At 43.5% G+C, this 50,937-nt stretch overlaps 5 protein-coding genes across 5 annotated transcripts; 1 reads left to right on the forward strand and 4 right to left on the reverse strand.

Moving 5' to 3' along the window:
* Nucleotides 1-2,563: 2,563 nt before the first annotated feature.
* On the reverse strand, nucleotides 2,564-3,514 carry LOC306761361 (olfactory receptor 52D1-like; the record flags this gene model as incomplete). Its single annotated transcript, XM_079247485.1, has 1 exon — nucleotides 2,564-3,514. The coding sequence occupies one exon, from the start codon at nucleotides 3,512-3,514 to the stop codon at nucleotides 2,564-2,566; it is 951 nt and encodes a 316-aa protein (XP_079103611.1).
* Nucleotides 3,515-8,881: 5,367 nt separating this feature from the next.
* Nucleotides 8,882-9,835, reverse strand: LOC306761362 (olfactory receptor 8G17-like; the record flags this gene model as incomplete). Its single annotated transcript, XM_079247486.1, has 1 exon — nucleotides 8,882-9,835. The coding sequence occupies exon 1, from the start codon at nucleotides 9,824-9,826 to the stop codon at nucleotides 8,882-8,884; it is 945 nt and encodes a 314-aa protein (XP_079103612.1). The 5' UTR covers nucleotides 9,827-9,835.
* Nucleotides 9,836-18,857: 9,022 nt separating this feature from the next.
* LOC306761364 (olfactory receptor 52K1-like) lies at nucleotides 18,858-19,820 on the reverse strand (the record flags this gene model as incomplete). The annotated part of the gene is made up of 1 exon (XM_079247488.1): nucleotides 18,858-19,820. The coding sequence occupies one exon, from the start codon at nucleotides 19,818-19,820 to the stop codon at nucleotides 18,858-18,860; it is 963 nt and encodes a 320-aa protein (XP_079103614.1).
* An 18,779-nt stretch (nucleotides 19,821-38,599) lies between these two features.
* LOC306761144 (olfactory receptor-like protein COR4) lies at nucleotides 38,600-39,550 on the reverse strand (the record flags this gene model as incomplete). The annotated part of the gene is made up of 1 exon (XM_079247241.1): nucleotides 38,600-39,550. The coding sequence occupies exon 1, from the start codon at nucleotides 39,539-39,541 to the stop codon at nucleotides 38,600-38,602; it is 942 nt and encodes a 313-aa protein (XP_079103367.1). The 5' UTR covers nucleotides 39,542-39,550.
* Nucleotides 39,551-42,646: 3,096 nt separating this feature from the next.
* On the forward strand, nucleotides 42,647-43,594 carry LOC306761145 (olfactory receptor 8G17-like; the record flags this gene model as incomplete). The annotated part of the gene is made up of 1 exon (XM_079247242.1): nucleotides 42,647-43,594. Exon 1 carries the CDS (start codon nucleotides 42,653-42,655, stop codon nucleotides 43,592-43,594), a length of 942 nt encoding a protein of 313 aa, XP_079103368.1. The 5' UTR covers nucleotides 42,647-42,652.
* Nucleotides 43,595-50,937: the final 7,343 nt, after the last annotated feature.

The following is a 50,937-nucleotide window of genomic DNA, read 5'->3' on the forward strand; positions in this document are numbered from 1 at the left end:
GCCTCTCTTTTGATCCCACCTCCACGGATGTCCCACCGGACCCGGTGCCGCAGTCGCCGCCTTCACAGCCTCAACCTGTGCTTCGGACCCGTGTGAAGAGGCCCCCCAGACACTATGAACCCGAGATAGGCCTTAGTCCGCCAGCCTATCATGGGCTATAGCTTTTCGGAGTGGGGGGATGCAGAGTTCTCCACCGGCCACTGGGTGTCACTAGAGGCCAGGGAAACATTAGACATGGTTCAGCTAGCAGACAAAGTCATGTTTTCACATTGTTCATGGCAAGGCAGAGGTGTTCACCTGTTCGGCTTATTTCCTGTAAGCCTGTTTATGTTTTACTGCCACTGCTGAGCTAATTTAAGTTTCTAATGTCGTGTATTAGGCATATCTCTGCTGAAATTGCGTTAGTTTATGTTCATATTGTTGTACTGTTGCAGGGCTTCCTCATCGTTGTCATTAAAGCAATCTGACATCAAGGAGTGTGTTTCTTCACCTATAATAGGTTTTTCTGCTTCACGGCTTCCTAATCTTTGTTATATTTATTCCGTGTGTCATTCGCAGCCATCGTACCGCTGAATGTTAGGGTTGGGGCGTGCTGGGTTGGACTGTAACCATGGAAACAGCTGTTGACACCAGTTCCTAAAAGTATTCAAGAAGAAAAAAAACCGCCCATGTCCATGTTTCGTGTTCAGAGGTTTTTCCTTTACAGTCGACAGCTGTGCAGAGTTGCACAAAGGAAGCAGAAGAAGCATCAAAGCAGCAACTGAAAAACCTGCGATTGACGATGTTCCTAAACGCAGCACTGCTCTGACTTTGGCTTTATTGTTGTTTACACCTGTTTTACTGTGTTTTCTTTTAAACCAAAGATATTATTATTGATATAATTGGTATGCGTACTTTGGTCAACGGAGGTTGTGTTCAATGTGTTTTATAAATAAAAATGGGAATTGAATTGAACGTTGTCATGACGATGCTGTTGGTGATGATGTGGTTTAGTTTTGATGTTTTACTGGTTTATTGGAGGTTATTTGTGATTATGTTTTATTAAATGGATCATATCAGATGTACTGAAAAGTACTGGCTCGTCTGTCTTTATGTGCGCACGGCGTCCCGTTCTTCATCCGTAGGGTCGAACATGACCTCGACCCCCATCAGTTGTCTGGGAAAACTTTCCACCAGGTTCCGGAGCGTTACTGGGAATTTCTCCCTTCTGATTCACCCCACATGTGTTCCGTTGAAATCAGAACCCTGTGCGGGCCAGTCCAGTTCTTCCACACCAAACGGGCTCATCAGGTCTTCGTGGACCTGGTTTTGTGTTGGGAAGGAACATCCTCAAACTGGTCCCATGAAGTCAGGAACATGGAATTGTTCCTAATCTCTTTTCACTTCTTCTCCTGGAACCAAGAGGCCGAGTCCAGGTCCTGAAGACCCTCCACACACCCACATCTCCACCCCCTCAATCTGTTGATAACACATCCGGACCCCCTGGACCCTCCAGGACCTCCTGGACCCCCTGGACCCTCCTGGACCCTCCAGGACCTCCTGGACCCCCTGGACCCTCCTGGACCCTCCTGGACCCTCCTGGACCCTCCTGGACCCTCCTGGACCTCCTGGACCCTCCTGGACCCTCCTGGACCCTCCTGGACCTCCTGGACCCTTCTGGACCTCCTGGACCCTCCTGGACCCTCCTGGACCCTCCTGGACCTCCTGGACCTCCTGGACCCTCCTGGACCTCCTGGACCCTCCTGGACCTCCTGGACCTCCTGGACCCTCCTGGACCTCCTGGACCCTCCTGGACCTCCTGGACCTCCTGGACCTCCTGGACCTCCTGGTCTATGTATCTATTCTTACTTCAGGAGATGTCAGAGAGTCTTGTGTCCTTGTATGACGACGGCTCGGTTCTGCGGAGGGTGAATCAGTGCTGGGAGATGTTTTACAGTGAAAACTGGACATGAAAGATCCGCTACGATCAGAAACAGAAACCATCAAACTCATTTTAATTTTCAGTTTCTAAGCAGGTAACAAGACATTAATAATCTCACACATATGACTCTGATAACAAGGTAACAAAGACCTTTTAGCTGAATAAAAGGCTGGAAGACGCGGTGCAACCTTTCAAACAAACACAAATGTTACATACTGGAAGTCCGCTTAAAGAGTCTCATTTAGACCACTAGATCTCTTCTTGAAGGGAGGCCAAGACTGCTCCAGACACCTACAGGCTCTGAGTGAGATGGTCTCCTGCAGCTTTCTGTCAGTCCCAAGTTGTTTCAGGAGCTGAAGGTTTACAAACCTTTGCACGCTTTAGGGACCACCGGTGAAAGAAAAGCTTCAGAGCAAAGACAGAGTTCAGTTTGATGAAAAGCATCCACAGAGGTGAGAAGAAAGCAGAAGAATGGAGTTTGAGATGGAATCATTGAAGAGGGAAAGTCTTCATGGATGGAAAGGATGCAGGCAGCATCAGGGTAGTCCTGCCGGTTTTTCCTTTAAATCTGCCTCGAAGCCATCAGACGAAGCGCGAACTGTCCAACCTCATCCAATCATCACCTCCTCTTCCTCCTGCAAGTCATCCAACGTCCACCGAAGACACTTTATTTTTCCGGAACAAGCCTCGGATTTTCTGCCGGACCTCTTTGATCTGCAGCCCGTAGATGACGGCGTTGAGCGCAGGCAGCACGACGTGACCCAGAACCGACGCCACCTTCCTGTGGTCCGCCAGCTGCGGGAAACGGTGCAGGATGACGATGATGAAGCCGGACAGCAGCAGCATGACGTACACCGCCATGTGTGTGGTGCAGGTCTGCAGCGCTTTGCCGTTCAGCAGCTTGTTCCTGCTGCTCAGACACACCACGGCGATCTTCAGGTAGGTGAGGGCCACGCTGCACATGGAGGAGCCCAGCAGCACCACCGTGTAGGTCAGGCCGTAGATGTTGTTGATGAGGACGCTCTCACAGGTCAGGCTGAACAGGGAGGCGTTGTCGCAGAACAGGTTTAACACCACCTTCCTGCAGCGTGACAGGCGGACGCTGAGGCCCACGAGGACCAGGACCAGCACGCAGGCCGATCCCCAGGCCACCCAGGAAAGGCTGGCCACCGTCCTCTGGGTCATGATGGCGGCGTATCGCAGAGGGTTGCAGATGGCCACGTACCGATCGAAGGCCATGATCATGAGCACGGTGTGAGAGACACTAGCATGGAGGTGAACGCAGAACGCCTGAACGGCACAGGACACGTAATGAACGTAACGCTCCGACTTCCACACCAGCAGGTCTCTGAGCACGTGAGGAACTATTATCGTCGCCCCAAAGACGTCATTCATGCTCATGTTGCAGAGGAGGAGGTACATGGGCTGGTGAAGGCTCCGGCTGGTCGAGATCAGCACCACCAGGCCGATGTTGGACACCATGATGAAGATGTAGGTGAGCAGCAGGAGGATGAAGGCAGGCAGCGAGGACTGAGGCGACACCTTTAAGGCCTCCAGGATCAGCAGGTCTGTATCTAAAGTCCAGTTGTCCATCTTTCATCTGTCACATGACAAGGGAGAGGATTTATGGGTTAAATCTAAAGATTCACACATTCCGTTCATCAGGTTAAAACATGCAACAGCTTCTCTTTTAAACACTAGAATACGACAAACATCCTCATGAAAGGAAGAAGACCCTGAAAGCGGCATTTCTGTTCTGAGCTTCACCCATTTCCAGTCAGCTCTGCAGCATTGGAGAGAAAGCAAACATAAACAGGAAGGTTTTCTTCTGTAACTTGAGTGGAAGAATAAATAAAACCGTCCTCATGAAAGTCTCCTCCAGCTCACACTGCATGTCCAACGCTGGACCCTTTTATCTGGAGTTCCGATGACTTTCAGCTCCAGCATCATATGCTAACCGCTTACTGTTGCTTAGCAACTGCTGCAATGCCTTGGGTGTTCCTGTTGAATGAACTCCCTTTGGCTCCAGTTGGAAAACATGAAGCGAGGAGAGTTTTCTAACTTTTATCACATATTTCACAGACTTTCTGATTAACCAATCCGATTAGTCTAATCCCTAACCCAGGGGCATCCAGCTCCGGGCCTCAAAGGCCACTGTCCTGCAGCTCTTGGATGCTTCCTGCTGCAGAAGCACCTGGATCAAATTGATGGATTTCATTTGAAGCAGATGTGTTGGATCATGGCCTGCAGGAGGAGGGGGGCAGGACAACCCCGTCCAAACCACAAGCAGAAGCTGCTCTGTGGAAAGTATTACTATGGCCAGCTGGCTCCCTGAATCAGAGTCAGTTTTTGGAATCTAGGTCCGGTGCAAGCCAGAGCTCCTGTTCTGGCCTCAACATGTTGTTGGTAGATGTTTCGTCCACATGCGTGGGTTAGGCAGCCAGGTATGTGTGAATGGGACTCAGGGTATGCGCAGTACAGTAAATATGGGGTTAGAGAGACGGAGATCCGAGCAGGTAACATTCTAGAAACCAATTATTTTATGTTCGTGCATCCCTGTAAAATAAAGGCAACCTCCTCAGTAGATGCAGCCTGTTGTTTTTACATGCCCCTCCCTTCTCCTAAATGCTGAGAGAGCACCCGAGTTAGTTCCATAAAACTACATCGGTCGACCGGGAGAACCCGGACCTTCCCTTTACCTCTGATCGCCACTGGAGAAGTTGGGAATGGTGAACAATGTCATTTTAAAAGCACTTTTACCAACCAAAGCTTGTTTTATGACAGCAGGCCATGGCACAAACCTGTCTCAGAGAGAAATACCAAGCTGAGGCCAACATTTCAGTCCCAGACCACAGAGCATCCTGGCCTGGCCTAGCCTGGCCTAGCATGGCATCACCAACGCAAGTTGGCAAACTGGAGGCGACATGTCTGAACTGGTGCAGGAAGTCAAAACACAAGTGGAAATATGGGACATAAGTGCGTAAACCTCCCTGACAGCTTGGAGAAAAACCGGCCTGTAAGAAGAACGGCGGATTTCCACCAAAGAAGATCAGATCAAGACATTGTGGCACAGCAGACCGATGATGCTAGACGTGACGACATTCGGATTCTAAATCTGAATCAAAGCACGAAGGATGAAATCTTTCATCCTGGTGGCAGATGCTGCTGGGTTTGTCAGCTGTTAAAGGGGCATGAAGTTGGACCACACTGATCGGACCGCTGGGCCAAGAACTAACAATCTCAGACCGGTACCGGTGACCAAGCTTCACAACTCTAGGGACACGCCTCGGATCCTGAGAAAAACATACCTATCAGCTGCCGAGGACCTTTTATTTCACCAGAAACTGATTTGTTGCGCTGTCGTTAGCTGCGATTACGTCGCCACCAGAACGGCACAAAACCTAAATATTGCAATAAAAACCTGGCAATAGAAACACCTACATTTTAATAGAACTTCTCCAACATCACTAAAAGGTTTTTACGCTCTCATGGTCTGGTTTCTCACACGTGTCCATATAGATGAATATCGGTAAGGAGTAAAGGAAAAGTAGGGGTCACATGACCATTTCATTTCACGTAAAGATGGCGCAGTATGCATGGAGAGTGGAGGAGAAAAGATAAACTTTTAATTGTACAACCTGCAGCCATGATAGCAAACAATGCTGTTTTAGAAGGAATTAGAAAGAGAAAGGAGGGAGAAGGTCTTGGAAATGGCAGAAAATCCCCCCGTGACAAGTGGAAAACCGGGAAAAGAGGCTACCTGGATACCAGCTGCAACGGAAACGCAGTGGTTCATCGGATCCTTCTGTGGTTTGCCATCCCAGAAAACCCATTTTCTTCTTCGGTAGGTGTGAAAAATGTTTTGTGGGTGTAAAACTGACTTGAACTTTCAGACGTGCAGACTAAATCCATACTCGCAGAGTTTACTGTACGAAACTAAAGATAAGAAGTCGGAAAACTCGCGTCGAGTTGGAAAGAACATAAAAACTGGACAACATGCTGTTTACAGTTAGACTCTATGAAAATGTTGTAGCTTTGATTTAAAATGGATAAAATGAGCATTTTAAGGTGGAAGGACTCAAATGCATGAATCACAAAGGCAGAAGAAGGTAGACTGAAGGTTTGGTTCAACAAACACACTGGGAACCGGAACGCTGGGAACCAAATGAAACTGGACATCATAGTGAAACTGGACTGGTGGACTGGGAACGAACACACACGATGGGCTTCCCATGCAACATTCGCAGAGGATGACTGGTTAAACATCACATAGCGCCACCTCCAGCTCATTGGATGGAAACTGTAAAGGAGATCAGATTAAAACTCGTCTGGACCTTGATGTCAGTTTCAGTCTTATTTATCTGGGAAGTGTTTGAGTGGTCTGAGTAAACTAGATGGATATTTGCTGTAAACGCTGCTAGAAAGCAACGAGGACAAAGTCAGTTCCTGACTGGACATCGTGAAAGAAACAAACGAATCACATTTTCTGAAAGAAATCGTGGAACAAACTTTCTCTACATGTCCACAGGCCTCCTCCATAAAAGCTTTCCTTTGACTTGTTGACTCATTTCATTGCTTCTTAAAGCTTTGTTAAATTTATAAACCGTACCTTTATTCTTCTCTTCCACACTTTGGTCCAAAACGCTTTATGAATAAAGTTTGACTGAATTCTTGGGAACTGCGTAGCTGCAGTTGTACAATGTCACTCGTCATCAAACAAGTCGATCAGGAGATCTTCTGCATTGTTCTGAACAAACATGAAAATCAGAAGGAAGACTTTTATTGACATGAAAAGAATGAATATAAACTCATTTAACAAGGTGGGAATTTCTTAACATTCTCATGAAAACCAAAAACACAAAGGACACAGTTCGGACTCAGAAGTTGCTCAGGGCAGACACAGGAAGCAAAATCTCGTTTCCAAGGTTGCACTTTTCTTCTCCAAGAAGATCCACCCTCCGATCCAGTCCCACTATGTTTACATGTTCTCTGGCTACTCTGACTTAGTCCCATCCACAACACATGCCTGTTGGGTTAAGTTGGGTTGTGTTAGCTGCTTCACACGGTGGCCGACGGTACAAACGCACTTCATTACTGAAAACACGCTGCAGTTAGGAAAGAACGACATCAAGAAGACAACTCTACATAAACTATAACAACTTCGGGAGGAAAATGCTGTATCTCATGTTGAGGTGCTCTGGCATCATCAAAGTTTCTACGACAAGATTAAGTCCAAATGTCCATAAATAAATATATAAAACCTTGATTTAGTCCGAGACAGACTACGGTGAGAAGAGCAGAAAAACCTGTCGAAGTTTGGGTAATGTCGGGGCAAGGAGAGCGACTAGATCAAGGGTGGGCAACTCCGGTCCACCGGTCCTACACGTGTTGGGAGTTTCCCTGCTGCAGCTCAGCTGCTCCAAATCAGTGGGTAATTAGCAGACGAGTGCAGCTGGATGTCAAGCTCTGCAGCAGTCTGCTCATTAAGTCTGATGTGAGTCAGCTGTGTCGCAGCAGGGAAACTCCAAACGTTTGGGGGACCGCGGCCCTCGAGGACCGGAGTTGCCCACCCTTGATCTAGTCGCTCTCCTTGCCCCGACATTGCCCAAACTTCGACAGGTTTTTCTACTCTTCTCACCGTAGTCTGTCTCGCGGGTGAAAACTGCAGGCAAGAGGACCCCCCTGCTGCAAAATGCACCCCTCTCAATGAGCACAGAAACAGCATCTCACCTGTAGATCATACATTTTCATTATTACTCTTAAAAAACTGATAAAAGACTGGACAATCCTGCTGATGCAAACAACATATATATATATATTTACGTATACATATATACCTGTATCCTAGAGACCAAGATGCCAGAATATATTTTCATCTTTTTAGAGAATGCTGAGACCATGATGATAACTAATTGTTGTGAATTTGGGGCTTCAAGTAATCTGGAGTCAGAGATAGAGGGGAGTGCATATTCTGGTAGTACAGTCTGCCAGACCGCATCCTGAACTGGTCACCAGTTCTTCATACCAGCTGATCATATGGAACATTTAGGAATTTCTGTCTCTCTCCATATATTTATACTTTCTTTTTATCAGCAGGATAGTACAGGCGTTCGGTAAGTTTACAATGGTGATTATGGACAGACGCCATCTACAGGCAAGATGTTGTTACTGCGCTCCTTGAGATGGGGGGGCTTTTCACTGCAGGGGGGCTTTTTTCAGCGCAACACCTGTCCTGCCGCCAGCAGTTTTCAGAGACAGACAGTGGTGGGAATACCAGAGGTACTGGTGGGACGTTTGAGCAATGTGAGGGCAGGAAGAAAAACGACATCAAGGCAGCCTATTTATTATTTGTTTATTTTTTACATTTGGCCTTAATCCTGCACAATATTATAAAAAGGTCAGCTTAGGTAAATTACTGACATAAGCAGGAGAAACGTTGACATGTCAGAGCACCTCCGCTGAACAGGCAGCATTTTTTTATTGTAGTTTCTGTTTATGTAGCATTAGCATATAGCATGTTTTTATACATGAAGCACGTTTGCTCCCATCAGCCACCGTAGTTTTGGATAAAAGCATATAATAAATTACCGTCGTATAGAATAGAATAGAATAGAATAGAATAGAATAGAATAGAATAGAATAACCATATTTATCCAACATATTTTTACATTTCTGACCCATTTTAAAGCATTTATTGTCATATCTAATGTTTTACATGTTGTAAGAACCATGTCCGTCACCACATGGAACAGACAATAAAGTTTTATGGATCTGTCTTTCTGGCTGAGCTGATTTTCACTTTTAAATGTGGGGCTTTTTTCCATTTTTAACAGTAATGATACAACAGCGCGATTGAAAAGATTCGTTATTTCCAACGGTGAGCAGAAAAAATTTCAATCAAAACCGTCTCTTTGCTTTAGTCTTCGTGTTAAAAAGTCAATAACGAAGGAAAACATGGTGTCAAAAAAACGATAAAACCTTTCTGTAACAGAAAATCTTGCGCAGGAAGTTCTGAACTTCTTTAGACTGAACTCCATAGATGATGGGGTTGAGGCTGCCGGGGATGATGTGAAACAAGATGGCAGACATTTTTCTCTGGTCTGAGTACTGAGGGAAGCGATGCAGGACTATAATGAGAATTCCACAGAAAAGCATGATGATATATACAGAGAGATGAGTGCTGCAGGTCTTCAGGGCTTTACTGTTCAGCGTCTTGCTGTTACTGGTCAGACAAACCACTGTGATCTTGGTGTAGGTGAGAACAATGCTGCCGATGGAGGACGTAAACAGAACCACCGTGAAAGTCAGACCATAGATGTTGTTTATCACCACGTTTTCACAGGACAGCTTAAACAACGAGGCGTTGTCACAATATGGGTTTGTAATTAAAGTCCTGCATCGGTTCAGTCGTACGGTCAGACCGATCAGGATCCCCACCAGAACAAAGGCCACCCCCCAGGCAGAAACCGTCAGCTTCATCACCATGTTCTTCGTCATTATAGCAGCATAACGCAGAGGATTACAGATGGCCACGTATCTGTCAAAGGCCATGATCATGAGTATTGTGTGGGACATGGTACCAAACATGTGTGCGGCGAAAGCCTGAAGCACACACTCGTAATATCCGATGAGACGCTCAGAGGGAGGCAATAAAATGTCTGACAGCAAGCGAGGAACCATGATAGTATTTCCAACGATGTCGTTAACGGGCAGGTTGCAGAACAGGAGGTACATGGGCTGGTGGAGACTTTTGTCGATGAAAACCAAGACCACGATGCCGACATTAACGGTCATAATAAACACATAAGAGAAAAGGAAAAAGAAAAAGACAGGGTATAAGGATGACTGTGCGACCTTTAACCCCTCCAGCTGGAAGGTAAAACTGTTCAGCGTGTAGTTTTCCATCAACCTGAAACAAGAAATAAAAAAAGGAGTTTGCTCAGAAGTTATTTCTAGAAAAACATACAAAAGACAAATATCTTCTCCCACAGTGGACGGACAGCTGTTAGCAACAAATCTTCACAACCAAAGATCATTAAAAGATGAGGATTACCACGTTTACCTCCTGCTTTTCCTCTAAGTCTTCAGTCTGCAAACAGTAAGCAGCCAAATGTCTGACAGGAAACCACAAGCTCCGTCCTTTAAGAGCTGATTTCAGCTGAGAGAGACGTCCCCAACGAAACATCGGGCTGGTCGCCATAGAAACCGTCAGCTTGCAGTCTCGCAGACATCTTGAAACTAACATTTGACGCAATTCAAATCTGAAAAGTAAAATTACCAGGATTTACATCCCGAAGGTGTTTTTATAAATTTAAATAAATTTTATAAATTATGTTTACCAGGAAATGAAATTAGGTCATATATACATATATATGAAATGAGGTATTTCCTGTTTTTTTTTTTTTTTGCTTTGAGCTGATGTAAAACTATCCAAGTAAACAACAGTTCAAATGCCAAAGACAGAAGTAAAAGAAAGAAGTAAAAGTCAGAATGGCACACTAAGTTGGGGACTTTTGTTAAAAGTCTGCTTTTTATTGTTAGGATGAGAGTTAGGAGCCCTGCGATGGACTGGCGAGCTATCCAGGGTGTACTCCGCCTTTTGGCCAAATACTGCTGGAAAGGCTCCAGCTTCCCCGCGACCCTTCATCAGACCAAGTCGTTAGGATGATGAATGAATGAATGAGAGTTATGTGCATAGACATCATATATACATAGACGCCGCATAGTATAAAGCTGCCTATGCGAGCTGACGTCTCATCGTGCCGCCATCTTGGGTCTTCATGCGCCTCCAATGTATTTATCTGTAAGGTGTCGGTCCAACCACGACAATAACTTCACCAGTTTTTACCTGATTTTTCTCCCAGTTTGGTTTGTTACAAAAGACAGAGATATTGTTATGATACAGATCACTGTAAAACATTAAAAACTACGTGCTAAAATATTTTTTTATAATTTTATTTAACAAAGACATAAGGTAGCTACAATATAAATAAATGTATAAATGAATTTGATACTAACATATTTGATTGCATTTGGATTTGTCTTTCTATTTTTATCTGGTAAAATAAATTATTATTCAACCTTGTGAAATGTAATTCCACATGATCTGTTTTCAATATTTCGCCAGTTATTGCAACCATATGCCGAACAAAATACGGGAATAGTTGCTGCTTTCTCTTGACTACAGTTGACTCTTTCTTTTATTTACATTTATTAATTTATCAATATAGAGATACAGTTGTACAAAGTCTGAAAATAAAATATTGTATCAAAACTGTACGATTCAGAAGTTACCCAGAAAAACACTCAGTGAACACAAACCTTCGCAAAGGCCTTTAAAGAGTTCCTGGATCCAAACGGTGATCCGGATCACCACCAGAATTAAATCAGATCTTCCTTTTCACGTTTCCAACAAGTCCTGAAAATTCCATGAAAATTCGTCCAGAACTTTTTAAGTTATCTTAAACACAAACAGATAAAGCTGTTAAAAACATAACCTCCTTGGTGGAGGTAATTATGCTACCATGTAAAACTCTCTTTGTGAAACATCAAGAGAATATTTTTCCATAAACACCTCATAGGAGTAAAATTTATCATTTAGTAGATTATTCAGTGTTAACATTTATAGACCAGTAATATTTGTGTGTAATATATATGCGTTGTTCCACAGAAAACAGTTATGTGTGGAAACTACGTTGATTCTGCAGCAAGACTCGAAAGCAGAGACCCATCCAATATGGTGGAGAGACATCCAATATGGCGGCGACCCATCCAATATGGCGGCGACCCATCCAATATGGCGGCTGGTTCACTCTCCAGTGCTCAATGAGGCGTCTACATTTAGAAATGATGTCTATGGTTATATGTCTTTGTGCAGACATGACAATGTTTTCAGCGCTGTAATAAAATAACAAGTTGAGCAAGAGAGGACGAGCAAGTAGCGAGCAGATCTAATCAGTGACCTTGAAGCAGGAAAAGTTAGCTGTGAGAAACTTCCTGTTTATGAGCGAATGTTTTTCTGAAAGCTTCAGCAATGAACACCAAACAGCACTTTTAGTTCCAGCACAGTCCTATCTCTGCTTCATCACTTGTGTGTAAACTAAAGAGCGTCAACCCTGAAGCTAATTGCCACTAGCTGTTGCTGAGAAAATAAAATGGAGCTAACCCTGAAGCTAAGTAATTACAGCTATGGTTCGTGCTCAGCTGCCACTGACTCTGCTACATGTGACCATGCTTCTTCTTGTTTCTACTCTTAACCCATCTATCCATCCATCCATCTTCTGCTGCTTATCCAGGGTCGGATCACAGGGGCAGCAGCCTGAGCAGGGAAGGCCAGACTTCCCTCTCCCCAGCCACATTTGCCAACTCTGCGAGAGGATCCCAAGGCGTTCCTGGAACACCTCACCAGGGAGGCGTCCAGGAGGCATCCTGACCAGATGCCAGAGCCACCTCAACTGGCTCCTCTCAATGCCACCTCAACTGGTGCCACCTGGTGCCAAGAGGTGCCAGTTGAGGCACCACAGTTGTCTCAACTGGCAAGAATCTCAACAATTTCGAAAATTGTTGCCGCTAAACATAGACGCAACAATTCTCCTCTATGTTTAGGAGAATTGTTTACCCAATTCTCCTAAACATAGCTCATCATACCTTCGTGCAGGACATAGGGCCCTTACTGCAGTGGGAATGACTATTGTCATATTTTGCAACTAAAATCTCGTGCTTTTAGTTCTGTCGTGCCTGTTTTTGGTCCTTCTCAAGCCGCTGTCTCTTTTGTTTTTTGGTACTGTCAAGCCTTTTGCTGATGGATTTTTGGATTTTGCAGATATAAGCTTGTTTAGGGGTAAAAACCTCAACACCTTAAAGTCTTGCCCTATGGAAACTGACTTCAGATGCTTGGACTATAACGAGTAAAACATTGTGATGTGTGATGGACTGGCATTCTCTCCTGGCTGTACCCCATCTCTTCCCTGATGATTGCTGGGATAGGCTCCAGCTTCTCCACGACCCTTAATTGGACGAAGCGGTTGAGAAAATGAATGAATGAAACACTTAAACCAACTCAAAAACAAGGTTCTTGTGTGTACAGACAGTGATTGTTCCCAATTGTTCCCAGTGATTGATAACAGTTAATACAGATGAGTGTGTTCACGGGGGGGGGGGCAGTCATGTGGCCTGATGGTCAGTGGTTCGAGTCCTGCTCCCTGCGCTACTGCAGGCCCAAAGAGGCTTGTGTTTTGTTGGCCCATAATCTAGATGAATGTGGAGGGTTGCATCAGGAAAGACATCTGGCGTAAAACTTGTTCCAATTCACCCGAGAGATGATTCGCTGTGGCGACTCCTTCAATAAGAGACAAGTCAAAAGGGAAACAACAGATGAATGTTTTTGAGTTAAGACAACGCTCATGAAGAGTAATGTGATGTAAACATGACCACACTGTTTACTTCCTGTTGTCATGCAATGGCTTGTTAATTAGCACCGTGATGCAGAAGCAACTCTGCAGAGAGAGATATCAAATCTCCCGCTGCAAAATGTTTTTCGTCTAACTTTAGGAGTGAATAAAAAACATGAAGTCATCTGCTGGTTCGGAAACTTTTTCAATGTGACTTTCTACAGCTTAGTTTGCAAACTGAAGCACAACAATTTAAAAAGATATAAATAAATACATTGTTCATATTTTAAACTTCATGGAAATTTGACATTTGACCTTGTATAATTTTGAAAGATCATTATTATTTTCAAACTCTGGACCAGAAATGTTTTGAGGAATAGATGTTAAAGTGCTTTGTTAGCCCATATGTATATATATATATATATATATATTTCTGTTATTGGGGGGTTGTAATTAGCTCCCTGAAGCCTCTGAGGCTGAAGGTCCAGTAGGGTAATTTAATTAAAGGGTGCATTGAAGTATTCAGGGAGTATTGGACATGTAGCCTGTCCCTACAGAGGCTTCAGTCTGCAGACTGGCCTTCTTATCACTTTCATGAACAAGCAGTTGCAGGAAACAAATGGCAAAATTCCCAGGTACCCTTTAGATCCTTTGCCTTGTGCGGTCCCGTTCACGAGCCATCCTCCATGTCTTTATTACCAGGAAAACCGGAAACAGTTTAATTGATTTACTGAAACTAATACAAACAAAAGTATAAACCCAATATCTGAGTCAGAACCAGATCTGGTCCATTTCTGAGAAACCTGAAAGTGAATATTTGGTCTGAGCAATGTTATTCTTTAACACAGTCTGAACCCTCTTAGACAAACTTTCTGTTGTTTAGAACCTTTAAATTCTGACCCAAGAACTAATGAACAGATAATTCAGGTTAAATTATTTGTCTTTATTTGACCCTTTAACGGAAGAAAAGATAAATCGAAAATATGTGCTTACCCTTTTTAAGTCAGAATCATTGTAATGCTAGGGGCAACCAGAGGGGGGCAGAACGCAAGACTCGGGTTGTATAAAACAGGGTTCGGAGCAAAGCTTTTACCACAAAGTGATTAAATATTTCTCAGAAACTGTATGTATGAAATATCTGCAATTACTGGGTAAATAGGTCTTCAGGAATAGTTCTCCAGGAACCTTAAAGGACTTTCCAAAACTCTTCTTTTGATGTTTCTGCTTTTTGTTCCATTTTCTGTCCAGATGATTGTACACTGGCTCAGGTCTGGGTTCTGGGGAGGATCTGTGCCGTCATCAGAACCATTAAGGTCCTGGTTCTGGGGAGGATCCATCCCATCATCAGAACCTTCATGGTCCTGATTCTGGGGAGTACCCATTCCTCCTCCAGACCCATTTACACTGATCTTCAGTCCAGTTCTGGGGTCATGTGACCTCAGCCTTTTCTGGCTTCTTGAAGCCATGTTTCCACAGTTACCATCTGTGATTAGTCTTAAGCCAAAAGATGAGGTGAAGGTCTAGATGCATCTCTCAGGTCCTGGTTCAAGTCTTTGCTGGATTTCAGATTCTGTAGATAATTTTTTGGTCCAGATTCTATTTCTTTGGTTCTCCATGTTTCCAGTTTCTCCTGATATGCCAGGTTTCCAGCTAGCGGCTAAAAGTTAACAGCGAGCAGCTAACAGCTAACAGCTAGCAGCAAACAAGAAATCCTCTTCTTTTCTGTCAGACTCTGGTCTTTACTGGTTTTGATACATGAAACTAAAGAAATTGAAACTAATTGTGTTTTTGTAAAAATGAACCTGAAGATCCAATTTAAACTGGTTCTTTGATTAGTTGTCTTTCATGTGTCAACAAAGCTGTGGTTTGATTTGGGAGCCTTTTTTCTGCTGGAAGGATTCAGAGTTCAAAGTTAAGTTCTTCTGGAACCAGGACTGGACTGGAAATCAGGGGGAAGGCAAAGAATTGTCAAAAGAAAAATCTTTGACCTTCAGAAACATGGAGAACTAGATCCAGACTGCTGCCAAGTTTGACCATAAGATCATTACGGAGGAACAAGGAGTAGTACTGGACTTTAGTTCTCATTTCTCCAAGTTCATGTGAATTTTGTCTGATATTTTGATGATGTGTTCTACTGTCCATACGTACACAGTTTCCCAAAAATACCAGTGTTGGCTAAATATAACTTGTTATGAGTCTGATTGTCAAGCTTGTCACATGTTAGCCTGTTAGCTACTTCACTGCAGCCTACCATCTTCCTGACACACAGAATAGTAACTCTCCTTATCAACTGGAAAAGAACATTTTCAGTGTTCTTCAGGAAAAAAACTACAGTTTCTGACATAGGATATGAAGATTGCCACAAGAATGAAAGAACTTCCTGCTGAGTCAGGGACAAACCTACATAGAAAGTGTAGTTGGCTGGAACCATCACAGCTTTTTCACACATTTTCATTTGTAAGACTTATTCTACACTGTCTGCTTTGGTTTATTTTACTGACCTTTTACTGATCTTTCCATTTAGATTTTTTAAAAACTCTACATCACTTAATTAGAGTTTGTTGTAAATAGAAACCAGAGTTTTGTCATGTTTGCCCCATGAAGGGAGCCCCTGCAGATCCCTGAAGTTTCCATTGCCACCTCATCTAATCATCGTTCTCCCAGCGGTCTAATGAACATGTAATACTGGGTCACAATCTGCTTCCCTGAGGACTAATTACCATCAGAAACTGTTGATAAGTGTTTGTAAGGGACCGGCTCACAGGGGATCTCATTATTGATTGTCTCTGTTTCAAAAACATTATGCCTCATTAATAGTTGCTATGGCAACTGGAACAAACGGAGTGATGAAACTTGTGGACCATTAGAGGGCAGAGTAGTCCCCTGAGTTCCATGCAGCTGAGACAAAGTTTGACTTTCTGCCTACAAACAGACCTGGAAAACTCATAACTCCTAAATCAGAAAGTTTCAAACAAAGTTTATTCATTTAGCAAACTAGAAAAACCCAGTGAGATATCAGACCTCCATCAGCAGCCATTGTTCTGGTCCTACATTCATTTTCTATGGATCCACTATCAGATTCCAGATCTATTGATCATGAATCCATGGTGTCTTGGCTACATTGTGGTGTTTGTTCTCTTACAGTGATAAAAGGTTGTTCCTGTATGGTCGTATCCAAAATGTTGTCAGGATCCACATTTATCTTTGATATATTGGAAAACTTGTTGGGAACTTCTCCTGGATTTTTTCACCATTTATTGTGGAGTTTTATGCAGATATACTGAAAATGGTTTTATTTCACGAGGAAGAATCCTGCACAACATTCATGTATACAGAAACTGATCCAGTTTACTCTGATGTTAATGGAATCTAAGGGATTCATCTCATGACAGTCTGCTAGACGTGGGCAGATGGGGGACTCGGTCTGATTGGGACTTGGTCCAATTGAGGGCTCGGACCGATTGGGTACTCGGCTCAGCTGTAGGGGGGTGTATCCAAAGAAACCGAGATCATGTTCACACTGAACTTTGGAGGATCAAACCAGCCAAACCATTAGAATAATATTTCCCCATTCCCCATATTTGCAAGTATCCTGCAGAAATCCACTGCAACAATGGACGCAGTATGAACACCAGACGAGGCAGAGGACCCTTAACGCCATCGCTATGGATTTACCCACAATGCAACGCTACGCCACATGCAGGAAGGGACTTTTTTTTTGTAGTGCGCTTCCTGTATTTAGTCCACTTGAAACGGGCCGAGACCTGCTTATGTAGGCGATCCAAGTCAGCTTCTTTTTTCTGAATCAGAATTTGTTTGGTGCGTTCTCATTTCCGCAAACGGAGCGACTTTCCAAGGAAATGGACTCAGATCAAAAAGGCTGATGAGAATGTGTTCTAAGTAAGATCCAAGACCTGTTCTCAGAAAAGCAAACGAACAGTCAGATTAACAATGACAAAAACATAAAAGAAAAGGTAAAAACAAATCTGTTCCTTTGAATCTAAAAATCTAAATTAGTCACGTTATCCATACACAGACTGGTTTATCAATCTGGAGTTTTTCCTCTTTCCAACATTTCAGTCCCTTCATCCAACTCTGGATGTTTCATGTTGAGGAAACCGAGTGAGGACGTGTTCCAGTTAACATTTTATCCCATTCTTCTTACCTCTCCTGTTCAACAGTACAGTTTCTGGTCAGGATAGCAGGTCAGCCCAGTCCATCACAGAACCAAATCCGAGTCCAGTCCATCACAGAACCAAATCCGAGTCCAGTCCATCACAGAACCAAATGCGAGTCCAGTCCATCACAGAACCAAATCCGAGTCCAGTCCATCACAAAGCCTGATCCGAGCCCAGAACCTGGTCTGAGCCCAGGCCATCACAGAACCCGATCCAAGTCTTGTCCATCGAAGAACCTGATCTGAGAAAAGTACAGCTGAGAAATATGTACTGGTTTAGTTGTTTATTTTAAACATGTCAAGGGAAAAACAGAAACAAAAGCCAATGATAACCAGCAGGTGGATTATTCACAATACAGACACTACAGAACCCAAAACCATCGTAAAGATGTAAAGTTTTATTTCATGTTCGAAAAACATTTGCAAGAAGTCCAAATTTATTTATTTCCATTATCTTTTAAAATAATTTCTTATTAAAAAATACAGAATTTTCCTTGAGGGCAGTAAAGTAGTTTTTCATTTTTTTTACGTAATTTTCTCCAGAGTTTACAGAGGTGGACTTGGGGAAGAAGAACACAGGTTCAAGTCCAGGGAACAACAACGGGTGGACCTCTACGAGTCCCAGATCAAGAATCCCGCAGAGCGTAATGGGACTGTTGAGGGAAAGAGAGCAGACAAATGCTGACAAATGTCATCGTTTGGTTATGTAAATAGACATAAATTAAAGAAGTCACATTTTAAAGGAAAATGTGTGTTTTAATCAGTTTTTGGGGAAATACATCAATCTGATTTAAACAACTTTAAACGTTTCTGTTATTCAAGTTTATTTGATTTTTACCAAAGAAACCAAAGAAAGAGCAGAACTACGGACTTTTCAGGATTTTATTTTTCTGTTCTTACTATTTTCTCTTTTACTTTCGTTAGATTAAAATTCATTTGGAGAGAATAAATCAGACTAATTGAATCATTGTGTTGTTCTTTAGTTCACCATAGATTCAATTGTTTTTTTATATGATCTTAGAATTCAGAGGATGAATAAATAAAACCATTATTTTAGCACAAAAAATGTGGGGCAGCTTCCATTGATACAACAATAAAAACAAGATTATTTATCTTACTTTTTTATGTTTTTGGTGAAGTTTAAAGACTTTCTACAGGCGCACATTTTGCATTACTTCAGCACATCCTCTAATACCTACTCTTGTTTATAGATGCCCTATTCACTGCTACGAGGAGGTGAAGCATCAGCTGGATAACTGGAATAACTGGAATCAATTTGCATTGACATATACATTTTCATAATTCGTGAACTGAACAAACTCCTGCTTGAGGAAAGGGGATAGAGGTTTAGAGGGATTTTATGTGTTTTTCAGGCATGTTTCTGTGTAAAACAAGAAGGCAAAACTTTTCTGGACTGGAAAACAGTCAGCAGGAACCTTTGTATCTCTTTAGACTGAACTCCATAGATGATGGGATTGAGGCTGCCGGGGATGATGTGAAACAAGATGGCAGACATTTTTCTCTCAAATACATACTGAGGAAAGCGGTGCAGCACAACAATAAGCATTCCACAGAAAAGCATGATGATATATACAGAGAGATGAGTGCTGCAGGTCTTCAGGGCCTTAATGTTCAGCGTCTTGCTGTTACTGGTCAGACAAACCACTGTGATCTTGGTGTAGGTGAGAACAATGCTGCCGATGGAGGACGTTAACAGAACCACCGTGAAAGTCAGACCATAGATGTTGTTGATGGCGACACTTTCACAGGACAGCTTGAACAACGAGGCGTTGTCACAATATGGGTTTGTAATTAAAGTCCTGCATCGGTTCAGTCGTACGGTCAGACCGATCAGGATCCCCACCAGAACAAAGGCCACCCCCCAGGCAGAAACCGTCAGCTTGATCAGCATTTTGTTGGTCATTATGGCCGTGTAACGCAGAGGATTACAGATGGCCACGTATCTGTCAAAGGCCATGATCATGAGTACTGTGTGGCAGGTTGTAGCAAACAAGTGTGTGGTGAAAGCCTGAACCACACACTCGTAATAACCAATCAGAATCTTTGATGAAGGCTTCAGAATATTTGCCATCAAACGAGGCAACACAATGGAATTTCCAAAGATATCGTTAACGGGCAGGTTACAAAACAGGAGATACATGGGCTGATGGAGGTTTTGGTCAACAAACACCAGAATTACAATCCCAACATTTGTTATCATGATAAAAATGTAGGAAAAAAGGAAAAAGAAAAAGATGGGGTAGACAGATGCCTCTTTGATGTTTAAGCCCTCCACTTGGAGGGTGAAGCTGTTGAAGGTGAAGTTTTCCATCTGCCTGAAATTAAACAAAACACAAAAAAATCAGTGGCTAATTATTCAAGTATATCAAATAAAAGAAGCTGTAACAGTCTGGACAAGTCAACTTTCTGGTTTAATTCATCTCGTGTACAGGAGGAAAAGACCTTTCTGTGCTTTCTGTGGTTATTAACTCTATATTACATCTATATGCACTACATACATTTTACTTTGTGATGTGTCTCTTCACCTGGCAAACGCCACCCAGGCAACAGTCTGACACAGAGCGAAAGCTCCATCTCATTTTATAAAGACATGTATTCACCTGAGAACACGTAACATAGCATCAACCTGGTGGCCACAAACATTGTCAACAAACACAACTGAAGAGGATACCAGTCCTCATCAGAAGCAGATCCAAGTCACCGCCATGAACGTGAACAAATCTCTCACACTATTACACAGGCGGTATCAATGACATCTGCCATCCAGCTGGTTTACAATGTATTTCTGCTTCAACGCACCTGAATAAAATTAAATGGGTCTAACAGCCTATCAGGTTCTGCACAGAGACTCAAAAATTTGAGTCAGCTGTGTTGGAGCAAGGATACATCAGGAAAACCTGATGGACTACGGACCTTGTCGGACATAGGTGAATACCCCGGGGTTATACAGTACACCCAAATAACTAGTTGGTTGAACTCCAAGGACTGCCTACAATGGTTCCATGACCAGACAAAAACTGCACTGTTCTTTATGAATTCCAGACTATCTGATGAAACCTCCTCTCCAGGACCTGCAAAAGGACCTTACCTCTTCTGTTGGAACGCACCCTCTGGTCCCCCTTCCTAAAGACAAGGACTTCCACCTCAGTCTGCCAATCCAGAGGAAACATCCACAATGTCCACATGAGGCTGCAGAGACAGGCCAATCAAGACAGAACCAATACATCCAGAGCCTTCAGGGTCACCAAGTTTATCTAATCCATCCCTGAGCTTTATAAGAAAGCCCTCCTCTGAGTCCACCGGCTCTCCTTTGGCTTTGGAAGATGTCAGTGGGATTTGAAAGGTCTTTGATGTGCTCTTGCCACCAAAGCTCAACATCCCAATGTCAGAAACCCCATCTCCCCTGCGTAGCCAGCGTTGATTGTGCAGCATACCAACAGCTGAGCTGGAGGATGGTGGACCACAATCTCCTCAAAGGCCTTTGGAAGTCTTTCTCTATGGCCTCTCTAAACAGCTTCCCATATGTTCACCAAGTGTGGATGGGGCAAAAGGGGTGGGGCACAGTGTTGGCTGGATGGCGGCTGAAGGGGGGGGGGCTTGGTGGTCTGCTTCCTAGGTACAGAAGCTGGATATCTGAATCCTGATCACTTTATTAGTTTGTACACCATCACGGAATTTGATTTCAGGACAAATGTAAAAGAATGGCTGTGATGGACTGCCGAGCTGTCCAGGGTGTACCCAGCCTTTCGCCCAAAGACTGCGGGGATAGGCTCCAGCTTTCCAGCGACCATTCATTGGACTAGACGGTTAGGATAATGAATGAATGAATGTAAAAGAATGATTACAATCATTAAAAATAAGAATGAATAAAATGTAAAAATAGAAGCAAATAGAAAAATGGGGTTTAGAGTCTTGAGTTTGTGAGGGCAGGAGGCAGAGTGGTAGAGGAGACAGAACATTCAGCTGACTGAAGAAGCTCTGCAATGGGTGGGTGGCATTGCCCACAATGGAGAGGGCTTTGTGGGTGAGGGAGGTGTTGTAAATGTCCTGCATGGGAGGAGAGAGACTCCAATGGTCTTCACAGCTGCCCTATGTGCTTGAGAGTCTTGCAGCAGGATGCAGTGCAGACGCTCTGGCTCTTCTCAGCCTGTGAGGTTGTTGGACCAACAGAGGTCCTCGGTGACTTGCACTCCGGACTGGTCCAACTTGCAGATCAGCTGTTGGGGGGGTGATTGTTGTAGAAACTGAGCTGAAGTTGATCAACAGCATTCTAATATAAAAGTCTTCAATTCAATTCAGCTTTATTTGTACAGCGCCACTTGACAACAATGTTGTCACAGGACACTTTACATACACATCAAGCCAATTCATACATGTCCTGTAATAGAAACCAACTGATTGCATCAAGTCATGATTTGGATCCAATCCTCCATCCTGAGCTGCACGAGGCGACAGTGGGAAGGAAAAAACTCCCCTTTAACAGAAAGAAATCCTCCGGCAGAACCCGGCTCAGGGAGGGCAGCCATCTGCCTCGACTGGTTGGGGTGGAGAGGACAGGAAAGACAGATCAACATGTACAACTGCACTTATTCAGGAAGACCTGCAGAAAAAAGGAGAAATAAGTTAGAGACGGTAATATTGGCATATATTTATACATTAATATATTAGAGAAATAGAGCGAGGTACTTCTCAGTGCATCAGGTAACATACCCATTGCTACATAAGTAATGGATGGCTAGACTACCCATAACTATAAGAGCAATGAGCAGAACCTGGACAGTTGGGTCCCGTACATGCAGACTCCAACTCAGGAGATGCTCATATCCTAACTATAAGAATCATGGAAAAGGAAGGTTTTCAGCTCCATCTTAAAGGTGTGGAGGGAGTCTGTGTTGAGTCGATCTCAGCGAGTCAGAAGGCATCGACATCTTGCCTGGCTGCTCCGCCGTCTGTAGACATCTTTCAATGTGTACTAGTAGCAGCAAACATATGACACAGGAGACATGCTTTCTTTGTGCTGGATACCACCCGCCATCTGCTCTCCGTCACCACACACCACTGTACTCTTCACTTGCCACGAGAAGAGGGAGAAGAGAGAGAGAGTTCGGGGAGGCTCCGCCTTTATTTATGTACCCGAACCTGGTAACAATCCGCTGCACAAACTAGTGCCCACAAATACAATGCTGTGGCAAACATCACTCTAACACCCCCACTCGATGATGCCACTCACGTATAGTACTGTAGTACTACTTACCAAACATGTATGGCCTGAACTCTTCGATTTTAGCCCTGGTGGCAGATTTTGTAAACACATCTGCAACCATATTCTCAGTTGGACAATACACCAAAACAATATTGCCTTGCAACACATTGGACCTTATGAAATGATACTTGATGTCCACATGTTTGCTCCTTTGGCGATTAACTGGGTTCTTTGCCAGACGTATAGTCCCTTGGTTATCCTCAAACACTTTCGTTGTTTGCTCAAAGCTGTAATCCATGTCCTTGAGTAGCTGGGTGAGGTAGAGCGCTTCTTGGATTGTAGCTGCCAGCGCTACATATTCCGCTTCACAAGTCGACAATGCTACAGTTTGTTGCCTTTTTGCTTTCCACGAAACAATAGCACCATCCTGACTAAGGCTGAAACAATAGCCTGTAGTGCTCTTTCTGTCTTCAGCATCATTGGCCCAGTCGGCATCGGAATATCCCATCAGCTCTAGTTTAGTGTCACACTTGTTATAACACAATTCATAGTCCTTGGTTCCTTGTAAGTACCTGTACACATGTTTTAAAGCTGTCATGTGCTTCTCCCTGGGATCGGACATATACTGGGACAATCTACTCACAATCCAACATATATCAGGCCTTGTACAAGTCATGATGTAGATGAGGCTGCCCAACATTGCTCTGTATTTTCTTTGATCAGTTTGGTCCCCTTCCGGAATCAGATCACATTTGATTTCACAAGGTGTGGCTCTGGTTTTACACTCAGCCATGCCAAACCTTTCCAGTACTTTGTTAATGTATCTGGACTGATTCATTTTTACAGTACCCACTTTTTGAGTGAAATCTATCCCAATGAAATGAGAGAGATGCCCGAGATCTTTCATTTTAAACTTACTTTCCAGTTTCTCCTTGACCTGTCTTAGACACATCTCATTACTTGCAGCCACAACTATATCATCGACCCACACTAACAAAATCACTTTTTCATCATCAGACATTTTAGTGTAGATACAGTAGTCGGATTGACTCTGCACAAACTCATTTTCGATCAAAAACTCATGGAGCATCATGTTCCAATTCCTGCCGGACTGTTTAAGTCCATATATGGATTTGTGTAACTTACACACCAGTTTTACACCGTTCTTTGATTTAACCTGGAAACCTTCGGGTTGGTCCATGTATATTTCACAGTCAATCGGCGCATGTAAGTATGCTGCCTTAACGTCCATCTGGTTTAGCATAAGATCATGCTGTGCTGCTAGCTGCATCAGCACACGAAGTGAAGTTAGGTTAGCAGTCGGAGAAAACGTCTCAGAATAGTCAAGTCCTTCTACCTGACTGTACCCCTTTGCTACATACCTAGCTTTATAGGTCTCATTCCCTTTATCATCTTCTTTTAGGGCATAAACCCACCTTCCCCCCACTGTCTGTCTACCCTCTGGTAACTCTACGAGTGAGAAGGTGTTGTTTTCTTTAAATGAAGCCATTTCTGCTTTCATTGCCTTCTTCCACTTGTCAGATATCGGTGATGCCATAGCCTCAGTATAGGTCTGTGGCAGCCCAACTGTAGCTCAGTAACAATAGTCAATAGTTATCTTATTGCTCTGCACTGCACATTCATAGTCCTCCAAGTATTTTGGTTTCTGTCTGACTCTGCCTGTACTTCGAGTAGTCTGCGTGTCAGTGGTCAACTCTGTCTCACTGTCCGCGTTTGAGTCTAACTCATTGTTTGAGTCCTTTTGTTCTGTCTGTTCAGTCAGTGGTTGACTAGTTTGACTTGGTATAGCTACCCACTCTGAGTAGTGGTCCTCCTGTTGATCCGCATCTGTCTGTGTATGACTCTCAGTCACGTTCTTTGTAATGAAGTGGACCAGTCTGTGTTTTTGGACCTTGTTTGTCTCTGAAAAATAAACCATATAAGCCGGTGAATGCCGGTCATAACCAACAAAGACTCCCTTTTTGGCTTTTGGGTTTAGCTTTTTCTTATTCTGCTCATATACAAAACACTCTGAACCAAACTTTTTCATTTTTGACAAATCTGGTCTTTTTCCAGTGAAAAGGAAATAGGGTGTCTCTCCTGTTCTCTTACAGTAGCACCTGTTTCTTATGACCACAGCTGTTCTGGCTGCATAAGGCCACAACTCCTTGGGTAAACCAGACTCAACAAGCATACATCGAACCATTTCAAAGAGTGTACGCCAGTTCCTCTCCGCTGTCCCATTTTGATGGGGGGAGTAGGGCGCTGACCTCTCATGTTTTATAGCACTGTCTCTTAGCAGTGACTGGTATTCTTCTGACACAAACTCAGTACCATTGTCTGATCTCAAACGTTTCACTTTACCATAAGGTGCTGTGTCAGCCAGGAACTGCTTTGTAGCCTCAACTGCTTTGTTTTTATTCCTGAGGAAATACACATACATAGCACCAGAGAAATCATCAGTAAAAGTGATAGCATATTTGTACCCATCAAATGACACAGGGGAGATAGGCCCACCTAAGTCTGTATGAACCAGCTCTAATGGTTCTTTGGCCCTTACATCACTTTGCCGATTTCTACTTTGGGTAAATTTTCCCTGTATACAGGTTTCGCATTGAGTAGGTCTACATGCCTTATCTTTAATTTTCATACCATCGACAACTGTTTCAAGTTTTGCAAGATCACCATAGTTGCAATGACCCATTATCTCATGCCACGTTTTCATATCACAAGTAGCATTACATGAATCCTCACTGTCAACATTTTTCCCTGTTACAGTGTTCAGATAATACAGTCTGTCTTTTACCTCCATTTTACATGTCGTGCCGTCTGGAAGGATCATTTTGTTGTTGTCCTTCTCAAAGTTGAACCTTGCTCCTTTCGAAGTTGCTGCCTCCACAGAGAGAATGTTCTGTGGGTACCCTGGAATCAGGAGGGCGTCTGTGAGCTTAACTCTCACCATCCTGCCGTCGCCGTCGGTCAGCTTCATCTGGGCGTCTCCTTTCCTGAGGACGCTGCCAGTGATCCGGGTCCCGTCCGCCAGCTGCATGATGTGGTTCTTGGGCCGGAATGTGTTGTCAAACCTGATGAAGGCTCCCTCGTCGGTCACGATGTGGGCAGAGGCACCGCTGTCCACAAGTAGACCTTGCTGCTGCTTGCCATGGGGTTGCCATTCAGTCACCTGGAGCACAAATGTCTCTTCTTCATCCTTCGCGGGTTTATGTCGTTCTTTCTTGCGGGAAATGCTTTGTCCAGTGTCAGTAATGGTGGCCACCTTGTTATTGTTGTTTTGTGCACTGAACGCTCTCCGCTGTATTTTCTTGTCTTTACTTCTACAGTCTTTTGCTTTATGTCCCACTTTCTCACAAATAAAACATTCCCCATTGAAGTATTTCTTCTCCTTTTCTTTGTACTTTGGCTTGGTCGTCTTGAAGTTAGCGGCCATTACTTCATCTGTCCGGGGCCTGCTGCGGTAGCGCAGTGTGCATTCGAAACTTCTCAGCCTCGCCTTGAACTCGTTGAAGGTTAGCACCTCCTTCGTCTGAGTTACATGCACAGAAAATGGGTTGTATTCGTCGGTCAGACCTTTAAGCACCATCGCCACGAGAAGTGCATCACTGAGGGTCTCCTTAGCTCTGTTTAATGCGGCCACTATCTTCTCAACACGGGCTAGATAGTCCGCTAGCTTTTCCCCATCAGCCATTAGCACATTAGTTAGCTCTGTGTACAGCCCGACGATTCGCGGCTTTTCTTCTGACTCAAAATGGCGTCTCAATATGTCTAGGCTTTTCTTGCTGTCATCCGGTGCTTCATAGAGAATTAGCGTTAGCGTTTGGTCATCCAAGCAACCACACAGTTCTGCGTACGCCAGCTCATTTCTCCTAGCGATCTCCACAGCATCTTGTGCATTTGCTCCCATTGCTAACTCAGTTCCCAAGATAGCGTCTTTGAGGCCTATGGTTTTCAAGTACGCTAAAAACCTTGCCTCCCAAATGTGGTAGCGAGCTTCGTCTCCGTCGAACCTCGGCGGCAATCCCCTTCCGTGCATTGCTGTGCTCGGGACATGTCTGGGCCCATAACCTGTTGAGTCGATCTCAGCGAGTCGGAAGGCATCGACATCTTGCCTGGCTGCTCCGCCATCTGTAGACATCTTTCAATGTGTACTAGTAGCAGCAAACATATGACACAGGAGACATGCTTTCTTTGTGCTGGATACCACCCGCCATCTGCTCTCCGTCACCACACACCACTGTACTCTTCACTTGCCACGAGAAGAGGGAGAAGAGAGAGAGAGTTCGGGGAGGCTCCGCCTTTATTTATGTACCCGAACCTGGTAACAATCCGCTGCACAAACTAGTGCCCACAAATACAATGCTGTGGCAAACATCGCTCTAACAGTCTGCCTCCCGAACCCACAGTGGGAGCTGGTTCAATAAGAGAGGAGCCTGATAGCTAAACGCCCTTCCTCCCAGGGTATTCTTTGAGAACCACAAGTAAACCTGCCGTCTGAGAGCAAAGTGATGGTGATGATCTGTTTCCCTTGTTACAGACTCTGAGTGTCTCTGCTGTTGTTGAAGCAGCTGGTGATCTCCTTAGAGTACTGCCCCTTAGCATCTCTGGTTGGCCTTGATGTCCTCAGGCCCCCCTCATCCCTGGCAGCAGCATTATAAACCCTCAGTAGTCTGGAGACCTCCCTGTCAGCCATGGCTTCTTGTAATGAATTACTGTGAGGATTCGGAAATTCAGCCACACACAAGGAGCTTTAAACAAATAACCAGTTTATTGTGAATGAGGAATGCAAGATGAGCACAAGCAGAGGATCAATCCAGGTGACTGGGCAGCTGTTAGAAACCAGGCTCCAGATGGATGGTAGGAGGTAAACAGAATGGCAAATATTCATCCAGGGCAAAGACAAGGTTTGGTGATCCAAAGACAAAGCAAGGGTCTGTGACCAAAAGATCCAAGAAACTAGAGGTGTCCGTTGTGGGCAAGGCAAGGTGGGTAATCCTGGGACATGAAGCAGTAGGCCAGCAATCGCAGAACGCTGGAACACAACTAGACGTGAGTCTGCTGATAATCTGGCAGAGGGGAAGAGATTGGAGGGAGTTTAAGTAGTTAGTGAGAAATGAAAACCAGGTGAACTGAATGAAACTGATGAGAAATAGCAGAGGCAATTAGGAAGCCTCAGATGGATAGAGTTTCCACTGATGAGTGACAGCCGATCAGGAAGGCAAAACATGACAGCTTCTTATTAGCCCAAACAGTGATGAACTTGGTGGTAGTGACATGGTCCATGTACTTGCCAATGTAGGCAGTAGCAGGCTCTGTGTACTCCTGGAGATTTGTTTTGGAGTTGGAGATTACTCAGGTAATGTTTGTCTAATATTAACATTTATGTGATTATCTGGAACTTTTAAGTCTGACAACAGCAAATAGTAGGAAATTGTGGAGGAGCAAACACTTTCCCAGCACTATACAGCTATTTATGCAACTAAGGACATGTAGACACATCAAGGATGAACGAAAACAGAACCTTGAGGAACTCCATGACTTACTGTAGTTTGGGAGGAGGACTTGTCATTTACATGAACAAACTGAAGTCTATCAGATAAATATGATTTAAACCAGCTTAACGCTGTACCTGTAATTCCAATCACCTGTTCTAGTCTTTGTAACAGAATGTTATGATCAACTGTATCAAATGCAGCACTAAGATCAAGCAAGATAAGTACGGACGCAAGTCCTTTGTCTGAGGCCATAAGAAGGTCATTAGTAACTGTTGGGGAAAATTGTTATGAGTTTGGTTTGAATTAAGTATTAGACATATATGCATTGATTTGCTGTGATCCTGCTGTGTTTTGTGTCTATGCACAAAGCTTTCTTTAAGTTATATGATCCTTGTCTGGAATGTGCAGACAAAGTCTGAGACAGGAAGAGTTTCCTGCAGGGCATCGGTTTTTGTCAACTGCTTGGTTGACCAGTTGTCTAAAGGTTAGAGGTTAAAGGTAATAAAGTAATATAGTGAGTGATTGATGCTTAGTGAGTTCAGTTTAGTCTTAAATAAGAGATAATGATTGTTTCATATGGTGTGCTCAGCAACTAGGAGGAGTTAAGCATGGTTTATAATCGGGTGTTACTTCAGCATCTGCAGAGAGAGTTCTCTCTCCAAGCTCCAGCGTGTGCTTGTATTAGTTTATAATAAAATGTTCATTGTAAGAAGACAGTTGACTCTTAGATGTATTACAACTTCTCAAGACCAGAGTATTTTCCACCACAGTTTTTGGGGGCTCGTCTCGGGATCCTGCGTCAGTCCGCCCAGGTTGGGGATAGACGGGTTGGCCACCTGAATCCACAGATTCATCCTAAGAACCTCAATTAGAGAATTTCAGAGGACAGGACGTCTTTCTCCCACCCGTGGTCGACTACGCCAGGACTCCTTCTGAACCAGTGTGAAAAGACAATGGTGAGAAGTGTTATTCTAAATTTATGTTAATTTTCAGACTCAAACTGGAGTCAAACATTACTAGAAATTTATCACAAATTAATAATCAATATCTTAATTAATAATCACAATATTTTTCTGTTTTGTGGTCAATTGTCTTCATTATTCTCATTGTGACAGGGATTCTCCTCCTCACCTCCTCATCGAAAGAATAACTCAAAGGATAAGAGAATAACTTAAGACGAGATCAGGTTGACGTCATAAATAAAATCCTGTGAGTTTAAGTTAAGTTTAAGTTAAAGTTTAAGTTAAAAATCGTGAGTAACAAGACCAAGTCGTAAGTGCTGTGAGCTAGACGTAGCAAGACCAGACCAGTAAATCTTGTGAGTTACAAGACCGAGACCAGTAAATTAGTCAGTAAGTCCTGTGAGCTCGAGAAGCAAGACCAGGCCAACCTTGAGTTAGAAAACTGAGAGGAAAGCCATCTTGAGTGAGGAGGAACAGAGAAGAAACTGTGTGGGCTGGTTTCTGGAGACATTGAGAATTTTGCCTGATAATTCCAAAAAGGTGTGGGATTGACCCTCTGTGTACATCCGCTGCAAACAGAACTAGTTCCTTTGCAGTAGGAGGTTGATGTACAGCACCATTAAGAAGTTGAAATCTCTGTCTTCATGTGAGGGGAAACTGGGGTGGTTGTGTAAAATTTCCTGTGTTAAACTTGATTGGACTGATTGTGTGGAGAATTAAAACCACGTCTTGTGAAGCCACACCGGACACTCGCAGGAGAGCCTAGAAGCTTGTGTGGGGGTAGACAAACGTGGGGGCACGACCCATTCACATGCATTCATCCAACTGTTGAAGTGAATTGTTTGTGTAAAATCTAATTTACTGCAGTAAGAAAAAAAAAAAAAAAAAAAAAGAAAAAAAAACAAACAACAAAAAATGTATGAGAGAAGGAAGTGAGGAAAAGAGTGTGTTCATTAAAGGCCTTCTGCTCACTGAAGGAGATGATGTCATAGCATGTTAGGCAGAAACAAACATATAAATCCTGTGTAAAATAGCTGCTTGTGCTTTTCTTCCCAAAGCTTTTATAGGAGCATAAAAGCCACTCCCTGTATGAATGTGGAACCTTTTCCTAAAGGAAAAGCATTCTTTATTATCACCAGAGAACATTTTAAAGAGCAACAACATATTAAGAATGAAAAATCTGAAATGTGAGAGATGTGATTTATAGTATTAGGAACTTACTATGTTAAATTACTGTACATTGTGTAGGCAATAAGCTTAGGTTTCTGTCTGTTCCCTTTCAGACATTCATAAGGTGATTTTTATTCCTTTACTACTGCAATTATAAATTTATGCCTAGCATGTCTAAATAAATCTAGATAAACTGGAAATAAATAATGCAGCTGAAGGATGCTGAAAATAAGCATAATGTTAGGAAAAAAAGAAAATTCTTGACCTTATAGGAATGGTGAACCAACGTAACTTTGCTAGAGTAAATTTCCCTTGCAATAAGTTCACTTTAGCTAAATGTGAGCTAACGGCGAGAAGAGAAGTTCTCAGAACAAGTGTATCTTCTTAGCAAGATCATGTTCAGCTTTCCCAGGAGAGAACTGAGTTATGAATCCACTGATAATATAGTCTCACACACACAATTACAATGTAATATTCAAGTTACATGATGTTCACAGCACAGAACATGGTCCACATAATATGTTTGCCACAGGATTCAGAAGAAAACTATTATAATTATGAGGCTATGATCTTTATTTTCCCCTTACTGGAGAAGAAAATACACCACATGACCAAATGGTTCAGTCTCAAAAGCTCGTCTGCTGTATGGTGTTGGACACATTGCAGCGTTTCCCTTCTAAACCCTTGTCAGCATGCAGCTTGGTCCACAGGGTCCTAAAATTGTCTATCCTGCCTGAGGGGATTCAGAGGAGGGGCTGGGGGAGAGTGAGTTCTTGATCCGGTCACTGCAGAGTTCTGGGTGACACGCGTGGTCAGTCAGGAGACTGGAGCAGAAACGGTCCCTACAACCTACAGCATCATTCCACCTCCCTTCTGTGACCGATCTAAGTCCTGGAGCAGAACCTGATATGCAGATGTGGCTGCATGGACCCGACCGCTGCTGATGGCCTGGGGATCCCAGAACCAGAGGGTCTGGCAGAGCACTGTTGGTTGTGACTGTGAACAGTGTGGATATGGCTTCTATGGTGGACATTTGAGCTGGATTTTCACCTTTGACCTCTGGAGGTGATGGATCCTCCTTGTCCTCAGACTGTGTTTCAGTTGTGGGATTTTCTGGAACTAAAAGACTAACGGATGTGGCCGGCAGGCAGCACAAATCCCACCCCGACTACAGAATCAGATGATGTTTTCTGGAATAAGCTGCACCCTGATTCTGTCAGAAAGACTGTTGGGTTCACTCAGTTCTCTGTGGAAAACCTGGATCTCCTTCCTTGAACTTTTGCCTACTTTCTGATCCTTTACATGTTACTCTTAATTAATTACACATATGAATCTGATTTATCTACCAGGAAGTTTTGATGAACATGTGTCGGGCACTTCCTGGCATGAATTTCTGATTGTATGCTGATTGGAGGAGAGCATGGTGGCTGTGGCGCGTCTGACTCCTGAGCAGATCGAGTGATACGAGCTGAATGATTATCCACAAGACCAGGCCAAGGAATGAGGCCCTACAACCAAACATTTCCTCACTGTTTCTGCTTAGCTTTATACCACATTTATGAGCATGTATAAAATTTTGCACTCCTGCAGACTTCTGCAACTGAACAATGACACAGACATCTCTGCTTTGTTGCAGGGAAGCTGAACAGTTCATACAGACAAGTTAACTTCTGGCACGCTGTGCCTTATAAAAAAAAAAAAAAAAAAGTGATGAATACTAAGTTTTTAATGTTTGAGACAGAATAGATGTCAAAAGAGAAAAAATAAGCCGCTATATGACATTAAATAAGAAGGTAGCTTTGTAATTTCCCGACTTCAGCGAATGCAACACAAGTACAACAATCTCCGTGTTTTATTTGCTGACAGCTGGTGTTTTATCCCTAATCTGAACTCATTATTTTGAATTAAAGCAGATATGCTCAGCGGTTAAAATACACATCAGATGATTTTTGTTTAAAGAGTAGAACCAACTCTTGCGATGGCTGCCAGTAAACAGACCAGTCTCTTAGTTAACACGCTTAATAAGTAAACAAACAAGTCATTTAAGCCCTGTATGTCCTCAAAATAACATGAATATGAGGCAGATTATTTGAACAGTATTGATACTTCCAAAGTTAAGCTAACTATGCTAAACCGTTAGCCTTGGCCTTTTCTTTGCATTAAAATCATTAAGGAAGAAATGCTGCTGTGGGTGTGTGCACGTGCATGTGTGCGTCGTGTTGTTGTAAATGAAAACAGCTTTGCCATCAGTATTAGAAGTTTGTTTCTAAATGCTGCTTTAGTTCAAATGTAGATAGAAAACAAACAGCTTTATTATGACCTGAAGGTCTCTGGCTGTTCAGTACCTGAAGTCCAGCTGTTAAAGATGGTTTTACATCTTGTTGCTTTATGCTTATGCTTATGTTTACAATATATTTGGAATAGAAAGCCAGTCTTATTATGATCTCAGTTTTGTGTGTGTTGCTCCTGAATGGGTCTGTTGGAGTCTGAGAGAGATTAAATCAACAGTTCTGAATGAGCTTTATTTAATATATGCAGAGATTCTTCAGTGTGGTTCTGCTTCTGTCATTTAGCGGACATGACATAAACAACACGAGCAGTAAATCAGAAAGGAAATTCCAGCATGGATAAGTGTTGGTCAGACTGCTGGAAGTCCAGTTTGACACATGTCCTGCTATGCAGTACTAGAGGATTTTTTCTGGTTGTTGGTTAAGATGAGACTACCTGATAGGAACTTTGCAATAAGTAATTAAATGAATTTGGTTCCTTTGAATGCTTACCTACCAGATAACTGAGTGGCCCTAACTGTTGCTTTGTATTGTTCATGTTTTACTCCATGACTGTTTAGCTGAAACTGACTATCCTCTGCACCCCCCAGGCCTGGCCCCTGACCGACCTCTAGTTGACCCTGACTTGATTTTCCTTTTGATGCTGTTTGCTCTGACTGTGACGCGGTGGAGGCTGCAGCTCTCCCGTCTCAGTTCTCGTTACTTGAGCTTACTCTTTAGCTGAAAACAAGTCCATGTTTTGGCGCTCTCTTATGAATGACTTTCTGGATGCCATTTTCCTGAATGTTTTCCTCCCCCAGGTTGCAGACGGGGAAATTTCCTTCTGGCTCTCTTTTCAGGTCTTCCTTGGACCAAAAGTACTTTTTCTGGTTCTGATGTATATGCGTAACATGGAAACATGGGCCTTTTTGTGATTCTTTTTGCAGGACCCTCACCCAAGTGGGCATGGTTCCTTCCAAGACTGCCTGTTCAGACACAGCTCTGTGTGAAAGTAATGTTTTAACATATTGTCCTAACCTCATAAGAACCCTTTTCAGGCATTTGCACACAGGTGAAAGCTGCCCTTCATGAATCAGCATCTATGCAGCTCTATTCACTTCAGCCTGGAGATTTTGTCCTGATAAGAAGCTTTAAACATCAGCGCTGGAACCAACATCGATGGTTTAGGCCATTTCAGGTTTTCCTGACGACCCAGACAGCGGTAAAGGTCGCAGAGTGAGCTGCTTGGCACTACAGATTGCTTGAACCTCCAGAAGCTCTTCAGTCTGAATTTACAGAAGAATAACGCACCACCCAACAAAGGGCAGAATAATCCCTGTGGTTGCATGGGTAAGTGAGATTGTCTACTCTCACACCTGAAGACCAGCCTTCGCTCTCAAGCAAGATCAGTGTGAGGTGAAAAAAAGCGCTCCACTGCAACTGTGATATGCCAAGTCCCACCAGAACGCCGACAGTGTCTTCACTGCACCTCTGTCACCACCTAAGAGGAATGATTTGTTTCCACTTTTCTTACATTTATTGTTAGACTGAGATTTTGAAGCTGAAGTGAATGGCTCCTCACTATTGTAATTTCTGAAAGATTCTTTTAAAACCTGATAGGCATGAGGCTCCTGATGTTTTGAGAATGTTGTCTTCTGTATGTATTTTTGCGTTCTGATAACAATTTCTCTTCTTATTGTTGGTCCTGTAGGACCAAGAGGAGGGAGTGTGTTGGGGAAAATTGTTATGAGTTTGGTTTGAATTAAGTATTAGACATATATGCATTGATTTGCTGTGATCCTGCTGTGTTTTGTGTCTATGCACAAAGCTTTCTTTAAGTTATATGATCCTTGTCTGGAATGTGCAGACAAAGTCTGAGACAGGAAGAGTTTCCTGCAGGGCATCGGTTTTTGTCAACTGCTTGGTTGACCAGTTGTCTAAAGGTTAGAGGTTAAAGGTAATAAAGTAATATAGTGAGTGATTGATGCTTAGTGAGTTCAGTTTAGTCTTAAATAAGAGATAATGATTGTTTCATATGGTGTGCTCAGCAACTAGGAGGAGTTAAGCATGGTTTATAATCGGGTGTTACTTCAGCATCTGTAGAGAGAGTTCTCTCTCCAAGCTCCAGCGTGTGCTTGTATTAGTTTATAATAAAATGTTCATTGTAAGAAGACAGTTGACTCTTAGATGTATTACAACTTCTCAAGACCAGAGTATTTTCCACCACATAACTTTCACCAATGCCGTCTCAGTACTATGATGAGCTCTAAATCCTGACTGAAACTCCTCGCATAAATTATTTCTGCTCAGGTGGGCATGTAGCTGAGCTGAAACTATTTTCTCCAGAATTTTGGACATAAACGGGAGGTTAGATATAGGTCTATAATTTGCTATCACCTCTGGATCCAGAGATTGCTTTTTAAGTAAAGGCTTGATTACAGCAGTTTTAAATGATTGTGGTACATATCCTGTCACTAAAGACATATTGATAAGATTTAGTAGTGATGTATTAATTAAAGGGAAAATGTCCTTAAAGAGGCTCGTTGGCAGAGGGTCTAAGATACAGGTGGATGGTTTAGATGAAGCTATTATTTTAGTTAATTCAGAGGGTTGGACAGGACAGAAACTATTTAGACACAAGTCAGATCCTGGTTCTAAGGATGCTTCGGAGACCACAACAGGCTCAACATTATAGGTAGAAGGAAGAGTATTGTGAATTTGATCTCTAATAGTGTCAATTTTATTCCTGAAAAAATACATGAAATCATCACAGCTAAGTGAGAAAGGAATACATGGCTCCACAGCGCTCCGGCTCCTAGTAAGCCTGGCTACAGTGCTGAAAAGAAACCGAGGGTTGTTTTTGTTTTCCTCTATCAATGATGAATAATAAGCTGTTCTTGCCGTACGTAAGGCTTTTTTGTATACGATTAAACTTTCTTTCCAGGTTAAGTGAGACTCCTCTAGTCCTGATGAACGCCATCTGTTTTCCAAACGCCTTGACGCCTGTTTTAGAGCTCGAAGCTGGGAATTAAACCAGGGAGCCTTCATAATCTTACCTAATTTCTTCTTCTTTAGGGGAGCAACATTATCCAAGGTTGTACGCATTGAAGCTGTTATAGTATCAGCATGTTGATCAATCTGAGCAGGAGTAAGGCTTAAAGGGGGACTCTCAGTCATGCTAACACATGGTAGATGTGAAAAAATTGATTCAATTGATTGTTTCAATTTTGTAATATTATTATCTGATAAACATCTACTATAGTAGAATTTATTTTTGGTCAGTGAGTAATCAAATAAAGTGAATTCAAAGGTTAATAAGAAGTGATCGGACAAGACAGGGTTTTGAGGAAATACTTTGAGCTTATCAGTCTCAATACCAGATGTTAGAACCAGATCAAGAGTGTGACCATGAGAGTGAGTGGCTCCATTGACATTTTGTGAAAACCCAGTTGAGTTTAGAATAGAGCTAAAGGAAATGTTTAAACTATCATTTTCATCGTCAACATGAATATTAAAATCACCTAGTACAATGACCTTATCAGTAGTCAGCACTAACTCAGACAAGAGATCAGAGAATTCGGTCAGAAACTCGGAGTAAGGTCCAGGTGGGCGATACACTAATGCTAAAAGGAGCGGTTTCTCTCAATTCCATTTTGGATGAGATAAATTTAATGTCAGGAATTCAAAGGATTTATAGTTAGTTTTGTGCTTAGGATTAATTAATAATTCTGACTGAAAAATAGCTGCAACACCTCCTCCTCTGCCTGTAGTTCTAGGAATGTGAAAGTTTAAATAGTTAGCTGGCGTAGCTTCATTAATACTAACATAATCCTCTTGCTGTAACCAGGTTTCCGTAAGACAGAATAAATGAATGTGGTGATCACCTATCAAGTCATTGACTAATAAAGACTTATTTGGGAGGGATCTAATATTCAGTAGGCCACACTTTATTGTCTTATTTTCAGATTTTATTAGATCCATTGTTTTTATTTTCATGAGGTTTTCATGATTAACCCCAGAAGTGTTTTTGTGTTGTTTAATTCTTACTGCTGGGAAGTTGTATAAGGTCGGAATGGGGTTTTGGGTGGGCGGCGGCAGGTGGGAAGCTGCAGAAAAGTGTGTAGGACTACAATTCTGCCTCCTGGTCCCAACCCTGAGTTGTCAATTTAGCTGACTAATAAAAGAGTCCATATTGCTAGATAAGAGAGCGGCTCCATCCAACGTGGGATGGATGCCATCTCTCCTAATAAGACCAGGCTTTCCCCAAAAAGCGCTCCAATTATCTATAAAACCCACGTTGTTATCGGGACACCACCTAGACAACCAGCGGTTGAAGGATGACATGCGGCTAAACATGTCATCGCTGATTAAATTTGGCAAGGGACCAGAGAAAACTACGGAGTCCGACATGCTCTTGGCAAAGTTACACACCGAAGCAACATTAATTTTAGTGACCTCCGATTGGCGTAACCGGGTGTCGTTACCGCCGACGTGAATTACAATCTTACGGTATTTACGTTTAGCCTTAGCCAGCAGTTTCAGATACGATTCGACGTGGCCCGCTCTGGCCCCAGGAATGCATTTGACTATGGTCCCCGGTGTCTCTAGAGCCACGTTTCTGACTATGGAACTACCTATAATCAGGGTTTCTGCCTCAGCGGGTGTGTCGCCGAGCGGGGAAAATCTGTTAGAAACGTGAACAGGTCGGTGGTGGCCAGTGGGTTTTGGTTTGGGGCTATAAGCAAAGCACCGAGGTTCCCATCTGGGGTGCCATCCTGACTATGCAACGGTACATTCGTACATTGTATTTGGGAATGTGATGAAATAAAAAAAATTGAAAGGAGGTGTTTGATGAAACTCTTCTACATCTGATGGTTGCAGATGTAGCAGAATCTGCAGAAAAGCTACAGAAGGGAATGAACACACTGGAGATGTGTTATTTTCATGAATCTTCCTGTTCATGTTCTACTGCTCCAGCAAAAGGATTTTTGAATGTCAGGCTAAAAGTTTGAAATCATAAACAATATGAGATGCAAATTTTAATGTTGTCTTGAATTACTACACAGCACAATGAACTACTTTTACTTTCAGTACTTGAGTAAAAATTTTAAAATACACTACTTGAAATATTTAAGTACAAAAAATGTAGAATACTTTAGTACTTCTACTTAAGTGGGGCACTTCAAGAACACGTCGGCTTCTATTCAAGATACTTCATTCATAGAGTACTTGTACTTTTACTTGAGTCTAATTAGAAATTAATTAGAAATTAATTAAAAGTACTTGTACTTTTACTTGAGTCTAATTAGAAATTAATTAAAAATTAATTAATTAAAAATTAATTTCTAACACTTTATACATGTCTGCATGTATAAATGTAGAAATCGCCATCAATATGTGTTCTGTGTCAAATCTGACTGAAAATGCTGTTCTGAAGGTATTAGATAGATAGATAGATAATATTTAAATAATTCATGGCCATATTTTACTTTATTTGAGATTTTCCTGTCTTTAATGTCTTACATTTCTTTTAAAAGTTTCTTTCTTAATGTTTCCTCTGCATCCGATTAAAGCTGTTATTGTTTTATATAAAGTACTCTGACCTGTCTTGTATATGAAATGTTAAGTAAAATAAATTTTATTCCTGTAGAAATATTGGAGGAAAAGATCATTTAAGACTTTTAAAGGCAAAGATGTAACATTTTATCACTTCAGATTTTATTCATCCATCTTTGCTGACATGAAATGTTTTGAAGTATATATTTCTCCGTTATTCAACTTTTCCTTCCCTTAGTCTGTTAAGACATGTTCTTACAGATTTTTTATTAGAATACATCAGTTCAAAGGTAAGAGAAGTGTGAATTAAATGAAAGTAAAACACAAATAGAAATCTTTCATCAACTGTATGAAGTTCATCAAAAACAGAGGGACAGAAGTTTTCCAAAGAGTTTGTGTGGTTTCCAGGCATGTTTCTGTGTACATCAGGAGGACAAAACTTTTCTGGACCGGAGAAACCTGGAAAGGAAGCTTTTGATCTCTTTAGACTGAACTCCATAGATGATGGGATTGAGGCTGCCGGGGATGATGTGAAACAAGATGGCAGACATTTTTCTCTCAAATACATACTGAGGAAAGCGGTGCAGCACAACAATAAGCATTCCACAGAAAAGCATGATGATATATACAAAGAGATGAGTGCTGCAGGTCTTCAGGGCCTTAATGTTCAGCGTCTTGCTGTTACTGGTCAGACAAACCACTGTGATCTTGGTGTAGGTGAGAACAATGCTGCCGATGGAGGACGTTAACAGAACCACCGTGAAAGTCAGACCATAGATGTTGTTGATGGCGACACTTTCACAGGACAGCTTGAACAACGAGGCGTTGTCACAATATGGGTTTGTAATTAAAGTCCTGCATCGGTTCAGTCGTACGGTCAGACCGATCAGGATCCCCACCAGAACAAAGGCCACCCCCCAGGCAGAAACCGTCAGCTTGATCAGCATTTTGTTGGTCATTATGGCCGTGTAACGCAGAGGATTACAGATGGCCACGTATCTGTCAAAGGCCATGATCATGAGTACTGTGTGGCAGGTTGTAGCAAACAAGTGTCCGGCGAAAGCCTGAACCACACACTCGTAATAACCAATCAGAATCTTTGATGAAGGCTTCAGAATATTTGCCATCAAGGGAGGCAACAGGATAAAATTTCCAAATATATCATTAACGGGCAGGTTACAAAACAGGAGATACATGGGCTGATGGAGGTTTTTGTCAACAAACACCAGAATTACAATCCCAACATTTGCTATCAAGATAAACGTAAAGGAAAAAAGAAAAAAGAAAAAGATGGGATACGCAGAAGCCTCTTTGATGTTTAACCCCTCCAACTGGAGGGTAAGGCTGTTGAAGGTGAAGTTTTCCATCTGCCTGAAATAAAGATAAGATACAAAATATCAGCAACTAGTTATTCATACAGAGCAAATAAAAGCAAAAACCAGCTGTACCAGTCTGGATATTAATCTGAATAAGACACCTTTCTGTGTTCAATACGTCTCATATACATCAGGAAAATGTCATATAGCTCCTGGATCTACAGTAGATGCATTTCTGGTATTCCTGGTGTCTCTTCACCTGGCAGATGCCCCCACAGACAACAGTCTGTCAAAGAATGAGACCTCTGTCTCATTTTTATAAAGACACGTATTCACCTGAGAACACGCAACTTAGCATCAACCTGGTGGCAACAGAGATTGTCAACAAACAAATTTTCCAGCTTCGTGAAGGCTGCTAGTGATGCTAGTCTGAATTACGTTTATGTTGTCTTTTATTTCAGGTTGCACAAACAAGGGAAAAAGATTCACATATTCAACAAATAAAAAAAGGAGTCAAAAATCGAAAATTAAGAACCAAACCATTTTCTGTAACTGAAAACAGAACATTCTGCAGACCCCGAAAATCCATAAATTCCTCCAACCTGTTTGTACATTCAAAGAAATCAGATTCCACCTTGAACCGGGCTGTCGGTAACCTGGTAAAGACCAAGAGAACCTCCTATGACCCTTGAGCTTTCATCCCGTTCTGTCTGGTCCTCCAAATGGCTAACTTAGCCTCACCAAAGTTTTGGTTTAACCATGAGTAAACAAACTTGTTATGTTCAGAATACTGAGAACCATGAACAAAAACTCAAAACTTCTTCAAACCCCTGAAACAAACCCCTCAGAAGTTCAAACAAACCCATCAGCTGTGAAGATGCTGAATAGATTCTAACTGGAAACGAAAAAGACACCGAGGCCCTATACTGGGATCAAGGTGTTCCAGGTACCTGTTAGTGGCTATGGTCCAATACATAACCCTCCACTGAAGGTCACCAGACTGCTCATCAATGGGGCTTTTGTACAGGGACCACCAGGGAACATCCCAAAGCCCAAAAACTCAGTCCAACTCGACCCCCTGACAGCCGCCAGAGAGCGTAGGTTTGAAACCTTCATGCTAATATAGTAGAGTGTTCTTTTCCCAGCCCCTCAAACTCACCCAGCTCTGGTGTCTGAAAAGTCAATAGAAGTTCCTGGTTCTCCGCCACTGCTTTATTGCAGGAGAAACTACCAGAGCGGGTAAAACAGACTCATACACATCATCCCACTGGTCAGACAGCACACAGTTCTCAGTAAACGCTCTCAGTGGTTCTGGTCAAGAAGTACAGACCTCTTTTACCAGTCTGTTAAGCATTCTGTCCGAGAGTATCCGCAGCAGACCAGCCAGAGTAGAAACTGAGAATTTCAAACAACTCTCCAATGAACAATTATGTATTTAAAGGAATTTCTGTGACCAAGCCTGAAAAGCAAAAATGCCAGTGTGAACTGAGGCCAAAACAACAAATAAAATCAACTAACCTAACCCTGTGATAATAAGCTCTGCAGGAAAATAAGCAAACAAAACACATTTGTTCACCCTAACTCTGTACAACACATAAACAGGAGGAAACACCCAAAAAGGAAAGTGGCAGTTCACCCCTATTTGTGAGAAATAATCTATTCACAAAAAATAGAGCTTAAATAACAAAAGAAAACAAACTACTCACAACTGGTTGTTCAACAATTGGAAACAGACAATCACAAAAATCAGAAATGTGAGGACCAGGAGGCTGATCTCCACCAGAACACAGGAACAGCAGGAATCTTAAAAGCCATGGGGCTGGTAGGGACCAATCTGGGGGTGCCTGGTGTTGAATAAGGGCCAATCAAAAAATGGCACTCCAATGGAACAGATGATCTCCCTTGGACCTGTAGACAAGCACCACCAGCAGCCAGGCCTGTGCCCATGTGGCTTGTCCTGAAAGGATAATGTCCCAATGAGATCATAAACACAGAAACAGAGAAAGAACTTCAAATCTCACCTGTTCCAACCAACCGAAAAACCAACAAATTTGCTGGTGTCTTCCTCATGAAGGAGTCCAAACAGGCTTTTCTGGCACATGGGACTTGGGAGGCATGTTGGGGTCTTGTTCAAGGGTGAAGGAAGGATGGGTCGATGCAGTATCTGCCGTCTCTATTGGCTGAGCTCCTTCTGGATTTACTGGTCCATCTATGTTCCTACTCTCATCTATGGTCATGAGCTGTGTGTAGTGACCGAAAGAATGAGAGAATATGTGTATACAAGCAGCTGAAGGGAGTTTCTTCCACAGGGTGGCCAGTCTCTCCCTTAGAGAGAGGGTGAGAAGCTCGGTCATCTGGGAATTTCATCCAGATCTCATTGTACTGCCCTCAAACTAATACAAAACACTATAAAAGCATTCAAACCTTGTCTAAGGACATGTGGCTCAACGGTGCAATCCCTCGCAGTTTAATGCTTCACGATCTCAAACTGGAATGAAAAAAATTGCAGCCAGCTGAAAAACCTTTCGAGGAAACGCAACAACGAGGTTTTGGTTTCATGTGGACCTGATCCGAAAGGGTAATTTAAGTGAGAGACTTTGCTCTTTGAATTGCTGCTGTGACAGAAGTTCATTCATTCATTGCCCTAACCACTTAATCCAATTCAGAGTCGCAGGGAAGATGAAGCCTGTCCCAGGGGGGGTACACCCTGGACAGCTCGCCAGTCCATCGCAGGTGACAGAAGTTGTTAGTGAGTAAATCCAAGATCCAGTTGACCTTGTTCAGAGCAGTTTCTACAACAGTTTCTATGGACACCTTCCTGGTGCTACGCTGTGTATTCCCGTTTCACAGGAGTTCTGCCTCTATAAATGAACGAGACACAGCTTGTGATCTGTGACCATCGCTTACTTGGTTGTTTGCTTGATGAATGTAAGAAGCCAAGAAAACCTTTCATTTCATTTGTTTTCTCTTTACATAGTGAACAAAGTTGATGCAGCTTTTCTGAACTAAACTAAAAGCTGCAGAGGGATTGTTCTCTGGAGTTAAACTGAACTTCCTTTGTTTTAATCCACTGTTTAACTGCTTTTATATGTTATAAATGATGGAAAGTCGTGCTTGTGGAAAACAAGCCTCCACTCATGGCTTCCTTTTTGTTTCAGGCTGATGGACAACTCCACCTTCAACAGTTTCATGCTTCAGCTGGAGGGCTTAAACGTGAAAGATTCTAACATGTACCCAGTCTTTTTCTTTTTACTCTTCTCCTACTTGTTCATCATGGCAGCCAACTTGGGCATTATGGTCCTGATTGTCATTGATAAAAACCTCCATCAGCCTATGTACATTTTATTTTGCAACATGACATTCAATGACATGCTTGGAAATTCTGTCATGTTGCCTCGTGTGCTTGTCGACATCCTGCTGCCTCCATCTGAACGTCTCATCAGTTATTATGAGTGTGTGCTTCAGGCTTTCATCTCCCACATATTTGGGACCGCTGTCCACACAATACTCATGATCATGGCCTTTGACAGATACGTGGCCATCTGTAATCCTCTGCGTTACGCTGCCATAATGACTAGAAATATGCTGATCAAGCTTACAGTTTCTGCATGGGTGTCAACATTGGTTCTGGTGGGGATTCTGCTGGGTCTGACCATACGACTGAACCGATGCAGGACTCGTATAGAAAACACGTACTGCGACAACGCCTCGTTGTTCAAGCTGTCCTGTGAGAGCGTCGTCTTTAACAACATCTATGGTCTGACCTTCACCGTGGTTCTGTTAACGTCCTCCATCGGCAGCATCATCATCACCTACACAAAGATCACAGTGGTCTGTCTGACCAGTAAGAACAAATCTTTAAACAAAAAGGCCCTGAAGACCTGCAGCACTCATCTCTTTGTCTATACAGTCATGTTTATTTGTGGAAAGGTCAACATCGTTCTCCATCGCTTCCCTCAGTACTCAGAGTACAGAAAAGTGTGTGTGCTCTTGTTTCACATCATCCCCGGCAGCCTCAACCCCATCATTTATGGGGTGCAGTCCAAGGAGATGAAAAGGTTTCTCTCAAAGACGTTTTCATCCAGAAAAGTATTTTCCTCCTGATGATGGTCATTGAAATACATTGTCTCGGTTTAACTTAATGAAATGATTCTTCTTAAATCTCTGAGATATGTTTTATACAAGCTAAATATGGAGGTGTCAAAATATGTAATTGTATCAGGGTGTATAGCTGGGCAGTGTGTGTGTGTGTGTGTGTGTGTGTGTGTGTGTGAGGCTGGGAAGGGGGTAAATATGTTTCATTGCTATGAAATAAAACATTTAATGTACATCAGCGAGCACATGATGTCTAAACATTCAGCAGCTGAATTTAAGGTCAAGAATAGAGTATGAGAGATTATTTACATTATTTATTCTAAAACTCCTTCTGTTGAAACGCTTCATGTCTATGTTTTTCTGGATTTAACAGCCAAACTTTGTGTGATACCTTGGTCCGGCCACTTGGCCTTCTGGCAGTTGCAGAGAAAGTAGTATCAAGTTATTTGAAGGATTGAGCTGTGATGATGAGTTACCTGTTCAAATTGTCATGTTTCCTTCAAAGAAGGACTCAAGCTGCAGAAGGTTCAAATGGTAAGAAAGTTTTTATCACATAATTTATTCAGTGAAGGAAGTGGAAGAGATCCGAAAGGGTCATTTAAGTGAGAAACTTTGCTCTTTGAATTGCTGCTGTGACAGAAGTTCATTCATTCATTCATTCATTGCCCTAACCACTTAATCCAATTCAGAGTCGCAGGGAAGATGAAGCGTGCCCCAGGCGGGGTACACCCTGGTGGACTCATCTGGTTTCACAATGGTAGTGATGAGGGACAAGTGTGATTATCATTAGGTGCAGCTGCACGTGGAAAGGGAGGAGAGACTGAGCAACAAGAGCAGAAAGGAACCATCAATTGACACAAATAGCTTCCCAAGATAACAAAAAGAAGGGAGCACTTTATGTCCACCTAGTAGGACGGGGAGGGGGGAGGACGACCCACTCTAAAAAAAAGTTAAAACAGGGAGTTTACAGATAACAGAATGAACTATATGATCCATTTTTTTTAGCTACTTTGGAATAAAATGGCATTCCAAAAGAAACAGTACAGATTAAACACTACAGGTCATTTAAAAAAAAAAAGAAAAGGATTGTTTGGCACAGAGTCATTATGAGATGATGGCAACCCTGCTCTGTGCCAAAATGTACTGAACTGAGCCCAACTGAAAAGCACCAAACCATTTGTTTTCTAAATTGTGTTTCAATTCAGCTCCATAAAACTCTGCACAGTTAACGTCCAGAGGTTGGGTCCTGGTTTTCTACAAGATGCAGGAGCATCTGTTTAGCGACGCGTCATTTATGAACGAACCGGCTCTCAGTGTCGATTCTTTGTCATGCACCGACTCCTGTCTGAGAGAGCTAAATATTTAGAAAGGGCGGGACTTTATTTTGACAGACACACCATGCAGCCAATACATGCATGCAAAGACAAGGATTATACCTCTATGCACATCCACAGCCGTTCTGATCCGAATCAGAATCCATTTGCTCGGAAAGTCGCTTCTTTTGGGAAAATGTGAACTCGCCAAACTAATTCTGATTCAGATCAAAGAAGCAGACTCAGTCCACCCAAAAATGCAGGTCTTGGCCTGTTTCAAGTGGACCAAGTACAGGAAGTGGACTACAAAAAAAGTCATTTCCTGCATGTGGCGTAGCGTTGCATTGTGGGTAAATCCATAGCGATGGCGTTAAGGGTCCTCTGCCTCGTCTGGTGTTCATACTGCGTCCATTGTTGCAGTGGATTTCTGCAGGATACTTGCATAAGACACAATAAAAACCCAAAACAGCCATAGTTTGGTCTCCATGTTTAACTGGCAGGTGGAGGAAACAGAGTTTTCTTCTTCACGCCGGTCTGGTCCTCTCTTCTGCTAAATACTAGTGCAGCGCCACCTCTGGTGGGAATGGGGAGATATTATTCTAATGGTTCAGACCAAACGCGTTTTGAGCATCAAGAGCAGCAGCGTTCTGAGCAGAATGTGCCGAAAATTTAAGAAGTTTTTTTAAGCTCGAACGCGCTTCAAAAGCCAGAGATGGAAAATCTGAACTTTGGCCACTTGACGCGGTGCGTCAACCAATCAAAGCGATCAGCTCGCAGCTCCAGGAGGATTTCTGTGGTGAATCCAGACACAGGGATGCTCGAGGAACAGTGTTCCTCATTCCATGTGGCTCACTTGTAGCTCGTGAAGCAGCCTCTGGCTTTCTGAAAATGCATCTAAACAAGTCATAATGATCCTCAACACTGCAGTTCTCTCCACAAACAAGAGCTGCAGGCTGCTTGCAGAAACTTTGCTGTTCAAACGGCCCTAACTGACCCTGTCAGAGTTGCCAGTTTTGGCTGATTTCAGCTGCACCGAACTCCACCAAAGAGCTGCTCCGTCTGTAGCTCCGTATATATAATGAAAAAGAAACGCCCACATTCTGGAGGCATTATTGTATTTTCACCATATACTGTTGCATAAGAATGCCGTTATTTAGGATAACCATTCCTTGCTAAAAAGTTGAATGTTACTGATTTGGCAACATAGCAGGATACGTAGCGTGGGAACGTTTTGTTTGGGAGGGCGGCGTCTCTCTGCTGAGTCCGGCTCTTGTTGCATTAACAGTGACTATCACTGCCCTGCGACGACATTCTCTAGCTTTATTTATTAAACAAAATCATGTCATCACTCTCCTGCACCACCATCATTCAGACTGACCGGAAGGGAAGCACCGCCTTTCTCTCCTCTCTTTTCCACCGCTTTTGCCGTTCGCTCCAGACAAGCGGCAAATGTGCCAGGAGCGGCAGGAGCATTTTGGGCGTCGGACACAAAAGTGGCAGTTTAGTGACCAGCGTTGAGCTATCAGCGTTTTGAACGTTTTTGATGCTCAGAACGTGTTTGGTCTGAACACACCGTAATGGTTTGGCTGGTTTGACCAAAGTGCAGCATGAACACGATGTTGGTCCACATGGATACAACCTCCTACAACTGAACCCAGTCCCCAGTCGGACCGAGTCTAGTGGACTATCCTGATGTGAATGCCACCTAAAGGTGAAACTAAATGAAGAATGATTTGGGAACCAAAAGTACTGGCTCTTCTGAGAAAGGGAAGCCCAGAGAGGGCTGTTGCTGCTGGTGACAAGTGCAGCAGCGCAGTGGGAAGTAGGGAGTGGGGAGTTTGACTGGAGCAATCCATCTGACTTTAGTGCCTTTCAGATGGACAAGCAGGTCGGCATGATGGTCAAGTCTCGCTTTTTCCAGCTAAGACTTATTTTGCGAGATGTTCCGCACTCATGCGCAGGTTAGGCGGCTCAGTATGTGTTAAGGAGATGCACTTAAGCACAACTGGATGTTCATGACCGGAAGTGTATGTGTAGGTGTGTAGTTCGGAGAGAGGAAGACGGAGATTGGAGCAGGAAAAATGGTAGAGAGCGATCACTTTTATGCCAGTGCACCTCCAAAAAGAAAGGAGAATTCTTCAGTAGATGCGGCCTATCATTCTTTTTTATTATATATACCCCCCTCATCATCCTGAGCTTATTATTGTCCCTTCAAATCTCTTCGGTCAGCTAGTTGGATGGTTTTGGAGGTTCTGCTTTCTAACTTGAAAACTAGAAGAGACCGAGCACTTGCAGTTGCGGCTCCAGACTGTGGAACACACAGCTTTAACTGTGTGGTCTGCTGACAGTTTGTCAAATTTCAAATCTAAGCAAAAAACACATTTCTTTGCTTTGGCCTTTGGCTGATCATGATGACAGAATCAGTCCTTTTATGTGGTGGTGTGAATGACTGTTGTTTTTGTTTTTTATCCTTTATTTTCTCGACTTACTTTTTTCATCTTTTCTAATAATGTAAAGCACTTTGGATGCTGTCACTGTATTAATGTGCTATAAAAATAAAACTGACTTTAAGCAGGAACATCACTAGGACTGACATGAATCAGTTCTGACATGGATCAGTCCTAGTGATGAGTGGGCAATGGCCTACCGTGCTTCCACTGAACAAAAGGGAGTGGGGTTGAGATCCACAACCTGGAGTGGCAGAGACAGGCACACATGTAGCAACACAAACAAACCTACTGATGCTGGGGCGTGGCTCGGGGGGACTTTTTTTCATCTGTGAAAGGCATGATGCCCTGCGATGGGTTCACCATTGGATTGGTGCCCCTTGAAAAGCATTGTGGTTCCAGCACTGTCTGGTGGCATCTGAGGAGTGCCCTTGAAAATCCTGGAGATAAGGTGGGAATCTCGTGCTCATGCCTGCAGCAGGTCTCTGAGGTAAACGACCTCTGGCATGTTGGTTTAAGGGTGGCAGGGAGGATGGCTGTGGATGTCTGACACAATCATGTCAGACCTCTGTCGGGTGAGGCAGGGGGCACTGAGTCCCATTGGGCTGTCTGATGATTATGTTAGCAGTCCTGTGTTGTTTCGAATAACATTTCCGCTTTCGCCTCTCTGGTGGTGAAGGAGTCTGAGCTTGTGCGGGAGGTTGAGCAGTGCCAACTAGATATAGTTGGATTCACCTCAATGCATGGCTTGGGCTCTGGAACCAACAGGGGCTAGACCTTCTTCCACTTTGGAGTTGCTCATGGTGAGATGCACCGAATAGGTGGGCACATTTTCATTAGCCCCCAGCTTAGTGCCTGCACATTGGTGTTTATCCCGGTGGATGAAAGGGTAGTTTCTCCCCTGACTGTCTGTGCTTATGCACCAAACAGCAGTTCAGTGTACCGACCCTTTCTTGAGTACTTGCAGGGAGTGTTGTAGGGTGCTCTTTCTGGAGACTCCATTGTTCTGCTGGGGTACTTCAATGCTCATGTGGGCAATGATAGTGACACCTGGAGGGGAGTGATTGGGAGATTGGGAGGCATGCCCCCCCCCCCCCCCCCCCACTCTGAACCCACATGGTATTTTGTTATTGGACTTCCATGCTAAGCATGGATTGTCTATAATGAACACCATGTTCGAACATAAGAGTGTACATCAGACCTGCGGCCACATGCCGTGGACACTCGGGTGAAGAGGGGGGCGGAGCTGTCAACTGATCACCACCTGGTGGTGAGTTGGCTCAGATGGTGGGGGAGGAAGCCGGTCAGATCTGGCAGGCCCAAACATGTTATGAGGGTCTGCTGGGAATGTCTGGCTGAGTCCCTTGTCAGAATGAGCTTCAACTCCCACCTTCAGCAGAGCTTCAACCATGTCCTGAGTGAGGCGGTGGACATTAAGTCTGAATGGGCTGTGTTCCGTGCCTCTATCGCTGAGGTGGCCCGCCGGAGCTGTGGCTGTAAGGTTGTTGGTACCTGTTGTGGTGGTAATCCCAGGACTCGTTGGTGGACACCAGCAGTGAGGGATGTCATCAAGCCAAAGAAGGAGTCCTATCAGGCCTTCTTGGCCTGTGGGACTCTAGAGGCAGCTGATGGGTACCGACAGGCAAAGCGGCATATGGCTATGACTGTCACCAAGGCAAAAACTTGGGCATGGGAGGAGTTCAGCGAGGCCATGGAGAAAGACATCTGGACGGCCTTGAGGCGATTCTGGTTCACCATCCGGCGAGGGGGAAGAAGTGCTCCATCAACAATGTGAACAGTGGAGATTGGGAGCTGCTGACCTCAACTCGGGATGTTGTGGATCTATGGAGGGAATACTTTGAAGACCTCCTTAATCCTACCAACACGTCTTTTGATGAGGAAGCAGAGCTGGGGGACTCAGGGGTGGACTACCCTATCTCTGGGGCTGAAGTCGCTGAGGTGGTCAAAAAGCTCCTTGGCGGCAAGGCCCAGGGGGTGGATCTGATCCGCCCGGAGTTCCTTAAGGCTATGAATACTGTGGAGCTGTCCTGACTGAAACGCCTCAGCAGCATCGCGTGGACATCGGGGATAGTGCCTCTGGACTGGCAGACTGGGGTGGTGGTCCCCCTTTTTAAGAAGGGGGACCGGAGGGTGTGTTCCAATTACAGGGGAATCGCACTCCTCAGTCTCCCTGGTAAGGTCTATTCTGAGCTCCTGGAGAGGAGGGTTCATCGGATAGTCGAATCTCGGATTGAGGAGGAGCAGTGTGGTTTTCGTCCTGGTCGCAGAACAGTGGACCAGCTCTGTACCCTCTTTAGGATCCTGGAGGGGGCATGGGAGTTTGCCCAACCAGTCTACATGTGCTTTGTGGACCTGGACTGTGTCCCCCAGGGGCTCCTGTTGGGGGTACTCCGGGAGTATTTGGTACCCCCTTTGTACGAGCTGTCCGGTCCCTGTACGACAGGTGTCAGAGCTTGGTCCGCATTGCCGGTAGTAAGTCGGATTCGATTACAGTGAGGGTTGGACTCTCCCAAGGCTGCCCTTTGTCACCGGTTCTATTCATAATTTATATAGACAGAATTTCTAGGCGCAGCCGAGGTGTTGAGGGGATCCGGCTCGGTGGCCTCAGGATGGGGTCTCTGCTTTTTGTGGATGACGTGGTCCTGTTGGCGTCATTTGTCCGTGTTCTTGGTTGAGCAATTTGCAACCAAGTGTCAAGCTGCTGGGATGAGAATCAGCACCTCCAAATCGCAGACCATGGTCCTCAGTCGGAATAGGGTGGATTGCCCTCTCCAGGTCGGGAGTCAGGTCCTGCCTCAAGTGGAGGAGTTTAAATATCTTGGGGTCTTGTTCACGAGTGAGGGAAGGATGGAGCACAAGATCGACGGACAGACCGGCGCGGCGTCTGCAGTAATGCAGACTCTGCGCTGGTCTGTCGTTTTGAACGAGCTGAGCCAGAAGGTGAATCTACGTTCCTACCCTCACCTATGGTCATGAGCTGTGGGTCGTGACCAAAAGAACGACATCAGGTATACAGGCGGCTGAAATGAGTTTCCTCCGCAGGGTGGCCGGGCTCTCCCTTAGAGATAGGGTGAGGAGCTTGGTCATCCAGGAGGAGATCAGAGTAGAGCCGCTGCTCCTCCACATCGAGAGGAACCAGTTGAGGTGGCTCGGGCATCTGGTCAGGATGCCTCCTGGACCTCCCTGGTGAGGTGTTCCGGGCACGTCCCTCTGGGAGGAGACCCCGGGGAAGACCCAGGACACGCTGGAGGGATTATATCTCTCAACTGGCCTGGGAACGCCCTGGGATCCCCCCGCAGAGTTGGCAAATGTGGCTGGGGAGAGGGAATTCTGGGTTTCCCTGCTTAGGCTGCTGTCTTCGCAACCCGACCCCGGAAATGAATGGAATGGATGGGTGAAAATTAAAATGATAAAATGTTTTGTTTTTTTTGTTTTTTTTACAAAAAAAAGAAATGTTAATCAGTTATTGTTATGAACGTTCTCCAAACCCATTATATTTTTAACTTTTCAAATGGTAGGTTTTTAATTTTTGCCAGATTATCGATTTGCTTTATTTTGTTTCGTAGTTCCA

Source organism: Telmatherina bonti (genome assembly GCF_933228915.1).
Source record: "Telmatherina bonti genome assembly, chromosome: 10".
NCBI lineage: Eukaryota > Metazoa > Chordata > Actinopteri > Atheriniformes > Telmatherinidae > Telmatherina > Telmatherina bonti.